The sequence below is a fragment of the Benincasa hispida genome, chromosome 1 (genome assembly GCF_027475165.1).
Source record: "Benincasa hispida cultivar pf3 chromosome 1, pf3_genome.v1.1, whole genome shotgun sequence".
NCBI classification, from domain to species: Eukaryota; Viridiplantae; Streptophyta; class Magnoliopsida; order Cucurbitales; family Cucurbitaceae; genus Benincasa; species Benincasa hispida.
The window spans coordinates 41,292,757-41,364,845 of record NC_143478.1 but is presented as its reverse complement, the minus strand read 5'-3'; the positions used below and the strand labels follow the sequence as shown (position 1 = coordinate 41,364,845).

Genomic DNA, 72,089 nt, shown 5'->3' with positions numbered 1-72,089 from the left:
TGACACTATTGGATGCGGCCGATTTTGTATACTGATACAAATGATATGATCAAAAAATCATTCATGTAGAGACATGTGAGTGGGGGCATTTTGTGCAATGAGTTTGCATAAGACCGGACCTCGAAATAGTCACTTTTCTTTATAACAATCGTTTACTGTTAAAACTGACTATCTCAAACTCAATGACCTAGGGTAACTCGATCTTAATCCTGAGCTAACTATGAACTCCTGTTTATTCGGGATTATTCTTTGATCTGCATAGGTGAGAGTAGTCCAACAACACTGTTCAATAAGCCTCCCAATTTAGGGATAAGGCCAGATAGATTGCTGAGGACATAGCTTTGCAATATGAAATTCACTCTTACTCGATTTATGGTTAGCAGATAGGTTGTTCTCTTAAGCACTGATACCTTGTCTTGAACAACAGGGTCTTGTCCTCTTATGAAAGAGAGGATCATGATTTATAAGTTGGATTATAAATCAATTGTTCAATGGAGGATCAGTGGGAGCTTAAGGAGCAAGATGTATTTACAAGGGTAAAACCGTAATCTTTGACCAAGCTATAAATACGAACGACCTGTGAACGATTGACTTATCGATTATGGTTAAAATTGACAGAAATATATCTATAGTAAGAAGAGTGTAACTATTGAGCTATAGTGGAATGTTTTGGTAGTTAACGAATAGTGATTAATTCGATTTAAAAAGTTTAACCAATTAATTACAAATCGTTGGAGCTCATGATCTGTAGGTCCATAAGGTCCCTCTACTAGCTCGTATTTTGAATTAGTAAATTGAGTAATCTTGATCAAATTTAAAATTAGGGTTAGAATTTGAAATGTTCAAATTCAATAATTATGGTTTCTATTAATTGTATTTGATACAATTGAAATGTTTAATTTTATCAAAATTAAATGAAATCAGAGAATAAATTAATATTTAAATTATGATTTAAATATTAAGTATATGAAATTAAATTAATTGTAGTGAAATTGATATTTTATTAATCTAATATTAGATATTAAATTAACAAAATTAATTTAAAAGTTTAATTAATTAGTTTTATTTAAAATTAATTAATTGAATTAATTTTTATAAAACTAATAAAAAATAAATTGGTTTATTTGTAAATTTGATTTTAGAAATCATTTTTGAAAATTAATTTTGAAAACAAAAACATTTTTTGAAAATTTAAAGTTGAGATTTCCAATCCACTATGGTCAATTCCACTTACTCCATGAAGAAGGAGTTGGCCTTCATGCAAGCTTTGAATTTGCATGATGAAAGCTTTATAAATTAAGTGTTGGACTGAATGATTATGGTAAGCATTCAGAACTTCTTCAAGAACTCTGCAGAATTCAAAACCCTCAAACCCTTTTCATATCTTCATCAAATCCAGCGCAATTTAATGTTTTCACCACATAATCCTTGCAAGAGAATAGTAGAGAAGATATTCGTGGTGGTCTACTTATAGATCGAAGCATATCTATGTGGAGTTTAGCTGGTGTTGAAGAGGTTTCATCAAAGGTATTATGTTCAGCAAATCCTCTTCTATAATAGTTACTTTGAAACATGTTTTAAACTCAAATTAAGTATAATTAGAGTGCTTATTGATTCTGATTTTCTCTGCTGCATGTTAATATACTCTATCAATTGGTATCAGAGCATGATTTAAGCACTCAATTGTCGTCAATTTGAGTTTGATGGGTGTTCTTCATAAACTATATGAAAATGGTGAACTAATATAGTTTTTTAGTGTTTTGGCATTTGAATCTTTTCAATTATGTTGTAACTCTTGTAATTGGCTCTTGTAATTGAAGAAAGAAGTGAAGAAGGTCGAAGCAACAGGAACTAGAAATTCAAATCAATGCCAGATACTCAATGCTCAATGGAATCCTCGATGACATACTCGATGGTTTTCATGAAATACTCGATGCACGATGCCATACTCGATGGTACTCAATGATATTTCATGAAATACTCGGTGCACGATGGCATACTCGATGGTGCTCCATCCGTTCACTTGATGATATTTCATGAAATACTCAGTGCTAGATGCATGATGCCTTACTCGATGGTTAATGATGTTTACTTTATGGTATTTTGTTAAATACTTGATGTTCGATGGTGCTTAGTGTCATACTCGATGCTAGGTGGTATGCTTGATGGTATTCATTGCTTGTTGATACTCGATGGGTTTTGCCCGGTTCAAGATGGTTCAAGCGGTCCAAAAGATTTTTGAAGCTAATTTTGATGATTTTTATAATCATTAGGCCTTTGTTTGCTTGGAAATGCCAAAACCAAAAACATATCATTTTCTGTTTAATTATTTATGCATTTGATGTATGTTATAATTAAATAAATCATGTATGTGAATAAAGTATGCCATGTAGAATTAAAATTCCCACCATAGGAAGCATGTTACATGCATTGAAATATGTTACAAAATTGTTATAATGTACAGTATGCATGCATAGGGTTTCAACTATTTTAATATAAAGGTTATGTTAAATATTGAATGCATTTGATGTATGTTATGGATGTTTAGTATGTCTATTTTTGTAAGTTGTTATACAATTAAATTAGACATTAAAATCCATAACAAAGATTAAAAGCATGCTCACTTAAGTTAACAACTTGTTTTCATAGTTAAAATAGGTCGTTATCTTATAAAATTTGGTTACAAACTCATTCAGTTCACAGTCCTGTCTAAGGCTGGGGGTATTTAAGTTGACGATTTACGTAACACCTCGTAGGTTAAATCCAAATATAAATGTTATACTTGGATAATAAACATATAAACTTAAGTTGTTTAAAATTAGTCGTAATAAACCTAAGTTATAGAATACCCAAAACATTTAGAACTCTTCAGTGGGAGATTAACAATATATACGATATATCGTTTTTAGCTCTCACATCCTCAAGAGTTCACACCGTGAGATCCATGCTCGGTTTCGGTCGATTTTACCTCAACTACTCCATCCGAAAAATGTTTGCATGGGTCAGTAACAAGGTGAATGAGGGAAGTAGTTCATAGTAAGTGGGTGAAGGAAATGTATCAACATATCCTACAGTCTCCTCCATTAGTTTGAATTGTGAGATTCTTATGTTGCGCTTGTTGTCGTTTTTAGGCGGCACTAGCTAGTCATTAACAGCAGCGATCCCTTCGGAGGGTTGTGACATAGGTGGAAAAATGACTAAAAGATCTTTTTCTAGAAAAGGTCTTCATGCAAAAGAACCCCTCAAACTTATACATGCAGACCTTTGTGGTCCGACGAATGTAAGAGCACGAGGTGGATATGAATATTTTGTTAGTTTTATTGATGACTATTCTAGATATGGCTATATTTACTTAATAAGTCACAAGTCTGAAACTCTTGAAAAGTTAAGGGAATTCAAGACCGAAACGAAAAACTTATTAGGTAAAAGAATTAAAACGCTTCGATCAGATCGAGGTGGTGAGTATATGGATTTACAATTCCAGAACTATTTGGTAGATACTTCTTTTTTTCAAATTTGTTTACTTAATCATATGATTATATAGATCAATTCAATTATATCTCAAAACGAGAAAGATATGTCAATTAAATTAAGTTGTACCAAAGAGGACATAGCTCAAGTGATATACAATGTGTTAATAACGAAGAAGTTTGTAGTTTAAAGCTCTCACACACGATTGTATTTTAAAAGCTTCAAGTTTGTATTATTATCTAACAAATCTTAAAAAAAAAAAAAAATTAAAAAATGTCTAATAAATTTCTTAACTTTAATGTTCCAATTGATATTCGGATTTGTACATAAATGATTTCAAATTTTAGGAATTCAAAAGATAAAAACAGTTTCAGATTCCTATATACTTTTGGAATCAAATTGGTCTGAAATTACTAAAATTAATTTTTTTACACATTCAAAAGTAGGAAAAAAATTATTAGTGATTTTAGAGAGAGATAAGGGAGCAGATTAAGGGATAGCTTAGGCTGGGGTAATCATTTGATTTTTTATCTTTTATTTTTAGAAATTGTGTTTATTTTTTAATAATTTCTTACTCATGATTTTTCATATTTCCTATGTAGACATTTGATTTCTTAGCTAATTTCCAAAAACAAAAACAAGCGTTTGAAAAAAAAAATCAAGATTTGGCTTTAATTTTAAAACACTGCAACAAAAACATATAAAGCAATAGATGGAATGGGTCTTCATAGGCTTAGTTTTTAAAAACAGAATACCAAAAATCAAGGTTTCGTTTAGTAACCATTTCGTGTTTGGTTTTTGAAAATTGTCTTTTCTTCATATTTTCCTACTATGGTTTGTATCTTTATTGAGTAAAGATGTTGAATTCTTAGTCAAATTTAAAAAACAAAATTACTTTTTTTAGTTTTCAAATTTTGGCTTGATTTTTTAAAACATAGGTAACAAGTAGATAAAAAAACAAAAAATTTAGACGAATAGAAGGGATGTTTGTAAACTTAATTTTATAAAACTAAAAATAAAAAATTAAATGATTATCAAATCACCGTAGTTTTCTATCTTTTTTAGAGGGGTGGAAAGAAAATAAGGAAGAGGAAAGACATGAAAGGGGAAGAAAAAAAAGAGAAGAAAAAAGAGACGACATGGGGAGGAAAAGATGAAAAGAAAGGGAGAAGAATAGAAGAAAAAAAAGAAAAGAGGAGGAAAAGATGAAAAAGATGAAAAAGATGAAAAGAAAGAAAAAAAGGGAGAAAAAGAAAAAAGAGAGAGAGAGAGAATACAACAAATGGAAAAAGAAGAGAGAAGAAATGGAGGTGATGATTAAAAATATATATTAAAAATAATTCCTAAAATAAAGAAGAAGAAAAACATATGTTTCATTTTATTCGATTAAAATATCATATTGATCTATGTACTTTGAAATTTATCTAACTTTAATCTTTGCATTTTTAAGTATCTTATTTTAGCATTTATAATTACAATAAATATGAAATTTAGTCCTTACCGACCATTTCTAGTTTGGTTTTTTCTTTTTTTCTTTTTTTTTTTTTGTTATTTATTAACATTTTCACTCTAAAATTTGAAAACATATTCACATATTATATTTTCCTTGCATAAAAATTATTAGGACCAATTTCAATAAAAATTACTTTGAGAGACTAAACTTAAAATTTATTAAAGAAAAAAAATCTTTTCAATGTCTAGGTTTCAAGTATAATTCCTATTTGATATATGGGTTTCAAAATGTTACACATTTAGTTCTTATGTTTTGAGTTTGGTTTCAATTTAGTCTATAAATTTCAAAATGTTACTAAAATGATATGCGAGTACCCGTTGCGAAAGTGATCACGTCCTTATTTTAATTTTACATAATATATAGAAAACATATAAGACAGAAACAGGATAAATAAAATAGGAAAAAGAGATTCAAAAGTCACATATCCTTGAAAACTAATCTCTTCTCGATTCTTCTCTGAATCACAAAACAATGAACACTTTGATTATGAAAAATGCAGAAATCAATTGAATACCACCACACAGAAACCTCAGTATTCTCGGGGTAGAGAATCATTGAGAGTATGTGGGTTTCTAAATTAATTTAGAAAGGAATGTATTTCTTAAATTTTGAGAGCAAAAAATAACTTTTTCTAACAAATAACTTCAATACACTTTGGTATTTATATAAGAGTACAAGAGGAAAATGAAAGAACATTTCTTATCATCTTCCATATATTAATGAGAAAATAATGTAGGAAGGGAAAAAGTTATCGAATAACTTATTTTTCTTAATTAAAAAATTATTTATTTAAAACTAATTTTTCTTTAAATAATATATAAGCATAAATTAAAAAATTCCCTCATTAATTCAACAATATTTAATATGAATCAAATTCATATTAATTTTGATATTTGTTAAAGGATACACGAGTACCCGTTGTGGAAGTGATCCGTCCTAATTCTAATTTTACATAACATACAGAAAATATAAAAGACGAAAACAAGATATACAAGATCTATTAAGCATATATTTATGTAAAAATTAAATAGAAAAAAGAGATTCAAAAGTCACATACCCTTGAAAACTAATCTCTTCTCAATTCCTCTCTGGAACTCGAATACAACAAACACTTTGACCGTAAAAACGTAACAATCAATCGAACACCATCATGAACCTCATTATTCTTGGAGTAGAGAATCGACGAGAGTTGTGGGCTTCAAAATTAATTTGGAGAAAGGATTTGAAGGATATAATTTGAGAGAACAAGGCAATATCACAAGCACACAAAATTTATACAATTTAGGTGTATTTATAAGTGGGCAAGAGGACGATGAAAGAACAAATTCATTCATCTTCCATATACCAATTAATGAGAGAATATGAAGAGAAAAGGTTATTTAAAACCAAATCTCTAATTAAAAAACATTTACTTAAACAAAAAAAACTAAGGGAAATTCTTATAAATAGAAAAATCCCAAAATATGTATACTTTATAACAAAAAAAAATTCTAGAAATGCTTGTTCTTTTGGAACTTTTTGCTATAAAGTGTAAATATTTTTTTATTTAAAAATACCCGAAAAATTAATTATTTTTTAATTAATAAATATAGATAATTAACAAATTCATTCATCTAATTAAGAATATTTAATATAGATCAAATTCATATTAATATTTGAATAATATTCAAATAATTATTTTTCTGTCAAATAAATCTTTACATTATAATGTATCATGTACATTATATTATATCTCGTAATTATATCTTATATAACAATTCCATTTATTAATTTGAACAATTCAAATTAATCCAATCAATTCGATTCTCACTTATCCCAAATGAATTAACGAGGGGACCTTATGAACCTATAGTTTAAAGCTCCAATGGTACTCGATTAATTAATCAAACTCTTTGATTAAATTAATCAACTACCATTAAGTATCAATCACTCCACTAAAAACCAACAGCTGCACTCTTTGCACTATAGATACATTTATGTGTTTATTGGATATAACCAATCAACAATGCATCGACCATTCACAAATTGCTCATTAGTACAACTAGGCCAAAATTACCGTTTTGCCCCTGTAGTTCCATCTAACTCATTAAGTATCACTGAACCTTTTAATGAATAATAAGTTGTAGTCCACTATAACCTAACCACTCTCGAGCCAGAAGAGGGTGTGACACCACATTGTTCAAACCTCGGAATCAGCCCTTAAGAGCAATTTCTCTACTTTCTCTAACTATAGAAAATGAGTGAATTCCTTCTTGTATAGCTGTGATCCCAGCTCCCCAATCAGATGAATTCCCATAATGGTAGGCTTGTTGACTCGACAATCTGGCCGCTCTCACCCATATAAATCAAAGGACCACCCTCATAGGCAGGAGTTCACAACTCACTCAGGATTCATGTCATGTTACATATGATCATCTTGGTGAAATATAAGTCTCTATTATGTACGGCGTTATATAATGAGACCAAACCTTTCGTAGACTGATCTTATACAAACTCCTTTGTATAGAATATCCTTGCTCACATGTCTATACATGAATGATCAGGATCAGATCATTTGTAGCACTTTACAACAATTGTAATACCTACAAAGCAGGCCATACTCGTAGTGTTATCAAGATAAGGTACCTAACCTTATCCATCTACTACAGACGATTTAGGTTATCACTTAAACATGATCCACCTGTATATCTCTACATACATGTTTAAGTTACAAGATAACCTTGGATGTTAATTTATTGGTTTATGGTTAATGCAATAAAAAAAATGAAATAAAATATCATATATTTTATTAAATAGACAATGAGTTTGTTCAATACATTTACAAACTATAAGACCCTACAAGATTTAAGGGAATCAACCCCAATAAATGCATTGTTAATTGGTTATATCCAATGGACACAAATATATATTTATAGTGCGAAGAGTTCAGTTGTCGCTCTTTAGTGGAGTGACCGACAATTAATAAATGTTGATTAATTTAATTAAAAAAGTTTAATCAATTAATCTTTATCATTGGAGCTTCAATATATAGATCCATAAGGTCCTCTGGTTAGCTCAATAAGGACTGATAAGAATCAAAATAATTTTGGTTTGATTTGAATTCTTCAAATTAGTTAAAAGGAATTAATTGTATAAGATATAATTAAATAATGTATATTGATACATTATATAATTTTATGAGAGCAATAAATATTTGAATATGATTTGATATGTCTGGAACAACTTCCAGATCAGTCAAGAATTTCCTGAGCCAAACAGCTTCCTTAGCAGTTTTACAAGCCACTACATACTCAGTCTCCATAGTGGAGTCAACAATGCACCATTGCTTGATGCTTCTCCATACTACTGCCCCTTCGTTAACAGTGAACATTGATCTTGATGTGAATTTCCTAGAATCCTTATCAGTCTGAAAATTAGAGTATGTGTATCCCGTAAGGATCAAATCCTTAGAACCATACACGAGCATGTATTCCCTCTCTCCTTATATACTTGAAGATGTTTTTAATGGCGGTCAAGTGATCTAATCCTGGATTAGATTGATATCTACTAACTATCCCCACTGCATAACAGATGTCAGGTCTCGTACATAACATCACATACATCAAGCTGCCCACAACCGATGCATAAGGGATCCGTCTCATTTCCTCAAACTTTTGAGGTGTCTTAGGACATTGTTCCATAGACAATATCACTTCATGCTTGAAAGGCAATAAGCCCCTCTTGGAGTTATGTATCGAATATTTGACAAGTATCTTGTCAATATACAATGTTTGAGACAATGCTAGTATTTTGTTCTTCCGATCTCTAAAAATCTGAATACCCAGAACAAACTAAGCCTCTCCCAAATATTTCATTTGGAATTGGGTCGCTAGTCAGTTCTTAACTTCAGTCAGTAAACCTACATCATTCCCAATGAGTAGGATATCATCTACATATAACACTTGAAAAACTACTGAATTGTTGATGATCTTCTTGTATACACAAGGCTTATCGACGTTTTTTTTATCAAAGCCATAAGATTTTATCGCAGTATCAAATCTTATGTTCCAAGATCGAGAAGCTTGCTTTAGTCCATAAATGGATCGATTAAGCTTGAAAACCTTTTGCTCTTGACCTTGGATTATGAATCCCTCGAGCTGCTCCATGCAAATGATCTCCTCAAGATTGCCATTCAGAAAGGCAGTCTTGACGTCCATTTGCCAAATCTCATAGTTATAATATGAGGCAATGGACAGGAGAATCCAGATAGACTTAAGCATGGCAACATGTGAGAAAGTCTTCTCATAGTCCACTCCCTCAACTTGGATATAACCCTTTGCTACCAGTCTAACCTTGAAGGTTTGCACCTTCCCATCAGCACCTTGTTTCCTCTTATAGATCCATTTACAACCTATAGGTTTAACCTCATCAGGTTGATCTACAATATCCCATATGGAATTAAAGTACATAGACTCCATCTTGAGATCTATTGCGTTGATTCACTCATTTTTGTCAATATCCTCCACTACTTTCTTGTAAGATAATGGATCCTCAACTTCACCATCAGCTACCATAGCCAGGATTTCTGTTAAACCCATATAGCAAACAGGTGGGTTCACAACCCTCTCGCTACATCGAGGTTACCTCAACACATGAGGTGGATTTGACCTACTAGATGATCCTACTTCAACAACTTTTGTTGAAATACTCGAGTTGTTGAAGATTCAATAGTTTCTTTAGAAATTTCATTTAACACAATCTTACTTTTGGGCTTGTGCTCCCTTATGTGGTCTTCTTCGAAAAAAAAGTAGCATTTTGTCAATACAAACACTTTGTTTTCTTTAGGACCAAAGAAGTAACCACCTTTCGTTCCTTTGGGGTAGCCTACAAATAGGCACAATCTTGAACGTGGTTCCAATTTCTTAGGATTAGCCTCAAGCACATATGTTGGGCAACCCCAGATTCTAAAATGACGTAAACTAGCTTTACGACCATTCCATAACTCTAAAAGTGTTATAGCAACATTCTTGGAAGGAACGCATACACTGCAGTTTTTACTGCATAATCCCAAAACGAGTCAGGTAAGAAAGCATAAATAGACCAAACCATGTCCAATAGGGTTCGATTTCTTCTTTCTGATGCACTATTTTGTTGAGGTGTACCAGGTGCTGAGAGTTGGGATACTATTCCATGTTCTATCAAATAGTTTTGGGATGTTAAATCCATAAACTCTCCACCTCGATCAGATCGAAATATTTAAATCCATAAACTCTCCACCTCAATCAGATCGAAATATTTTAATCGTTCTGTTTAATGCATTTTCGACTTCAACCTTTAATTCTTTAAACTTTTCAAAAGATTCAGATTTATGTTGTGTTAAATAAACGTACTCATATCTTGAATAATCATCAGTAAAAGTGACGAAATATTCATAACCTCCCTTAGCTTTTATATTCATCGGACCACAAATATCTGAATGTACTAGTTCTAAAGGTTCTTTGGCCTTATGGCCCTTTCCAGTAAAAAGTCTCTTAGTCATCTTGCCTTCAAGGTATGACTCAAACATGGGTAAAGAATTTTCTTCTAACTCACTCAGAAGTCCAGTCTTCACCAACCTCTCAATCTTATTGAGATTAATATGTCCTAGTCTTAGGTGCCAAAGTTGGGCATTTTCTTTACGAGAAAATGTAAGTATTTTATGTTGAGATACTGCAATTCTAAATATTTTTGTGTTATGGAGGACATTACTTGCTAATGGTCTTAGCACATAAAGATTATTTTCCAATTTTGCAGAACAAATATCAACACATTTTTGGAAATAAACACTTTATTCACAATAAAGATGATACAGTAAGAATATTCAAGCAAATATTTTACAGAAACTAGGTTCCTTTTTAAATCGGGAACTACATAAACATTTTATAAAATAAGAAATTTGTTTTGTAAAGTCAACCGGAGACCTCCCACTGCCACAGTTGAGACGACGTCCCTAGTTCCAACCTGCATCGTCATCTCACTAACATCTAGTTGCCGTCAGGAACTAATTCCCTAAATGAAGAACAAATATGGTTAGTGGCCTTAGAGTCTATAATCCAGGCAGAATCATCATTCTCCACTAAGCAGGTTTCCAATACAAGTAAATCGTATTTACCTTGTTTAACCTTCTTCTTTTTTGCCAAGTATTTGGGGCAGTTCCTCTTCCAATGACCATCTTGGTTGCAATGGAAACAAAATTTCTTTGCAGCCTTGATGAGTTTTCTACCCCTTTGAGTAGCAACTACAGGGTTAGCTTTCCCCTTACCACACTTTTTCTTACACTCTTTGATGCCCGAGAAAGAAGGTACAGACTTAGTTCCAGAGGTCGAACCTTTATGGAGCTTTTTATAGATGAAGCAACATTTAAATTATATATGATAACTAACTTATCGTATAATATATATATTAAATCATATGTTCTATCAAATATAACATATAACCTATAGATTTAATATTGTATCACATATAATATAACCTATAGTTTCTTTTCTCTCTTATATGACATTTAATATAAATCACATTTATATTAAATTTAACAATTATGAATCCAATTCATATTAATAATATTTAAATCTTATTCAAATATTTATTTCCTCTCAATTAATCTATAATGTATCAAATACATTATAATAATATATCACATATATTTAAAATAACTTAATTATATCATATATAATTAAATCCCTCTATTAATTTGAACAATTCAAATTAATCCAAAAACTGATTCTCATTTAATCCTATTGAGCTACCAAGAGGACCTCATGGACCTGTAGCTTGAAGCTCCAACGGTACATGAATAATTAATCAAACTCTTTAACTAAATTATTCATCACTCGTTAACTGTCGGGCACTCCATTAAAGACCCACAACTACACTCTTCGTATTACAGATATATTTTTGTGTCCATTGGATATAACCAATCAACAGTACAATGACATTTCACAAACTACTCGTAAGTACAGCTAGGCCAAATTACCGTTTTTCCCCTTTAGTTACATCTAACTCCATAAGTACCACTGATCCCTCTAATGAACAATAGATCATAGTCCAACTATGACTAAACCCCTCTCGAGCCAGGAAAGAATGTGGAGCCACATTGTTCAAGCCTCGGAATCAGCTCTTAAGGGAGCAATTTATCTACTTACCCCAACTTCGGGGAAGCATTGAATTCCTTCTTGTGTAGTTGTGTTCCCAGCTCCCTAATTAGACAAATCCCCACAATGATAGGCTTGTTGAGTCGGCGATCTGGCCATTCTCACCCATACAAATCAAAGGATCGCCCTCATAGGCAGGAGTTCACAACCCACTCAAGATTCAAGTCATGTTACCTATGGTCATCTTGGTGAAATGTAAAACTCTATTATGAACGACGTTATATAATGAGACTAAACATTTCGTGGTCCAGTCTTATACAAATTTCTTTGTATAGAATATCCCCACTCACATGTCTATACATGAATGATCAGGATCAGATCATTTGTAGCACTTTACAACAATTGTAATACCTACAAAGCAGGCCATACTCGTAGTGTTATCAAGATAAGGTACCTAACCTTATCCATCTACTACAGACGATTTAGGTTATCACTTAAACATGATCCAACTGTATGTCTCTACATACATGTTTAAGTTACAAGATAACCTTAGATGTTATTTATTGGTTTGTGGTTAATGCAACAAAAAAAAAAATGAAATAAAATATCATATATTTTATTAAATAGACAATGAGTTTGTTCAATACATTTACGAACTATAGTTATCTATGAGATTTAAAGCATCAACCCTAACAAATGCATTGTTAATTGGTTATATTCAATGGACACAAAAATATATCTATAGTGCGAAGAATTCAATTATCGCTCTTTAGTGTAGTGACTGACAATTAATAAATGTTGATTAATTTAATTAAAAAAGTTTAATCAATTAATCTTGTATCATTGGAGCTTCAATCTATAGGTCTATAAGGTCCCCTCGTTAGCTCAATGAGGACTATTGAGAATCAAATTAATTTTGGTTTGATTTGAATTGTTCAAATTAATTAAAGGGAATTAATTGCATAAGATACAATTAAATAATGTATATTGATACATTATATAATTTTATGAGAGAAATAAATATTTGAATATGATTCAAATATTAATTATATGAATATGATTCATATAAAATCTATATGTTAAAATTTTATGTGAATATGATTTATATTAAATCTATATAGTTTTATGAGAGAAATAAATATTTAGATATAATTAAAATATTAATTATGTGAATGAAACTATATATTATAATTAATATGAATATGATTCATATTAAATTTATATAGTTTGTTGAGAGGGGTTGTTATTTGAATGTGATTCATATGAAAACTATAGGTTAAAATTAATATGAATGTGATTCATATTAATACATTAGGTTATTTGAGAGAATAATAAACTATGCTTTATGTTATATGTGATATAACATTAACTATAGGTTCTATATGTTATATGTGAAACATATAGTTTGTATATATTAAGTGGTTAATATGTATGTGTGCGTGCATGCACTTGTGTGTGTATGTGAGAGTTATAACTCTCTCACCTTTTATTTCTCTCCCTCTATCACATAACAAATGGTAGGAGGAGAGAGAAAGGCCTTTCACTCTCTCTCTGATTCTTCTCTCTGAGTTTTCTACATAATGGTTCTAGTAGAAAACTTTCTCAATCTCCTCCTTCCCTCATGCCAAAATTAAGTGCAAGCTCACACCTCTGCATACTCATCCCTGCGAATAACAGGGAAGATCCTTTGGTAGTGTTTGTTCCTGTTCGTTGAGTTCATGGACGTCGAGTTCATGAGATAAGGAAAAGACAACATTGCAGAGGAACGTGAAGAATTAGTCTTCAACGAGTATGTGATTTCTTAATCCCTTCCTCTCTAATTACACAATAGATAGCATGTTTAAGTAAAAACTGTTTATCGTTTTCTGTCACTCTCAATTTAGTACATTCTATAAAACAAAATCTAAAGATCAATGCGTCCAATTGCTTCCGCTACGGGGAATTCCAATCTCCTTATGGACCTTTAGATTGAAGATCCAATGGTACTTGATTAATTAATTAAACTCTTTTAATTAAATTAATCAACTTCTATTAACTATTAGTCACTCCACTAAAGACCGACAACTGCACTATTCGCACTACAAATATATTTTTATGTCCATTGGATATAACTAATCAATGGTGCGTTGACTCTTCACAAATTGCTCGTAAGTACAGCTGGGCCAAAATTACTATTTTGCCCTTGTAGTTATATCTAACTCCTTAAGTACCACTAATCCCTCTAATGAACAATAGTTTATAGTCCAACTATAACATAACCTCTTTCAGCCAGGAGAGGGTATGGCGTCATATTGTTCAAGCCTCGGAATCAACCCTTGAGGGAGCAACTTCTCTACTTACTCTAACTATAGAGAATGAGTGAATTCCTTCTTATGCAGTTGTGTTCTCAGCTCTCCAATCAGATGAATCCCTAAAATGGTAGGCATATTAAGTCGGTGAAACTAACCACTCTCACCTATGCAAATCAAAAGATCGTCTTTATAGGCAAGAATTCACAACTCACTTAGGATTCAGGTTAAGTCACCTATGGTCATCTTGGTGAAATGTAAGTCTCATCTATTAACAGTGTTTTATAGAGAGGCTATTCATTCCGTGGTTTAGTCTTATACAAAATCTTTGTATAAAATACTCCCTTCACATGTCTCCACGTGAATGATCAAATCATTTGTAGCACTTTACAATAATTATACAACTACAAAGTGGGTCGTATTCGTAGTGCCGCCAAGATAAGGTACCCAACTTTATTCATCTACTACAGACCATTTAGGTTATCACTTAAACATGGTCCACCTATATGTCTCTACATACATGTTTAAGTTATAGAAGATAACCTGGATCTTAGTTTATTGGTTCTTGTGGGTTAATGCTACTAAAAGTTAAATAAAATACCTATTTATTTTATTAGATAAATAAATTGTTTGTACAATATAATTACAAACTATGAGACCCAAGAGATTAGGGCATCAATCCCAACCATTACAATTTTACTCTTGAGATTTGAGTTTTGTTTCAATTCACTATCTAAGTTTCAGAATTTACACTAACTTCAATTTTTCTTTAAATACTCTCTTTTCATCTTTACTATTATTGTATATTAATTAATTTAAAATAATTATAATTATTGAGTGTTGTCCCAGGTAAGGCCCAAACCCCATAGGCAGACCAAAGCCCCTGGGAAATTAAGAGGTAGAGAAACATGCGCCCCAAAAGAGAAAACTTTAGAGCCTTGGGATTCAGGCCGACCAACCGAGTTGGTAAATTCATACCAACTGAAAAATAACAAGACGTGACTAGTTTGACACCTTGCAACAACGAGGCCGCAATTACCCTAACATCACCAAAGTTACACATAACTATAGACATATGTCAAAAAGAAGTCATTATTAATAGCCTCATTCAACGACCCAAAGAGAGACACAATCTTAATTTTGATCTCTATACTTGAAGTTTATTCAATTTTAATCTCCGTACTTTTAATTATTCAGTTTTAGTCTATGTACTTTCAACGAGTCTTAAGTCAATGTATGTAGCAAAATATTTATTTGACTCAATTTCAAACTAACAAATTTATATTTTATTTTCCCCTTCCGAAAATAAGCTTATCTACAAGTCATTAATGTTTCTAATTAATTTGTGTATTATGCAGAAAAGGGTTATAACAACAAAAAAGTGTGGAGTATATGCCATTTTCCCCATCCTTCTTTCTCACTCTTTCAGCCACCATGTGGTTCTTCTATGGCTTTTTTTTTTTTTTTTTTTTTAATCAAAGATCTCTTCTTTGCTCTAAGTCAAAATCTACTATACTTCAATTTTCAAAACCCCTAACTCCCTTCTTTATTGATTTCTTAGGCAAATCTCCACTTTAATCCATTTTTTAAATTACTCACCTACACTATCTATTTGATTGAATGGTAGGTAATATATGACACCAATTTTCAAACAACAGTTTGTTTGGTTTGAAAATGCGATGTTTTTTAAAAATACGACAAGACTACGAGTGGCAAAAATGTGAGAAAAATGAAAATAGTAATAGCCCAACCCAATTAGTTAGAGTTGCAAAAATTTCGAGATAGGAGAAATACCTTTTAACACAATGGTAAATTTGAATTTGTTTTTGGGGTGGGTCGTTAAATGTTAAGCTGCTTGAAAGTAGGTCATCCGTACAAAAATCTCCGTATGAAGTGTATTAATTTTTTTTTCTTATACTGGTTTATTAAGTTTTTAAACCACAACTTAATTTTCAATATTTTTCCTAACTCAAATATCCAATATTTTTCTATAACTGCCCAATAAAAAAAATGTACTTAGGCTATGTTTAATTTGAATGTAATCATCAATCGATGGTAATAAAAAAATAGGGTCCATTTAATTACATTTTGGTCACGTTTACTCCAATGAAAACATAATAAATCAATAGTAATGTGAAAAGTGGGCTCCATTTGATTACCTTTGGTTGGTGTTGTTTATTTGTGTTCTGTATTTATACTAACACGTAGGGTGAAGGAATGATGTATCATGCAACGGAAGACTACAAAATCAATAAGCACTTAAACTACATTTAATTTGAGTTTTAAGCATGTTGTTCATATGATATTCATAAGAGGGTTTGAAACACATATTACCTTTGAAGATTTCCTCTACGAATTCAACTGAAATCCACCAACATAGAGCTTGGAACTTCAAGAGGACTACCACCAAGATCTTCTCTACTATACTCAATCTGGAACGTATAGTGGAAACACTTAAATCAGGTTGAATTGATGAAGAACCAATGAGGGGTATGTAGGGTTTTCAGGTTATCACTTCAGCAAGTATAACTCAAATTGCTTATCTGTTCTTCATGCATGGAGCTTCTATATATAGGTAGAATTCATGCAAATGTATAGGGTTGCATGAAACGCAGCTCCAGCTTGAAGATTATCACACAAAGAAATGGAATTTGGTGATAATCCATCAAATGTGGTTAGTGGATTTTTCCCAAAAAATTGAAAAAATCTATTAACTTAAAATGATTTCAAAAATCATTTTTATTTTTATTTTTTAATTTAGTTTTATAAAATTAATTCAAAAATAATTAATTAAATAAAACTAATTTTAATTGATTTTTAATTAAAATTTTTAATTTTTTTAAAAAAATATTAATTTAATATCTAAATATTAAATTAATAAAATATCACCAATAAATCAATTTTATATTTAAATCATAATTTAAATATTAATTGATTGTCCAATTTCGTTTAATTTCGATTAAACTAAACGTTTTTAATTGTATCATATACAATCAATTGAAAACCCTAAAAATTGAATTTGAACATTTCAAATTCATAACCCTAGTTTCATACATCAACACTCAATTTGTTATTCCAATTTAATGAGCTAGTAGAGGGACCTAATGGACCTATAGATCATGAGCTCCTACAATTTGTAATTAATTCGTTAAAACTCTTTAATCAAATTAATTACTATTCGTTAACTATCAAGACACACCACTATAGCTCAATAGTTGCATTTTCCTCACTGTAGATATATTTCTGTCCATATAAACCATAATTAGTAAGTCGACCTTCTAATGAACAATTTTGATTCATAATACTATTTATGAATCATGTCCTTCTCCATCATGAGAAGGCGGGGACCCAATTGTTCAATACTTGGAATCAGCATTTAAGATAGCAACCTATCTGCTAACCTTAAAATGGGTAGGAGTGAATTCTATCTTGCAGGGCTATGTCATCAGCTATCTATCCGATCGTATCCCCAAAATGGAAGGTTTATTGGACTACTCCCACCCATGCAGAACAAAGGATAATCCCGAATAAACAGGAGTTCATAACTAGCTCAGGATTAAAATCGAGTTATCCTAGGTTACTTAAGTATGAAATATTCAGTTTTAACACTAAACAGTCGTTATAAAGAAAAGTGACTATTTCATGGTCTAGTCTATATGCAAACTCATTGCATGGGATGCCCCCACTCACATGTCTCTATATGAATGATCTGTAGATCACATCATTTGTATTACCTATACAAAATGGATCGCATCCAATAGTGTTACTAGGATGAGATACTCAATTTCATCCATATACTTATAGACCATTTAGGCTATATACTATTAATTTGATCATGTTTATGTCACCACGTAAAGTTAAAGTATTCATACTATAGCCATTGATATGTTTATTGGATTTTCAAAATAGAATGCAAAATCAACAACTTTATTGAATAAGATACTCAATAATATTTTATTGATAAATATAATGTTTAACACAAAATTTACATGAGTTCTGGGACATCCCCAACATGGGGCCCATTTCCAAATTTGTAATAAAAAAATGTAAACTGATTGATGAGCGGAGTGTGCTCAATCCAATTGTCTTTTAGAATTATATCATATTGTTATTGCTACTGTTATGATTACCATTATTGTTACTGTTCCACAAGAAAAATTATGAATTTTGACATATTTACTGTTACTGTTACCGTTACCCTTAGAGATAATGATAACAGTAACAATAAATGTGACAAAATTCATAATTATAAGTAAACACAATCAAAAGCAATTCAATTACATTTGCGATTTAGGCTCATTACAATTGATTCATCAATAGAATTCCATTACGATTACACCAATATTATTACAGTTTGGTAAACATGACCTTATTGTTGTTTACTAATATTTTTTTTATCGTAATGAACCGTGGGCCCTACAACAAAATCTATAATCCCCATCTGTAATCCTATTGCAGAGATGTGATGCTCGAATCTGATTACGTTTGAAAATTATGTGGGGTCCACTCATTTTTCTGCGTAAACATTTTAAAGATTTTTAGACTTTGTCCTCGTCATCAATTATCATTCCAACCGTTATAATCGGTAATGGTACTTGTGGTCTAAATGGTCGTACATCATTTTTGGTAAGATTATAGATATTGATTTTACAATTTTGTCTGAGCCATAATGAAAATGATAATGATAAAGTATCATGTCGTCAATAATCATTCCAACAATTAGTACATAAAAATGTTAAAACTTTTTTAAGAAATTGAATGAGTACATAAAAATGATACTTCAATTCTTATAACATATTATTTAGTTATCACTTTTTAAATGATTAGAAATATAAAAAGGGCATTCTAGTAATCATCTATATTTCATAAGTTTCAACACTAATAAATTTGTTATTACAATTGCATCAATTTATAGTAACATTATCAAAGGAATCTTAATCATTTCCTTTGCGATAGAGACCATTGATACATGAATGTAAATCCATTACATTTGCGACAATTTTGATTATGGATTAATAAAAATAATTTTAGTTATTTTACATAATTTATACTAAAAGGAATAGGTATAGGCTTTTTTAGTACAATATAGATTTTTAGTACAATATAGACATGAAGATTCAAACCACAATTTTTTTCTTTATTGTTTACACATTTTGAATGTCAGTTGCGCGAACTAAAATATGAATATGTATAGGTCATATTTAATTAGATAACATTTATGATTTTATTCGACTGCCCATTGTCTAAAATCCCAAGTGTAACCATGATTTAAGCTTTAAACTATTTATAATTTATTATAATAAACTTTATCACACTAACTACTTAGAATTAATGTACTTATTAAATTTGTTTGAACTAAATTAAATTTCATCCTCATGAGTATAGATCTGTAATAATTAGTATGTCCTCTTAAAATTTGAGATTTATACTTTTGTACTCCATAGTTATTAACGAAAACTAAACAAAAATGTAATGATTATTTTTTACTAATTAATGAAAACTAAACAAAAAATGTTATAATTGACTAGGTTGAATTGAATAGAAGGAAATCAAACTCAATTACGTAGAAATTATTTGATAAATAAATTTATCAAAAACTAAATTGAAAATTTTATTATTATACACAAATAAATTCGGAAGCTAAACTTGTATTTTAACCCCTCACTCTCTCTATATATATTGGCTGAATTTTGTGGTTGGTTTTAATTTTTCCTTTAGATTTTGAAATTTTGTATTCTTACTTTTGAAATTTGAAATTTGTTAAAAAAAAAAATATCATTTTCATAAAACAAAGAATGAAGATGACATGTTGATATACAAAAAATAAAAGGCATGTGATATTATTTAGTAACTACATAAAAGATTAGGATTGATTCAAAATATATGTGTGGTTATCATCATTTATTTCATTTTAAGGTTGATTAGTATTGTATTTCATCTTTACATTATTTCTCACTTTTTCTAATTTCAATGTTTTTTTACATCAATTTTAATGATTATACTCCAACAAAGTATCATAGTTTTGGTTTTCCTTTCTTCTTTCTTTTTTTCTTTTTTCTTTTTTAAAAAAAAGAACATATTAGCACAATAAAGTATCTTGGGTTGTTGGGGGCCAACATAAGATAGTATATCCTCACATCCTATATCATCTCAGTGTTGGAGGTCCATTATCCTATTTCACCGATTTTAATTGTTTGTGGGCCCATTTTCGAAACGTGTTTCGTATCTCACCGTCATTTTCTTTCTGTGTATTATATATCATCTCAGTGCTTGAACGTACTCGATCATACTCGATCAAAACTCTCCACATTCTATATCATCTCAGTGCCCCAAACAGCCCCTCATAGTTTAATAAGAAGGTGTAAGATTTAAAAATAAAAATAAAAAAATAAAAAATCCAAAGTAAAAAGTAGGATAATTTTTTTTTTTTTTTTTTTTTTTTTTTTTTTTTTTTTTTTTTTTTTTTTTTTTTTTTTTTTTTGCTTTGGTTACCTTTAAACTGAGTAAGATAGGTCAACTTTTGGCATAAAGTGTTGGCATAAATTTTACTATGAATAAGCATTATATTTCCAACAAGCTTTACTTCTATTACTTTTCTTAAATTCAATGACCTTTTTCTTTTCATCAATTATAGTTGTGGTAATTCAACAAACTATCAAGTTTAATAAAGAGATGTTAGATTTTAAAACTTACAAAAGGAAAAAAGAAAAAGAATAACACAAACAAACAAAGGTAAAATAGTAGGAAAAAATTACACTTAATAAAATGGATAACTTTTACTCAAAATTTTTAATTGCATATAATTGAACTTTAGATTTGAATAGTTATTCGATAGGTTAAAATAGCATTCTAGTCTCAGTACTTTAGAGTTTGTTCAATTTGAATCTATATACTTTTAAAAGTTAAATTTTAGTCTACGTACTTTGAATAGATCTTAGATTTAGTTCATTAAAATTCATTTTTTTTATTGAAATTGGTTATATAAAAATAATAATAATTTTCAGACAAAAAAAATACCATATGTATATGTATTTCTGAAATTTGTAGTAAAAATGTTAATAGATAATAAAAGGTTTTTTTTTAAAAAAAAATCAACCATAAACTAACAACATGGGCTAAATTTAAGATTTACTGAAAGTATACGGATTAAAATTAGATATTTAAAACTAATTAAAGTTGAATAAGCTTTTCAACTTTTATTTTAATTAAGTTAATTATGGTTGTTTTCAAATATATCAAAAATGAAATAAATATTCACAAATATAGCAAAATTTCAGAATCTATCAATGATAAACACTAATAGACACTAATAGAAATTAGTGTCTATTAGTGTTTATCATTGATAGATTCTGAAATTTTGTTATATTTATAAATATTTTCAATTATTTTGCTAAAAGAAATGGTTGAAACTACGTAAACACATAATATTAAATGTGTTACAAAATAGAGAACCAACTTGACGAGGTTTTAGAGAAGTACAATGGTAAGGTTAAATGATTGGGAATTTGTGGAATTTTGGGAGAACCATTTAATAGTTGATTGTATCTCATTAAATTTTGTGTAATACCTAATTTAAATTAAATTAGCGATTATTTGGACACTTCGGTAATACTTTTTTTTATTGTTAAAATTGACTATCTTATTAACTTCAAAGTAAAAACTTAGATTTTCCTCTGAGAATATAATTCAGGGTAAAAATTGGACTAATATTCGAAGTAAATTAATCTTTTCATTCGTGGATTTTTTATTTATAGAAGGTTAGACTAGAAGTTAGTTCATTAATTATTAATTTATATTTATTTAGTCCCTAAAATTTAAAAATTGTATAATACATCAACCAATTTTCTCGAGTATGTAATCAATTTTTTAATTTTCAATTTTATATTATAAAATTTATAGATGCATTAAATATATAAATAAAAGTCGAAATACCTAATAAGTAGTCTTTAAAGTTTAGAGATTCACATAAAAAAAATAAAACGAAGGTTTAAAGGCTCATTGTGCAAACATCAAAACTGTCAACGTGATCATAATTTAACTTGTGTAGGTATATACCATTGACTTGAAAATTTAGAGGTTCAAATCATCATTTCCACGTGTTTAACTAAAATGCCAAAAAAAAAATTAAAAAATAAAAAATAAAAGTGTGCACACAATTTGTTATTTAACTTTCTTATAACTACAAATTTTTTTCCTAAAAAGAGATAGGAAAAATGTTAATTTATAATGATCCTAAATTTTGGATTGAATCGGTCAAAATAATAATCTAATAATTATAACAATTAAAATTTTATAATTTTATAATTGTATCGATTTACACATTCTTCTGAAAAAAATATGATGTGAACTTATAATTGCATGCATTAAAGTTTTAAATTTTTATAAGTGAATCAATTTAGATTCTTAATTAACATTTCATTTTGAAATTATCTATCCATCAACTCTAACTATCCATTTTGTAAAATTAATATTCGAATAAATTTACACGTGTAAAATTTTTTCAAAGATTATTTTAAAAGGTAATTTTAAAAAATGATTAAAATTGATTTACTTATGAAAATTTAAAAAAATTAATTTATACAAACAAATGATATTCTTACAACAAAATTTGAACAAGAGCATAAATTGATACATCCATAAAAGTTTTAATCAAATTAATATATAGAGTTGTTTTTAAATATAAGAAAATTGATCAAAATATTTTTAAATATAGTAAAATTTTTTAGTCTATCTACAAAAAATCGCGATATATCTATTTGTGTCATGATAGACATAGATAATAGTCTAACATAGATAGACCGTGATATTTTGCTATTATTTGAAAATATTTTTAGTAATTTTGTTATTTAAAATAATTTTTCATATATGAGAAAATGAAAATATCCCTCGAGAAATTGATGATATTCGGATTTGTTAAACGGCGAATTGAGATATCGTTTTATGAAGGACAAGGACTTACCTTCTGCGGTTGGAAGAATCTCTCCTATTTCTCCTTCTCCCGCTACATTCTCCTAGAAAAAGAGGGAAAAAAGAGCACAAACTTTGCTTCTCTCAATCCATTTTTCGCTATAAATAATTGGTTGTTTGTTGATTTGGGTTACTGAAATTATCAAATTTTCTTTGAGAAATGTAAATGGAATTGTAAGAACACTCCATCTCTTGCTTCCTCTTTCGAAAACCAGCAGGAGGAGGAAAAGAAGGCTGATATTGTTTGTTTCTTCTATCGCACAAATTCTATTCTCATTTTCGTAAGCATCCTTGTTTCCTCTTTTTCTCTTGCATTTAATCTTAACTCACATCCTGTTCATAAGTTTTTGTCTGTAACGTGTTTGTTCAATTGCCAATCATGATGCTTGTTGTTTGAAGGTTGATGCCATTGTTTCTTTTCGTGCATTTTCGTTAATTTTAGACTTTTCTTGATCTGGGTTGCTGTTTTCATGAATTTCTTCGGTTTTGATTTCTGGGTTTTGTTTTTGTTTGGTTTCCCATTGTGGGTCCAATGTTGTGTGTGTGTTTGTGTGTGTTCTTTGAGTTTTTATATCACTTATGTGGTATTAATAACTTGATGTGTTGTTTGGTTTTTGGTGTTCTTAGTGGTTTTTTTTTTCCTTTCATTCTTACAATTTTTGTAATGAGGTGCTGCCAAAGCTTCAAAAAGTGAACATGATTGTGATTATGTTTTCATGCTCAGTCTTAAACTATGAATGATGAGTTCAAACGTCTGAATCAGTTCAGAGGTCTTAGGAACTACTTTCTTTGGGGCAAAATCCATGCATAATGCCCGTGGCCCATAGGGCTATTCCTACTCATTTTTGTGAATGCTTTGCCCATTCAAAGATCAATCTCTAGGGATGATAAGTCTTTTAAATTATTAAGGGTCATTTGATATTTTTAGTTTTTTTGTTTTTGAAATTTATGCTTGTTTCTTTCCAATTTTCATACTCACATTTCTTAAAGAAACACTTGAATTCTTTGTCAAATTCCAAAAACAAAAGCTACTTTATTCTTATTTCAAAACTTGACTTATTTTTTTCAATATTAATAAAAAGTTGATAACAAAACGAAGGAACTTATAAGTAGAAATTGGTATTTAAGCTTTATCAAACAGCACCTAAGTTTTCAACCTTGGGTTTGAACCTTGAACTCTGGAGGGTACCTCCAAACATCTCTAACTTCTTTTCATTGGAGTAAACAAAATTGTACTTAGAGCAGTGATATAAACAAAATTGTATTTAGAGCATTGATGTAAATTTTCGAGTATCAGTGAAAAGTTTGTCTATTTTCCCCTAAAAAAGATAACTTAAAAGGATAGCCGTATGGAGCGGTTGGTTTTTCATTTGTCCGAAAGTGCTATATCTCATGATCTTGCTTGTTTGTCAAACTAGGATCCATTTCATTGATTAAAGAGACTTCTTTCTTCTTGGAATTAGTTTACTATTGCTCCTCCATCTTAACATATGGAGAAAATAGGGAGGGAAATAAACATCTATAAATATTTAGTTTTTATTTTTGGAAGTACCTATAGCATTATGCTCAAAATAAACTTCTCAAAAGAAATAAACAGTTTCAACTGTTCTGCAGCAGTTGAACTTTCTAACAATTGATGCCCAAAAAAGTGAAGTTCCAAGGGCTCAAACCTTTAGTTTCTTTACTTCCTTAGCAAGATGATGGAGAATCTGATTGTACATTTACACATTTTTTTACTTTTCACAACACATTTAATACTCAGATTTTTGTTCCCTTTTCTTTTCTTCTGCATCTGATGATTATTTATATGCAGATTTATTATTATTACATTATGTCTAATCTTCAGGTAAAATTAATGAATCTTTCTTCATCATCTTTTTATTTTTCTACTTTTGAAGAACTGGGGAATCAGCTGTCTCATTCCTTGCATGCTCATGGCTCACCTCATTGATCTTCGAGAAGCTTTTCCCACCATAAAACCAACTTTAGAAAAACAACAAGGATTTTAAATAAGTATTTTTTTCCACCTAGGAATTGAACTTGATATCTTGGATGATATCTCCAAACATCCCAATTCCACAGCCCTTACCAGTTACACCATCGCTCCATGGGATTTAAATTCCACAAGTTTGAAAGTTTCTTTTCTTTCTATATTTTCTGCTCTTTATCTATCAATATATTATGCTGAGAAGCAATCTGAATTCCAATGGATGTTGGTCACTGCAGCAAACAAAATTGATCTACATAGTTGTAAATGTTATTTGGCTTATTTTATTTTACTTTATTGACATTCATTCATACCAATGTCTATTGGGCAATTGAAGAATGGGGGATCATTTTGTGCTGTTGGTGGATCAGTTGCTCACTGAATCAAACCTTGAAGCTACTATTCAGAGAAAAAGCAGAATTTGTCACCCTATGGCATCAACAAATGCAGATAATATGATATCTTCTCTGAATATTGATGTCGAATCCGTGTCACCTTCAAGTATTGTTCAGTGCAGAATTTGTCATGATGAGGATGATGACTCAAATATGGAGACACCATGCTCTTGCTGTGGCAGCTTGAAGGTTAGATTTAGTTTAGTCAACACCAACTAGTTTTAATTATAAAACTCAGATAGCTATTTTTGTAATCCCTCTTTTCCAAATTGTATGGGTGACTAAACTGGTTTGAATAACATTCCTGTCAACATTTGCTGCATATAGTTCAGTATCCAAATTTATCTTCCTCCCCAAATCTTTTCCCAGGATGTTATAATATGCTATAAAACACTTGCTAAGTCAGGTATCCTAGTTTATAAGTACTTGTTACTATACTGAAAAGGTTAGAATCAGATTCATGGCACGGATAGAGCATCCTGTACTATTCTTGGTTTCCTTTCCCTTTCCAATCCTCCCTGTGTTCATTTAGATGGTTCACCTTGATAATTAGCTTCCAATTAGTGTTGATAATTGCAGTATGCTCATCGAAAGTGCGTTCAGCGGTGGAGCAACGAGAAAGGCAATACAATCTGTGAGATTTGCCACCAGGTTTGGTGTTTTTATTTTATTTTGTTTTCTTTAAATGTCTCATTGCATGGCTAAATTTATGGTAGTAAGAAGCCTTTTTTCTTATTCTGTAGGACTTTAAACCAGGGTATACTGCACCTCCTCCTGTATTTTATTGTGGAGATATTAGTTCACCAATTCATTTCAGGTTATCCATTTACCTCTCTTCCACAATGCATTTCATTTCACATGCAATTTCTCTAGTATACCTTGTTATTCAATTCTTGTTCATTCATTTTTTCAACACTATTGATATAACAGTGCTATCATTAAATTTTGTGGCCTTAGGGGAAATTGGGAGATGTCTAGACTGAACCTGCATGTACCTGCAGGTACACCCGATCAGGAGTATCTCGATTCTGACTTCGATGAATTTTTCGCTCCCTCTCCGAGAAGCATATTGTGCTGCCGCGTGGTTGCAGTAATTGTATTCCCTACCTCTTCATTTTAATTCATTTCAGTTTCCTTATTTTTGTAAACAAATTTAAGTGCCTCGATAATTGGTTATGCCTTCTGCAGATCAAAAAGTATTAATTCGTTTTTTTGCTAGTTGATTCCTTTTAATTCGCTTGTGAAGGTGGTCCTATTGTGATGAAGGTCACGTGTAGTATGCTAAATGTGGGATTGTTAAATATTAATGAAAATAATTTACGTAGTCCTTTATTTTAAGTTTAGGAGATGAAATATAATATTAAAAGTTGATTTTTGAAGCTTAAGGATGAGAATGAAACACGTACTGATGTTCATAACTAAAATAGGATTTAAACATGCATTCTCCTTGCTCATATTTGTATCATTAGGTTAGTTGGATTGACCAACATTCCCCATTTTGAAACTTCTAATCATATTTGTATATATGGTGCAGTTTATCGCTCTTCTCGTTTTGCGCCATACTCTACCAATTGTAATTAGTGGAGCTGGAGGGTATTCATTCACGTTGTTAATGGTAAGTTTGTTTCTCGGTTTCCCCATCTACTTTTCCTTCCCTTGGACCTTTTCCATTGTTGAGACCAATGAAGAACCAGAAGTTCATGTGCTGTATATTTCAGTTAATGATCTTGAGAATTGTTGGGATTCTTCTACCAATATATGTCATGGTTAAGGCATTTACTTCCATTCAACGGCGGCGTCATTATCAGGTTAGCGATGCAGTCTGTATCTAGATTTGTTCTGAAGAACATTTCATCATATGAACTGCTTGGACTTTCGATGTGGTTGATCCAAAATAGGGTACCTATGAATATTGTTGGCCTATTGTGTTAGAACCTTATTCTCTTGTTTAACCATGTTTCTAATTTTAAGTACCATGTATTGGTTTAATGTAGTCTCGCTGCATATAAGCTAACCTGATTTGATCACTCGCTGTCAACTTGAATATAGTTTAATTAGTTAAAACATCTGTCATCGACTAAGAAATTGGGAGTTCAAATCTCACTCCTAATAAATATTATCATATAAAACAGAATCGGATCAGCCATGATTTGAAATAGAAAAATCATGTTAAGGACCCATGAGTCCGTGGATATTAAATGCAAAAAGGGTAAAAAAAGTAAGAATAAATGCCTTTTTAGTTCTTTTTGGTTGTTAAGCTTCAAACTCTTACCAACTAATCTTGAAGTTTTTGAAATGCTTCAAAATAGTAAATTTTCAGGGGAAAGTTAAAGATTTGTAAAAAAGTGTCAGTGCGTCACTGGGTCCAGTGTACTTTTGGTACAATTTTTGGGCAAAATAAATGATTAATAAAAATAATAATAAAGAGTGTTTGGGTCCATCTAGTTGTACTTTTTTCACTCTTCAATAGTAAGCTTTTTGTTTTTTAAGAGAAAAAAAATTATGATTGTACTGTCCTCTATTAGAACACCAACCATGATAAACATATGGTAGTAGAGAGGGCATATTTCTGAAAATTGGTTCTGGATATCTGTTCTCTCTGAAGCTTGATGTCTAGCCGTTCACATTTAACAAATACGATGTTTGAGCCTACTCGTATTCTTGTGTTAGGCTCCCCGTCTTCAGCTCACAACATCAGATGACGAAGGTGACTCGACAAACCATTCTCAATCACGCTTCATCCACTTGAGATAACAATACATTGGCCTCGTCCATAATATAATGGAAACAACGAAAACGAAACGACAAGATGGAAAATGGTTTGATGAAATGCATAGAAGGTCATCAATCGCTTTTCACTGTGAGAAAGTTATGAGTCACGAGGCTGCGTATGGTCCTTGAAGCGAGGCGATCATGACCTGGTTATTTTCTGCAGTGAAGTTCACATCTGTGGGGAAGCAGCAGAAACTTCTTTGGTTGAATCAAACTTTTTATTCCATGGAATCGTTGGCTCACTATTTAATGTATGAAGTGTGTAATGGTAAACTAGAAAGGAATTTCATTTGTATAAAATCAGTAGTTCTTTCAAAGATGGATGTGTTTTTATTAGTTTCTTTTTCTTTTCTTTTATTTTTCTTTTAATGGTATGTTTATTTGTTCATGGCTGCCAAATTTGCTCTTAAATCTGTTGCGGAAGATTTTAGATTAAAAATAGTGTAGTTTTGGTTGGTATGGGTTGAGTTTTGTTCAAAACTAAGACAACTGTGACTTGTCAATTTAAGTAGTTTAAGGATCAAAGGCTTTCAAACTTAAATATAGATGAGCTATAAAATTTAATTGAGGTGACTAAATAGAAAAATGCAAAATTCCACTTAGTTATATATGTATATATATCATGTGGGGTGGGATTGAATTTTCGACTTCAAAGCTGATTGTACACATTTATGCTAGTTGAGTTATGTTTGTGCTGGACCCACCTGGTTATAATAAGGGCCTCTTTGGGAGCAATATCCTATGTGGGAAGATGATATAGTTCCTATAACATTGTTTGGCCCACCAATATATCATCTCCCATTTTCACTTCCTTCAACATGTACACAACAACCCTCATTTAACAATTCTCTCAGCTTCTCCACCCCCAACTTTCTAGGTCTCCTCCCTTCTCATACTCGATTATCACTCCCTCCTCCCTTCCTATTGCCCACTTACGTTTTTATTTCTTTATTCTTTTCTTCAGTTTATTTCATTATACTTCGGATGTAATTTTTTTCTCACTATATCCATTTTATTGAGAAACCATGGTATTTTAAACTAGTCCCATGCGTCCATTTTTTATCTTCAATTTATATATATCGTTTTTCCCTCCAGTGTCATGTGATAGAATATATTAATAATTTATTATCCATAAATTATGTCATTCAAGTTTTTATTTTTATTTACTTAGTATATCAATTATTTATCTATATAATGCCTATTAAAAAAATCACAATATTTTAGATTAAATCTTTGTATACAATATCTCAAATAAAAAAAAAATTAAAAAAATCTTCGTATACAACATTGATATTCAAAATCTACTATTCAAAAGCCTATTATAAAACCTTAATAGAAAACTCATCCGTAAATATATATGAGAAAAGCCTCAACAAAATCCCTAAAATCAAACAGAAGCAATACTTTTTTTTAAATGTCTCACTAAAATATTTAATTGACCATTCATAACCCTTTAGTTGTCGATAGTTTTTAAAAATTAAATTTATAAGTACTACTTTTCTTCGTTTATTTTTATTTTTTATTTGTCTTACTTTTGAAGACTCTTTTCAAAATTCAAGTCATGATTGAACATTATATATATATATATATATATATATATGTTCAGTATTAAAAAGTGGAAAAAGATTTTACAAAAAAAGTTGGTACGTCCATCCCTGACTTAGAATTAAATTTCGTATTTTTAAATGTTGGTATTTCGTTGACTATTTATGATTATTATTAAATTTTTACTGAGTTTTTTTTAAACAACAATAATAAAGAATTATTTAAAAGACAATAATTGAATACAAAAACTGAATTGATACAATAATTGAATTATAAGATTTTTTTAAAAAAATAGTGTTCATACAGGCAAATTATTTTAGAGGACAAAAAACTGAACTAGATATCACTGACATATGAACTCTGCACACTCAAACACATATATAAACTCAGACAATACGACTCTGCATCCCAAACATAGACATCAAAACTCCCCAGACATCTTATATCATCTCAGTGTTTCAAACAACCCCTAAATTTCTTTCATATTGTATCTTGAATTTATGTAATAGTTACAATTCAATTATTTTTTAGTACAATATGAAATTGGGAGATTCGAACCATATATTTGTTACTATATGTTAGTTGAGTTATATGTCGTTTAGTATTCAAATAGGAAGAATAAAACAAATAAGTCTAAATTATCATGAGCATAGTTAGCTTGTTAAGGCAGGTAATATCGTTGGTGAGGTTAGAGGTTAGTTGAAATTTATCCACCCATATGTACTGAACTCTAAAAGGACCTCTTAATAATTATTTTTTAATTTTAAATCCATACAAAGTTTTTGGTTGCAATATTACTAGTAACTAAAAATACTATTTTTGAAATTAGCTTGCATTGTTTTGACACAAATCCTAGACCTATTAATTTGTAGGGTAATTATTTTGAATAGCAAAACTACTGAAAATGTTTATAAATATAGCAAATATCACTGTTTAATAGATAGTGGTAGACACATTTTGCTATATTTGTAAATAAGTTGGCTATTTTTCTATATTTGAAAATAGTCCTAATTTGTAAATAAAATATCAATTAATTAGCTAGTTGTGAATTGCATTGTTTTGACATACATCTTAGATTTAATTATTTGTAGATCAAATATCAAATTTAAAACATTTATTTTTGTAGGATAATTGTTTTAAATAGTAAAACTGATGGTAATATTTTCAAATATAACAAAATATCATCGTCTATTGATGTTGAAAACAATGACATTTTGTTATATTTGTAAATAAGTTGGATAATTTTCCTATATTTGAAAATAACTTTTTTTGTTTAAGATAATACATTTTAATAATACATATTACGAACAAAATGAAAATTCAAATTTACTAGTCAAAATAGCCAAAAGCATTATAACTTTAATTAAAAGACTAAAGATTCAAATTTCTCTGGTCACATATAGTTGAAGTAAAAATAACTTTTTGAAACATTAATTAGTGTTAAACTATTGAAAAAAAGTCTTCAAAACAACTATTAAAAAAGTAAAAATAAATATACATCAAGATATGATTCAAAACCAAATCTAAATTAGCCTATTCGAGCATATATTTCAATTCATAAAGGCACTTATATACAATTTTCTTAGGTCGAAGATTCAATCTCCACCCTCCATTTGATCAACCTAAAAAAAAATATTATAAAAATTTCTTTAAAAAAAAGAAAGTCAAATTCACTATTTTGTTCAAAGTAGGCCACCACAAATGTACATGTGAAATTGCCGTTTACATTCAGCAAGAGCAAAAAAAATTCAAACAAACAAACAAACGAAAATGAAAATGAAAATAAAAATAAAAATAAAATAAGAAACAAACAAAACAAAACAAATAATTTGGGATCTGTCGTTCTTCGAGCAGATCAGATCCGGGGTTCAAATTCATCGTCTTCATCCTATTTCCCCCATCGCCATTTTTGCAGCTTCAAAGGTATTATTACTCTATCAATCCTCTTTTCCATTACAATATGCTTCACAGTAAGCTTTGTGTTCTTCTATATTCTCTGTACCCGATGCTTCTTTATCCGTTTTTTTCTCCTTTTTTCTCGTTTTATATTGATTTTTAGATGCATTTATGATTTTTATGTAATTCAGTTAAGAAATTTATGGAATTAGAAATGACCGTTGTGATCTCTGTTTCCGGGAAATGGAATATTATGTATGCCGTTGGGGGTTTGTGGTAATTGGTATTGATTGTCTCTGGATTAGCGTGATATGTATTCAATCTTATGGAGAAAATAAGAAGATCTTGTTCTTCTTAGTTCTAAAGTTAATTAGGTAATTTTCAAGATTAAATATGGCGGTGTGGTGGGTGGAAACATGGATCCATGGAGAGGGGAGTGAACAATGTAGTTATTGGTAGTTTCTCTTTTCATTGTTTTCTCTTCCAATACTTTTCCATCTAATGAAATAAGAATAATGTAATCTGCATAAGTTTTTTTTGTTATTATTATATGTTGCTGTATATTTTTCTTTCCTTCCTTATTATCTTTGGTTCTTCCTTTTAATGCTGTGTGTGTGTGTGTGTGTGTGAGGGCTTGAGGAAGGTTGAGTGGTAGATGTTCCTGTTTCTGATATTGGATGGTTTGCTTTCTATTGATGAAATATTGTCATATTTTAGCTCTGATTTCCGTCTGTCAACTAAGAGAGTTGGCATAGGAGGGCTGGTTCCAGTTTATTTGCCCGACTTATAACTAATGATTCTTTAAATTTTACTTGCAGGCTGCAATTTTATAATTATTGGCGTTGCTGCTTAACTAAGCTTTACTAGTTAATCATGTCTGAGCATATCAAAGTGACCGAACGAGTGGATGGAGATGAACATGTTGGATCTGAAGAATCTATGTCGTCTTCTCGGAAGGAGGTTTGCAACTTCATACATAAGCATTTAAATTTTCTATAATAGCGTCCAAATTTTATTGCAAAGTTACCAATTTGAAGTTGGTGGCTAATTTTCACTACAGGAGGAAGTTATAAAGAAAAAATATGGAGGAATTGTTCCCAAGAAGCCACCACTCATTTCGAAGGTACTTTTCTCTTGTCAAAAATCCTATATTCTTGAGATCCGTGCATCCTTCCACATGCGTGTAAAGCTTTTGAATCCCAACTTCAGGATCATGAACGTGCTTATTTTGATTCTGCTGATTGGGCATTGGGAAAGGTATTTTGCATTATATACTTATATTGCCATTTTTACTCGATTTTGAAATTAGTTTGCATAATTTTCACTAATTCACTAATATGTCCTCCTTAATTTATCTGATTGCAGCAAGGAGTTGAGAAGCCTAAAGGACCTTTAGAAGCTCTTCGACCGAAATTACAGGTTGGAAATATGCATACATAATGTGTGTGTGTGAACAAGAAACAAACTCTTCATTATATTATGCATATGGTCTTCATCTCAAGTAGATAACTTTAACTTTTGATGTTATCTTAGGGTAGAGATCTTGAGTAAAAACATGTGCTGAACAGAGTGCATGTGTCCATCTCAAAATTTAGACCTTGACCTCTTGCATAAAAAGTTTTAAGTCATGACAATTTTAGTTTCCATTTTGTTTTCAGTTGTCTAATTTTAGTATCTAGTTATTATGTTAGAATATAAGAGTGTTTTTCCTTCAAGGCAAAAGGAGGGAACCCTTGCTTGACTTTTGTTTTTGAGAAATTTAAATTGAAAGTTTAATAATATTTCATCTTAATCTCCACCTATAGAGAATTATAATAATAACAAACAACATTGTAATTTATTGGAAGAAAATTGCAAGAAGGTAAAAAGTGAAATGTTCATACAAGGAAATTAACCAAGAAGAATGAAAGAGAGAAATTGTTCAAAGACAAACTAGGGGGAGTAATGTTTCGGTCAAATAAAGTATATCTTAGAAAAAATACATGAAAGACAATATGTAAACAAGGGATAAGTGAGAGAGTTTTCGGACAGAGATGTGTTAAAAACAATTGTGTGAAAGCATACATAGAGAGAAACACACTAGGGAAAAAAAATATTGAGACTAAAGTTGGACATTTGAAAGTACCCAAAGAAATGAAAGTGAATATTACCAAAATCAGCCAATAGGACCCAATCAATTACAGTGACACCATATAGGTTTCCCAAGAGAAGAAAAGTTCTCCAAGAAGTTATAAGTGAAAAAGTTTGAGTACTTAGAGAATATGATCGAAAAGGTTGAAAATTAATAACGGACGTGGCTTAATCCTGAGAAGGATGGTGCTGTCATTGCCATATCTGCTACTATCATTACTTTGACAAGGCATCAATACAAATATTGTGAAATGATTTGTTAGTCTTGTAATTTTCTTTTTATTGTTCTTCTTTTGTTAATACCATCATCAAGCAGGACTTATGTGATTGCAATTTCTTTTCTCTTCCATAGCCAACACAACAGCAAACACGATACAGGAAGTCTCCTTGTGCTCCATCAGATGGCGAAGGTATGCCTATTATTTGAAGCTCTAGCTGAAACTAACCAACCTCGATTAAGTCTTTAAACTTTCAAGATCATGTCTATCTACTCAAACTTTAATTATGTGTCTAATACGTATTTGTCATTAGGTTTGTAGCTTAACGCATCTACCTGGCTTCCGTACTATATTATATAATGCCATGCTGCCTCTGATTTCAAACAATTCCAAGTGATTTGTTGTCATAAACGTTAAATTTAAGTAGTTGATGCCAAATATCTATTAAACATAAATTTAAAGTCTAGTGCCCCTTAGAAACCTTTAGAAGTTTAGAGATCAAACACAATCCCATTAGTTCAAGGACCTATTAGAAACTTCTGCAAGTAAAGAATTCAATATATACAAATCTTGAAAGTTGCTCGTCCATTATCAACAACTCTACGCTGTATGGTATTGTTATGATCGTGGTATATGTTTATATTCATGCAGATGGAGGAACTGCTCCAAATGAATATGCAACTCCGAATGAATGAAGAACAGCTTCTTCTAGTGCTTGTTGTAGCTGTTTTGTTGTATCTCACTCCTGTGGAATGCCTATCTAGGTATGAGCAATTTTCTTTTGTTTTTTAGAATACAATTGCTCGGGTTCAGGATTTGTTATTGTGTTTACATTAAGAATATCTATTGTATGGAGAATGGTAACTACATTGATCTATTTCATATTTGTCATTGATTACAATTGACAAATATTATGACTTATTTTATGAGTCATTCAAAAACGTTTTAGTAGATTTCTGAGATTTTGTGTATTCTAGACTGTGCTTTTATCTTACCACCCTTAATTTAATTTGATTTTAGTCCAATTATAAGATTTATCATTGAAATTTGTATGTCATATTCTCTCAGCTTCAAGTTTAGCCCCTAAACTTTGAGGCTCGTGTGACTATTTGATCTCTAAGTCTTTAATTCTTTCATTTTTTTGTCCAACAAGTCTCAGGACTTTTGATTCGGTACCTAATATGTCTTTGACAAATTTGAAGATTTTAAAAATGAATTAGATATAAATTTAAATTTTATATCTAATGCAATCCTAGACTTTCAAATTTGTCTAAATTTGTAATTTTAAAAGTTAGATCAAATAGCCAAAGTTTAGAATCTCAATTTGTAATTTAACTTAAAAAGTTCCCATAACATTTATGTTGGAAATTAAATTTTGGAGTATAATTTTATTTAGTCTTCGATTGTACGTTGCAGCATTAAGTAGATGATGGTGTGCATATCTAATGGTTTATCACATTATTTGTTAAATTTAGCCGATTTATCATAATAAATAGGTTGTGTAGTTAAAAGTTTTTTCTAAATACAACTGAAGTAATATGTGCGTCATTTATAGTTAAATATCCTAATTAGTTGATTACTTAATCAATTTGTATTTTTCTTATTTTTATTAATGGGTTATGTAATCACAATTCACAAGGTAGAAAATAAATATTAAAGAAGCATATGGCTCAATCCATAGTGGCCAATTACTTTGTTATGTATCTAGAGAGTAAGATAAGTGAGGTATTTATACATAAAATTTAGATTATTATAAGTGAACAACTCTTTAAATACATTTTTTCCTATAAGATCAAAGTTTTAATTTTTTTTAAAATGATCTAAAATCTAAAGCTAATAAATATTTAAAATATAACAACAATAGATTTTTGTTTTATTACACTTAGAATGGAAATCAATTTAAATTAAATGTGGGACTCAATACAAAACTAGAGCTTTTTTGGATGATTAAGAGAAGTATAGAATGTGGAATCACACATTTAAAATTAAAACAATATTTATTACATTATTAAAGATATGTCAATTTCTCAAGATAAAAAGATTGATTCTTGGTTTGGTTTGAAATTCTCTTAAGTCATGAATAATGTGTTTAGAATAACGTGTGAAAAAAAAAATTATAAACAAAATTAACTCTTCTATAAGTACTTTTTTCAAATAATAATAATCATAATTTAAAGTTATATTTCTTCTTCAAAGATAAATAGATAATCGCAAGTACTTTTTTAAATATAGAAGACCCGTCATAAAAATAATAGAAAATAGTATTTGGAGACCATTAAAAAGAATGCTTTTTAAAACCAACAATTTGGTTCATGATTTGTAATATGGTTTAAAAACGAGAATGAAGAAGAATAATTCTCATCCTCTCATTTCCATTTGGGATAAGAAAAAAAAAATGAAACCTAAATACTTGAAACATATCCATAATAAAGAAAGAAGTATAGATTAAAACCTAAGATTTTAAAAACCTCTTAGAAGTATAGATTAAAACTTAAGATTTTAAAAACTTCTTAAACCAAAGAGTCAAATCTAAAAAATTTACATTACATTTTCTTCAAACTAATAAAAAAATCACGTACAAGGAAAAAAAAAATCTTCATACAAATGTGTAAAAAGATGGCCAAAATCATGCATAAAAAGAAAAATTCTAACTCAAGGATTGTTCTAATAAATATGGTCAAACAAAAATAACATATAAAAAAGAAAAAATTCTAACATTTTAATTGTGGATATTAGTATCAATATCGATATAGATTATTGATATAGGTAAGGGTATGAATCTAGAGACCATGAGGATAAAAGGGAAAAAATGCCAACTTTTAAATTATGCATATCAGTAGTCGATATTCTGATTATTGATATAGATATGGATATGGATCTAGAAAAAATTAGAAACGATGAAAAGTTAGTAAAAGAAAATGTGTGAAAAGAGATCCAATGTAATAATCAATGAGAATGTGATTGAAGACATATTTTGAAAAAATGAGATTGCGGATCAAAATTATAGATTTAAGGATAGGACCCATACTTTGTTTCGCATTTTAGAGTTCCATAAACACCATGGTAGTGAATTTTCTTATTCCCCATCTCCCATTGATTGATTATGATTTCTTGTGCATAAAAATGACCAAGATACTTAACAATTACATGACCGCAATCTCTCTTTTCAACACAACATAATAAACCAATATGATAAGCAATGAGAATAATCCCAATACATCAAATTCAAACCTAACTTATTGACCAGACGCTAGTTATCATTTTAAAAGTTGATGATTCGATCTCACTTCCGTAATGGTTGAACTAAAAACAAAAAGGCAATATCAATACTCAATGTCAAGTTACAATGGGTTGAATGGTTTATTAGGCATTTAGATCTCTCAACATCAGACAGATAAGAAGCTGCAATTTAGTAATTTTCCACTTTACTCCCCACCGTAATTACATCAGTTCCCTAAGAAGAAGCTAAACATCCTGGAAAATGGTTCGAAGTTTACACAAACGCGAAGTCTTGTGGTTTTTAAAGCAAAAAAAACCATTACAACATTGACTCTTGGGGGGCAAATTGTGGTAGGCTCAAACACTGCAAATCCACAAATGTGTATAACATACAGAGATGACTTCAATCCAAGATGGCAAGCTAGCACAATCAGTTTCTAAGGAATGCCACTGTGGCAACACGAGATCCGACAGATCCTCCAAAGGTGAATGTCGGGTACGTACGAACATGGCTGAGGTACTGAAATGTAGACGATTCTCTTTGTGTTTCATCGGATGACTCCGGTTCCGCAAAGGAATTAACCCTTCTTTGATTGAAGTTCTCAACTTCTTGCACAAGTTCATCTTTTGTGCTGTTGCAGGAAGTGATCACCTACAAGCAATTACCAGCGGCAAGTCAGTCCAGTTGCATTGCAGTTTCACCGAAGTAAGGATGCTTATGTATATGCACTAGCTCCAAGAGAATGAAATTTCAAATTTGCCAAAGAACATAAAATGTAAATGGGAAAAATTGGGGAGCTCACACGCATTTCATGAATCTCATGATAATGCCTAAATTACAAAAAAAAATATTCTTGAACTTCGTCCTTTGTTCAATTTTTCTGATGTATTAAATTTTACAACCAGAGGGGGTGGGGGAAGAAGAGCTCTAATTCAATTAAAAGGATGCAATAACAGTATTACAGATGACCAAATATAAATGCTTCAAAATAACCTTTGAGTGGAAATTCATTGGAAGTTGGGATGGAAATCGGGACTTGAATGGGCGTCGTGGTGACCTAGAATGGTGTGACAATGTTGGGTTCCCACTTTTCGTTCCAAATCACATCCACATCATTCTATGTCCCAATTTTCATCCTACATTTTAACGGACTTCTATTCTAAGGGTAATCTTGAAACATTTATGAAAGGTCAAAGGTAATATTGCAACTTTCAAAAAGGATAAAAGTAGTTTTTAAACAAAGTACAAAATTAGAAGAGGATACTTCTTGTAAATGGGCCATCTCATAAAGCTATATGTAACTCCCATATAGCTTTTATGCCTTTTTGTAATTTCATCCTATCAATGAAATTATTTTGAATGTTTCTCATCAAAATAAATAAATAAATAAATAGAACTATCTGCAAGATGCAACAATATTTGGATGTTGGAAAACTCGGACTTTAAAATTAGATGGGTGGCCATAGGTTTTGAACTCTGAAGTACTTTTACATTATCACTTGTCCCATGACATGAAAACACTAGGATGCCTCGTGGTGGTTAGCATGAAGTATCCATCATTATAATTATTTATTTTTCTGCCAGATTAGTGGAAGAGGGAAAAGAAAAGCCTTACCAAAAGCCCACCCGGAGCCACCAGTTTCGATACCGACTCCCAATACATGATCCTGGAAGTAATAAAAAGAAATAAAGAAATACCAATTACATGATCTTCCATGCAGCAATATCTATCGAACTGAAACTTGAAAATAACCAATTATCTATTTATTGTGGAGCAAGCACCGGTCCAATGTGAAACAGTCCAAATACAACTGTATTAGAGTATGCATATATTTGCCTATACCTTTTAATAGGACCATCTGGATGCAATCCAATTGCATCTAAAGTCCCTTTATCCACAACGAGTTGAAATTGCCCTTCCAACTTTGTCTCAAGAATATCATCAACCTAAGTCATGTAAAACAATACAATTATGATGATTGCACGATATCATGCAGAAACTGAGTAACAAAATGTTTATAAAAATCTAAGAAGCCTACTATTTCCTAACTATACTTCTTTCAAAACAAAGAAACAACTTCTCATTGATTGTAATGAAAAAGAATAAACGATTAAAAGATACAAACTCTCAAAAGGAGAGAAAAAGAAATGATAAGAACAACAAATACAACCACTTAGAGATAAGCTTACAAACATCTAGACCAACATGCCTTCTTCAAATACTGAAAAACAAAGGCTACTACAAAACTACCAAAGAAACCCAACAAAATGCCACCAACCAAGAAAAGACCATTAAAGAGCAATCTGAAAACTCATCAACAGTGCATGAACTACCCAATGAAAGAAGTTCTCCAAAACCCTACACTGCGATTCGTGAATCATTGAAGTGCTGAGCTTTGAAATTCTAGACATGTCCATACTATTCTTTCCTTTTTTAAAGGAAACGAAATTTTTCATTGATATAATGAAAATAGACTAATGCTCAAAGTGCAAGGAAACCAAAGTACCAAAATGAGTACAAAAATATATATATATATATACCAAACATGTCTATACTAATACACTTGAAATAAGACACTTTCCACAAATAAGGGTAGCACAAAGGTTGAGTTGGATCTTTCTAGGACGGTTGACAGCAAATGAACTTGTAATTTTCATGCTTGTAAGATTTTCTACTTCCACTTTCTTTCTGGATCTGCAGATGATTTTATTTTTATGTTTATGATGCTAAAAACTTCAAACTACACCCAACAATGCTTGATCGCCAAAATTTAACCACCCAATCATGTAGCTCAAAAAGACATCGAACGAGCTAGTATGAAACCAAGGGCATTTAACAACTACCACTTATTTAATAAGTATTTTGTTAATTTTATTTACTCAACTTTAAAAAGTTCCACTAATCTTCAAATCATGCTTGCTATCATTTCTTGAAACTTAAATGCAACATAATCTAACAAACAATTGGATAGATTAGTGAAATGACAAAACAGGTAACCACCCACCTCTATTACATTCCCAACCTGCCTCCTGAATCTAATTTTTCAATTACTATCCCTTATACAGAAAGGGGAAGAGAGGGGGAAGAAGAAGAAGGAGGAGGGGAAAAAAATTAACCCAACAGTGAGTCTATTACCAGCTATTTCGTATCCATGATAACTGCCAAATAAGGTTACCTAAATTTCAAGATCAACCATGCATTATTCGCATCAAAGTGCAAGTCATATTATAGCCCAGTAAAAATGTGACAATGTCATTCAGAAAACATTTTAATTCTTTTTTTAAAGGAAAAAAAATCAGGAACATGTAAGGCAAAAACAGATATATGTCCTCACAAAAGACAAAAATAAATCCCTACCAATTCCCAGAGTCCAAAAACATCAATTTTGTTAGTAGAAGGTCACTATATCCCATATTACATCCAAGAGAGAGACAACGAGATTGTCTGTGCAATAGTCTCTTTTCATTTCTTCATTGAAAAATTTTGCTTCTTGTTTAAAAAAGAGAGAGAGAAACACATAGATTTGCAAAGACTACAAAAGAGAACAAGTACGGTAATCAAAATATCCTCGAGCCAAGTCATACCAAAAAATTAATATTGGAGAAACCATCTCGCTCTGCAAGGCTTCTAGCAAGATCTATTGCCCCTTCACTATAATCAGTTCCTGTCAAATTAGAGAATCTGCAAGGAAATGCAAGATGACAATCAGTAAGTACTGATGCTAATTGCAAGCTTGTTTATAACTTAGTAACTAAAATCTTTCAGCCTTTATGATTGAATTGACTTCAAAACTAAAGCCTTTCACTTAACAATACTGGACAATTAAGGCCCAACAACTTCTGGTTGAGTACAAAAGTCTTAATCCCCTAGATTAACCGTTAAGTTACTTACCTGCAAATGCTGCACAAAAATGCTAAGAATCTACATAATTGAAAAGAAACATACAAAATGGTAGAAAAGAAGAGCCTAAACTATAACCTTTCTTTAGAAGAAGAACCTCAACCAAAATGAAGGAAGATAGAGATGCCTGATTTCTCCATCCCCATTGGCACCAATAGAAGCTAAGATGTAGGTGTCAAGCAACAGCTGCAGAAAGTAAGAAACTAGGGGAAATAAGGGAGGGGAGTTGTTTTTCTTTCTCCTCAACCTCAAGATATCTTTTCTATTTCTTTCATTCCAAAAGATCCACATATGAGGTCTAATCAAATTAACTTGGTTTTTCCTTCAAGAAAAAGCCCTCCAAGAAAATCATGCAGCAAGGCTGGAAGTTATTTGGAAAGGAAGTCAACAAACCAACATAACCTTTCATCAGAGAATACAAGAATATGCTGGCAATGAGTATCCTAAAGAAGTGATCATATAATGTATATTTATATATATGAAAGCTTCTGAGATAAACCAAGTGTTCAAGGTACTTGGACCTTCCCTTCTTGAGATACTCAAGTCCTAAATCATTTACCAAAATATGCTTATCTTTTACATTCCCCTCCCCCTCTATTTATAACGACTTCCTATCTAATTACTAATATGCCCTTAATACCCTACTTACCCCCTAATATTGTTCCTATCAGCTTCCTAGGGGCAAGAGGTGAATTCTAGTGATCTAGTGGCAACTAGGTTGCAGATCTTTTCTTTGGAGACGGAGGATAAACCCAGCAAAAAATTCCAACTACTATTGAAGTATTATAACAAGAATCCAATAAAGAAGTCGAAGAAAAATCTGACATTTAAGAAACAACTAGAGATGGTGCTTTTTCCCTTTATTTAGATATGTCTTTTGAGTGATTTCTGATATCAATGTGGATGATGTAGTTGAAGGTTTTTTCTGCCTTTCTTTAGAAATTTTCTTTCGAGGGATTTCTTATGGGAGGAGGAAGGAGGGGGGTTAGTATGTTTTGGTCAGGTTGTAGGTGGTGTCAAAGTCTGAGGAGGCAGGGGTTAGGCATCGGTAAGTTGAGATGTGGTCATGAGGCTTTATTGGCTAACCGGTTATGGTGCTTTTTTCAGAAACCTAACACTCTGTGGAGGCAAATCATAGTCAGTAAGTACAGCTTACACCCTCTTGATTGGGCTCAGCTAGTGGGATTAAGGGTTCTGCTACAAACCCTTGGAAAACTAATTCCATCATTCTTTCTTCTCTTGATTCCTGAAATGCTCAAGTGGAGGTGAAGACTACGATACCTACTTTTGAGAGGATTGTTTAATCCTCTTTGTTTTATTTTTCCCCATTTGTCTATGTGGCTTTGATTTTGTAGCCTTCGACCAGTTCGTTCTCCATTTACTCACCATTCGCCCGTCCTCTGACATGTAAAAAAATGTCGGAGGTTACAACCCTACTTGGGTTGATTGGGGTTTAGGGATGCTCAGATCAGTCAAGGGAGAAGGATTCTTCCTCAGGCTCTCTCTTTTGTTTTTGAATATACACATCTGTTCCTTATCCCCCCACCCCCAAAAAATGAATAAAAAATAAATAATTGCTTTTGGCCCTTAAACTCTTTGGGGGGCTTTTCTTCTAGCTCTTATTTCAGTCTCTGTGTCTTCCCTCTCCTTCCCCAAAAGCCTCTGTGTTTCCTTCTTTCTAGAAGGTTGAAATTCCAAAGAACGTCAAATTCATTGCCAGGTAGGTTTTGCATGAAAAGGTCGACATTTTTTATTATATTCAAAGATGATCTTCTTCGTGTTTACCCCTGCATTATGTGGAAAGGAGCGTTGGAGAATTTTAATCATTTGTTCAGCAGTGGGCAGTTTGTGCAGTTGATTTTGGGGTCATTTTTCGGATTCCTTTGGAGCTCCATTCGTTCGTAATAGAGTGTATCCATGATCGAGGGGGTCGCATCGTTCCCTCCTTAGGAATAAAGGGAGTTCTTTGGTAGTTTTTTCCCCCCTCGGCGTTATAGTGTATTTGGCTTGAAAGAAAAAATAGGATTCCCAGAGAGGTTGAGCATTAGTGGGATGTACTTTTGAAAAACATTAGGTTTAACACCTCCTTATGGGCATTTGCCACTAAGGCCTTTTATAAATATCGGCTAGGTTTTGATTGGAGGCTCTTTTTGTTTGGGCTCCTTCTGTATAGGTTATTTTTTATATGATCTTGTATATTCTTTCATATTTCTCAATAAAACCTCAATCTCTTACCAACAAAAAGAAATGCTTTCGACAACCTTAACCTAGTGGATATTCCTCAAGAGTAGATGTACATGGTCAAACATGAAAGAAAAGTCAGTTTCTTCCCTTATTGTCCATTTCCTAGTTTTAGCTAATCGGTTGCTGTTCCCTAATTCATAAGATAAATGGATGGGAGAGAGTAATATTATGCCACTCTCCTCTTTCATGGAAAAAGAAGATTCCAAATGATCATATCCCCTCTAATTGAATGCCAAGATACACTAATAACAAAGGGAGTTTTGATGAGATGTGTATAAAGGAGAGGGAAGAAAAAACGAAGAGCAGCACGCTTTAAATTTCTACTACCTAAGATAATCTCTCCATCATTATCAACTAGTATACCAACCAATGTTTGCATCTCTTTGAATTGTCTAACCAATGGAGGAAAAAGAGGGGTGAAAAAAATAAGTCCCTTCTAAATTTGCCACTTCACTTTAGATTTTTGCCTCCAACTTATTTTGTTCGACGAAAAGATAATAAGAGAGAAAAGGATCTAGCATCTAAAATATATTTATATATTTAAAAAATTAATTATAAAACGTCCCCAGCCCAGAATATCCTTTCTCCTACTCAATTTATTTACTGAAGCTTATGCCTTTACTTGGTTCATCTGTTATGACAAAGTTTATCCACTTGAAATAAGATGTTAGTCAAAGAAGAAAACCCTTCTCATATGTTAGCAAGAATCAAAAGGCAAATTTTCAAAACATACCCCTCCTTAGCAAGTTCTTGAAGCAGCAAACCATTTCCCGTCCCAATATCAAGTACACTCCAACTAGACAAGAATTTGGAACCCTGATCAACATTCAGTGACTTAACATTATCAGCTTGATTGGGAAACCGACCTTGTGAAACATCACAACACAAGCTCTTTGTCCAAGAAGCAACAGTTTCCATAACTTCAGGTCCAAACCTGAAGAATGAAGAAAGTATGAAAATAGAAAGCTAGATAAACAGATACAAGTCAAGTCTCTCTCTGATTCTACCCGATCAATCTAAAAAATCTACTTTATTTTTTAATCACTATAGATTAACTAATTAATGAATCAAGTTTAACAACACAAATTGCATTCAAAAGAACCCTAGTCCTCAAGATGAATTATTGAGAATAACTACCAGGTATAATCATCCTTAGGATGACAAATACCTAATAATTAATATCACGTTCAAATAGTTAAAGAGTCCAGGAATAGTTTTTTAATTTCTCAGCGGAACTAACAGTAGTACACAGAGAGTACCAACATATACACAAGGAAAAGTGATAACAGAATACGATCTGGTTGAATAATATAGAAGGCTAAAAAATTGAGCAAAATTCAAGTGCAGCTAACTACTAACTACATCTTTAGCCAGAATGGCAACATCATAATGATATTACAAGAATATTAGAACAAGATACCTTAAGCAATTCTTACGTACCAGACTTCACCAACATGACCATGTTCACGGAAATTTGTCAATTCATCAGCATACTGAGAATCCCAATAACTTTGGAGACCTAGCATTGATGTCACAGCTTCAGCATCTGGTTCCATTTCATCCTTGTCAGAACTGAAAATGTAACAAGTCTTATTTAGAATGAAAATAAGCCCATTAAAAAATATCCCATTACACCAGATTAATAGTATTATTATATTCTAATCTGTTCATGTAGATAAAAATGGAGCATACGACTTGCTGTGCTTTATTGAGATCCTAAGATATCTATGCGTGTATAGATCAATTTATACGTATCTCGACTATTCATGCAGGATAACCGTCAAACTCTAAAGACACTTGTAGGATATTAGATCTACGTAAGTGCTTACCATGCTTTGAACCCACTACCTACAAACCAACTTTTTCATTGGCCGGGGCAATCCAGGATGGTTTCAAATCAATTGTTATTGTAACATTAGTTAAAGCTAAAAGAAAGTGAAACATAGATCTAATCTCTAAGCAAAGTAAAAAGGGACACAATACAGCTCTCCCATTCCTCCAGATTGAAGAGATAAAGGGAAAATAATATAGGAAATCCGCCCAAAGTCCATAGGACTAAGGAAAGAAATAGCAAGAGATAATAAGATTCTACTCACACCTTCAGGAATTCAATATAAGTGTAAGAGAAATGTAAACTACATGAACTGCGCCCCAGAACCATATTCATTAATTCCAGAAATGAATGAGAATAACATGACCATTGAATGTTTTAGGAATCAATCTAAACTAAAGAAGAAGAAGAAAACGCCAAGTTCCCAACTGCCAAATAAAACAAGAGTTTCAAAACAACTCGGGTTTCTTTCGACTATTTCCAGTTAGAGTAAACAATTCAAAAGAAGAAACTACGCTAGACCTGTAATCAGAAGCGGCACGCAAATTCCCAGCAGATAGAGCCTCAGCAGCGTCGGCATTACGTTGGTCATCGTCGAGGGTGCTACCATACTCGCTCTTGATGGACCATGAGTCAGCCGCCACTGAACGGTCATCGTCAGAGACCAGATCAACGGCGGACGGAGCAGCTCGAGCCTGCTGCAACAACTCGGCATCTTCCGGCGTCAATCGAATCGCAGCCATGACCGGAAGAAATGGAAGAAAAAGAGAAACCCTAGAAGGAATCTTAGGAGTGGGGTTGAATCGGAAGAACCTTGGTTGGTACGACACGGAGCCGATCACAGCGGAGGGTGGATCGATCTTGTGATAAGGCGTCAAATTTGGGCTTTTTCTGCAAATATAATACAATATTAAGGTGGTTCTGTTATCTTAAAAAATATGAAATTGATTTCTCAATGTAATTTTATTTTAATTTTGCATTTAATGGGATAAGTTTGAATGTATTGTTTCTTACCTGGATGGTTTTTTTTTTTTCTTTTTCCAAATTCGATGATTTTGAGAACGTTGACTTACAGTATTAAAATGGAATTCATCTAATAAGGAAATAAAAAAAAAGTTCCTAGATTCCAAAAGTGGATGTTTAATTTATCTAGTATGGATAGTACAAATAAAAGTCATTAGTGTTTATCTCTTTATTTAAAGTTTGAGTTTCAAATCTCTCATGCTTACTAAAAAAACGAAAGTAAGAGTGAGAACAATTAAGAGATAATTGGCATACATTTTTTTTCATTAAAATCTGAGGCTTGAATATCCATATTGATAAAAAAAAAAAAAAAAACAAGAGCTAGAGCTAAAAGTCTTCTTGAAGTTTTAAATGTTTACTTTCAAGCTATGATGAAGAGCTACGACCTTTCAAGCTCCAAGGCTATCCAAGAGAAGCAGTGAATCTCAATATACGGATACATCTACGTCCTAAATGCATTGTGTATCAATTTAATTTTATGTATTTGCATTTATGAAGGTTCATGTATGGTTATGAACTTAGACAATATAGATGAAAGGTTGTGTCATTTCATTTAAATAGTGTTGTATTTTTCATAGAGTCAGAGCTATGATACCAAATGACAAAGGAAAGTACCTCATTTAAAATTGAGAACTCTCCTTATTCAAGGTGAACTATAGCAACCCAACTTTCTATTATAATTTTTGGATATTACCATATGCATGCATAGGCTTTACAATAAATTCACCAAGAAAAAAAATAAATAAAATAAATAATATTTTTATTTCATTAAATAAAACTCAAATAATAAAATCTTGAAAACACCGTTCAGGGTGCCATTGACTTTGTTTTAGAATAAATTGAGCCAATGAATAAATGAAATAACCAAGGGTTTTAAAGAACTAAACTATTAAACCAAATCATGTCAAACTAAAGAAATGAACAAATGCAAAAGCAACGTCTTGTCCCAACGGTCGAATCAGGGATTCTTCCTGTCATTCGTCGTCTGATCCCTTCCCTCACCTGCAAAACATGGAAAGAAGATAATGAGTATAAAATATACCTAGTAAGCAACCCACTACTGGGCCCCCTAAGTGAACTGTTAGCATTCCTATCGGGACTCAAGGGCACAATACACATAGTAGGCATAGGCATAGGCATAGGCATAGGCATAGGCATAGGCATAGGCATGAACATAAGGGGCGAACCCGAATGCACATTTTCATAGGTAATGACCCTAGAGGGACACAGTCATAAGCATAAATGGTGACCCCAAGAGAACACTATAACATAGGCATAATATGTGAATCCGAAAACTCACAACATGCGATGTGCATAGCCTGATAAAAAAGCTAACAGACACTATTAGTCTCACGTAGGCATAAGCATACAATCAAAGTCTTAAATCGTGCTTAGTTCAGAATAGTCTCTCTAATTCATCTATCAATCAAACTCTGCAACAATACAAAATATCAAAATTTCATAGCATAAACATAAGCTTCCATACTCTCCACCAACAGTCTAACAGCCATGAATCCATACAAAATTAATTTTTCTAATAAAATTAATGATAATTAATTAAACAATTGAATTAATTCTAATTAATTTAATATCAAATATTAAATTAATTCGATACTAATTCCACCATCATGAATCCCTATTCATGGATTTCATATTTAAATCATATTTAAACATTAATCAATTTTTCAATTTCATTTAATTCCAAAATAAAACGTGTAATTATATCACATATAATTACTAATTCCCTTAATTCGTATTTGAACTATTCAAATTAACTTATCATGCTATTCTAAGACTTATCCATTTGTGAGCTAGTAGGGGACCTAATGGACCTACAAATCATGGGCTCTAACGATTCGAGATTAATTGGCTAAACTCTTTACACTGAATTCTCTCATTCGTTAACTATTGGGTCACTCCACTAAAGCTCGTAGTTGCAAACTTACACTCCTCTCACTGTAGATATATTGTGTCAACTCGATATAATCATGATTAGTAAGTTAACCCTTCACAAGTTGTTCGTAATAACGACTGGGTCAAAAGGCTGTTTTACCCCGAGATTACCTCTTGTTCCTTAAGTTCCACCGATCCTCTAATGAACAATTGGTTTGTGATCCGATCATTAAACTGAATCCCTCTCAGGCCAAGGAGAGGATGGGGCCCCTTGTTCAAGACCGGGAGTCAACACTTAAGAGAACAACCTCTCTACTATCCCTGAAAGTGGGTAGGAGCGAATTTCATTTTGCACCATATGTCTCCAGCTATCTACCCGATCTTACCCCTGAAATGAGAGGCTTATTGAGCCGACGCTGTTGAGTCAATCCTCACCTATGCAAATCTAAGGATAATCCCAAATAAACAGGAGTTCATAGTTAGCTCAGGATTAAGGTCATCGTTTTGAAATAGTCAATCTTAAACAGTAAACAACATTATAAAGTAAGAGTGACTTATTTCTTGGTTCGATCTTGCGTAAACTCATTGCATGGGATCAGGATCATTTCGTCTGTAGCACTTTACAACTCCTTGTAACAATTATAGAGTGGGTCGCATCCGATAGTATTACCAGAATAAGACATCCAACTTTATTCATATACTATAGATCATTTAGACTATTTACTCAAATCTAATCCACTATGTCTCCACATAAAGTTCAAGTACTCATGTAATAGTCATGAATCTTTTAGTTTATTTAATTTATTTATAAAACGAAATAAGTCATTCATATATTCAATAGAACTTTATTGAATCAAACTTCATTAACAACTTTATTGAATTTATCACAATAAATTTAATATTTATAAACTACGAGTTTTATAACATAAAATCAAACATACCCAACACATGATTTGTTTCAAAACCACTCCAAAACTTCAATCGAGCAACCCAACATGAACATATGCCACACCTAATAATTATGAACTTAAATTACAACATCCTTCAAATTCTAATTGACCATAAAACCTCAGATCCTTACCAAAATCTTGTTGAAATCAATCTTGAACTTACTGGATAGCATCCCTATACTTTCCAAAAATTAACCCAAATGTCAAGAACTCGCCCCAAATCGGCAAGTTAAGCGATGACACATGGTAGAGCCGACGGCAGCGAACAGACGATAATCGTTTGGGCGAGGAGAAACTGGTGGCAGCGCGACTGGGCCTAGATCTGGGCGGCGCGGCTGGCGAACTTGGAACTCAAGTGGACAAGCGATGAACGGCACTGGCAGCTTCGACGAACCCCTTACACCAAACAGAGAAGAGATGAAGAGAAGGACGGAAGGGGAACGGCGTTGGCGGTGTTAGCTGGATTTGCATGCGTAAGGGAGGTTGTGAGAAAGAGAGAGGTCTGAAGGAGGGGTGGGTCTTGGTTGGAGCAACTAAAAAGATGTTTTTTCCCCTTAACTCTCCACCATACAAACATATATATATTTTATAACCCATAAAGTCAAACGCTAGTTGACCTACCAAATCACCTTTAATATATACTCCTCTTTTCCTTCATAATTCCTCCAAATTAAACCAATTCCTTCCAAGATTCTAAACCTTCAAATTAAATTCAAACTCCAGAATCTCCCAATTAAACTCAAAGTTCTTTATCGAATTGATTTGAATTAATTATCTTCCCTAATTTGACTCCAAAATCAAAATTAAATAACCATAAAATCCAATAAATTTAAGATAATTAATCTAAATTCACCTGAAACTCGGGATGTTACATTCTTCCTTTCTTAAGAAACTTTTGTCCTCAAAAGTTCAAATCTTGAAAAAATGTGGGTAATGTGTCCTCATCTCGTCCTCACGTTCCTATATTACATCCTCAAACTGATGATTAAGCCACAAAACTTTTATTAATATTATCTCTCTGTTGTGTAAAACTTTCACTTCCCTTGCAAGGACTTGTATCGGCTTCTCTTCATAACTTAAGTTCTCATTCAATTGTAAGGGATCGAAGTCCAACACATAGGATGGATCTGTCATATACTTCCTTAACATCGAGACATGAAAACATTGTGAATCAGGAAATAGCGCAAAGCTAGATGATAAGCCACTGGGTCAATCCTTCCTAAGATCCTAAAAAGCCCAATAAAACATGGACTTAGCTTTCTTTTCTTTCCAAAACCCAATATACTTTTCATAGGTGCTATTTTTGAAAACACTTTATCACCAACTGCAAACTCAAAGCCTCTTCATTTAGTATCAGCATAATTTTTTCGTCTGCTCTGTGTTGTTTCCATCCTTACTTTAATCTTCTTAATAGACTCCTTGGTAGTTTTCACTAACTCAAGTCCTACCAATTTCCTTTCACCAACCTCAACTCAATAAACGGGAGATCTGAAACTCTTTCCCATATCAAGCCTCAAAAGAAGTCATACCTATAGTAGCTTTGTAACAGTTATTATAGTGAACTCCATGAGATGCAAATGGAAGTTCTAACTTTCTGCAAAATATAATGCATAACGCATAACATGTCCTCTAGTAGCGTGACTGAAATTGGTACCTTAAGAAGTGCGACAACCTCTTCCATATATAACTATGAAACTTAAGATGATGAAGACCAACAGTACTTTAACAAATTCACTTTGAGAATTGCCAAGAACTTAGGAAGTCTTATTTATTAAGAGCGTGCATCTAAACTGATCATAGTAACATAGAGACATCTCCATATGTGCGTAAGTTGGAAATTGCTTCTACTCTAGAAGCATCAACTGTCTTGCCCTCTTTAATAGCTATGTGTTTGAGAAACAACTTTGTTCAATTAAGGCCCAAACTCTCTAAAACTCGACATAAGGCTTTCTACTATCCCAGGCTAAAAACTTACTCGAGCCAATCCTCATATTACTCCTTAGCTTAAAACCGTTGCATATCATTATTTAGATCCTACTATGAATTGAGTCTAAAAATATCTTTAAAAATGAAGTTCCTGAAATCCATGGATACTATAGAGCATCAGTCAATTTGAATCACGTCCCTTATAACCTCATAATAACCGTATCTAATGATTGAAGATAGTCCTTGGTATAAACCCTTTCTGATTAATAAATATAGGCTCTAAAACCCTTACTCCTTTAAGTTGGAATCTGGATTCGACACAAGATGGCCTCTACATTCCCCTGTGATTTAGTTATGCTATCAAATTCAGTTTATAACAGTTGATAACTAATTGTATGGTTCCATCTTTCCTTCTTAATAAACAAAACTTGAGCACCTTGAGACGAAATATCTAGCATAAGATAACTTTGTACAACAATTCATGTATGTGTTTTGAGCTACTTCAACTCTGTTATAGCAACCTCTTTCTATCAACACAAGCTCTATACTCCAGGTTGGCCCTTATAGCAGTGACAAATCTAACTTACTTTACTATTACTAGCACCAATCGGTTGTCTCCTTCAAGCAATATTTCTTTTCTCTTTTCAATCAACATGATGGTTTCAATAACTCTGCTATAACAATATTTGCGCTGGTTGTGGAGCAATGGCTCCTTGATTAATGGCCATTGATTGGAGGATCGAGGTTACCGTGGCCATCTGGGCGGCCAATGTAGTCATTGTCTCCGCAGGGACAATGGCTGTTTCGAATTTTCTTCTATCGGCACCTCGGCCTCTGTATCCATCATCTATCCAGTCATCCATATTCCGTGAGATGCGGTCAAGAATGACTTTGGCCTCCGTGTATGTCTTGTTCATAAAACCTCCTGTCGCAGAGGCATCAGCAACAACCTGCGTTGCTCTGTTCAGGCCATTGTAGAATGTTTCCATCAAGACGCAATCGGGAATCCTGATATGCGGGCAATTTTTCACCAATCTTCTGAATCGCACCCAGGCGGTGCTCAGGGTCTCATTTTCTTTTTGCTCAAAGTTCAACATATCCTTTCATCTTCTTGCGTTGACAATCGGTGGGAAGAACTTCTTCATAAACCGCTCAACCAATTGCTCCCATGAAATGATTTCATTGGGCTCTAGTGAATAAGCCCACTTTTTAGCCTCATCACTCAAGGTTTAAGGGAACAGATATAACCGAATATTCTCCAGGGTCACGCCAGGTAGGGAGAAATTGCCACACATCTCGACGAAGCTGGTCAGGTGGGCATGCAGGTCTTCACCTTGCAGACCCCCAAATTGTCCTGTGTTCTGAATCATTTGTAACATGACCGACTTGATCTCAAAGCGCGCATTCTCCTCGACAGTTGGCCTTGAGATTCCAGGCGAAAAATCATACAGGTTAGGTGCCGCATAACTTCACATTGGGATGTTGCGATCGCTGCCAGGAATACGGGATCCTGGGCTGGTCGAACAGCCCCTGGGTTTACTATTGGCAATGCATCGTCGTGGTTATCTGCCATGCTGGCTGTTTTTTTTTGTCGATTTCTGTTATGGCGTATCCTCGCGCGAATTTCGGTTCAACACCAGGATTCATAAACTGTCAGGCTGCTCTCCACGTTATACAACCAATACAATGAGATCTGTCCTACGAAATACCAAAAACTACTCAAACAATAAACCGTTAACCAGAATCCCCGGTAACGGCGCCATAAACTTGTAAACATAAGATGTATCTTATGTCATACAACGCATGGATGATTATAACGCAAGTTTATGATCCCCGGCAACGGCGCTATAAACTTGTAACGACGGGGTTGGGATGTATGATATTGAGTGCTCATGATGATACGATACTACTTCTATTTATGCGTTAATTTGGAATGTTCATGTAGTATGCTCTGCGTTGTCACAAGTTTCCTTACGATGGAACCAAGTGTAATTCCATCGCAAGTTTCTCGGTGTGATCCGAGGTCGAACACGGAGAAATGGTGTCGGTTATTGCGGTATGTTCATGGTATATGCAACCAGGTTTTCAATTCTTTATAAAGGAGTTTGTACAGGTAAGTAAATTGCAGTAAAATAAAGGAAAGCAGTAAAGATGCGATAAAACATAAAGATACAGTAAACCTAAGCTAGATGTTACAAGATACAGACTTCATGTACAAGATGCTAGGATTAAGGTCGGCTGTGAAGGTTGTGCAAAGATGTGGGATGCGGCACAAGGCTTATGAACAAAATAGAAAGAGAAAGATAAGTATTACAAACAACGCAAGACCTTAATTGGATTTAAAGGTACAAATACTGTTCCACTCTTCTCTTGGCGTACACCTCTCAGTGATCGGCCGTGTTCCCCACATGTCTGTAGTGAAACAGAGTCTAGCGTAATGAACGCAAGGTTGCTTCCATGTCTGGAAGTACTACTCGCTTTAGTTAACGCACTCTTCTGACCTTCTCTCGATAGATCAAAATGACATCTTCACTTCTGCTCTCACAGGTGAGGATGCCGTCTAGTATGCTTTAGCTAAACATGTTTTATAACTTTAATACAGATTAAGTTCTTGGTGATTCATATTGCTCATCAGGGGATTAAAAAAACATCATGAAGAAAGTGACTAATAGGTGAACGGAAACAGACAGAAAATGGTAAATGGAATCTATCGAAACATTTAATATTTCTACTAAGCGTTTGATACATGATGTGTGAATGAAGAGATAAAAAAAACTATAGAATACAATGAAAGAGAGATAGAACAGATATAAACAAGTGCCAATGTCTTGGCACAAATTCGATGGAGATCTGCTTGCCGGATAGGATGGATTCGATGGCAGAAAGAGCTTCCCTCTCAGGCTTGCTCCATCGGTAGCAGGGGTCTCTGTACAGAGCTTCAATCGGGTATATGGCAGGTCGGATATGAGATTCACCTCTCGGCCTTATCTCTTTCTCTTCCCGGATTTCTTCTCTTCAGCACTCAGCTCAGCCTTTTCTCTCTAAAATCTTATAGCACTTAGCCCCGTATCAAATAGCATACTTTTCTCTGAAATCAATAGGGTATTTATAGGAACAGATCTTTGACTCCGGCCTTATGGTTCCCACTTGATGGTAATTCCGCAAATGGAGGGATATTATTCCTTCTGTTATGCAATCAGACCATCAATTTTGCACAACCGTTAGTTGTACACATGTCTCAATCCCCCACTTTCGCATTGCTCAGTTGCATATTTTGATCATAGATTCACATGCGGTGCTTGTTTTTATTACCGCATGCGGTTGAAGCATAACTCTAGACCGACTGTCACATTGTGTCGTTACTTCGATAATCGTCTCTTCATGGTTGACCGACGGGCGCAATGTGGCAGAGATGCGTTAATTAGTTTCTCATGAGCCTTGAGCACAAGCGGTGACTTGGTCTCCTGCAAAACAGAGTAAAGTTTGGCTTGTCTTCCATCTTTTTGCCGTTAGTGGGTGTAAGCGCAAACATTTATAATTATTGTCATACTGGGCTAATCTTCAAACAATTGGCACATAATTACTAACTTTTGACCGCAATATCTTGATAAGGTGGCATCAATAACTTGTATTTCTACAAATTATCAATATGAGGTGTGGATGAAGGATAATTCATTGGCCTGACTTCATATATTGGCTAGCATACCTAATGTTTTGGCCAAAAGGGTTAAGAACGTGGTCATTGCATGTGAGATCATATACTCGTTACAATATTTATTTGAATGTCAGTTCTTACTTTTTTAGTACAAAGGGATGGATGACAAAACCAGTAATGTCAGTTCCCAAGTTAACCTTTAGGAAGAGACAATAAGTGTTGCTGACTCTGTTAAAGTTCATCGACAAGAAGTGTTCTCTGACATGGAACTAGGAGCTTATTTAGGTTTTGATACTAATCCCACTACTCTCCAAAAGAGGAGGATGTCTAAAGACAATAAATATGATTTATTGGTCTTGAAGATGTGTTTGGTAGAGAATGATGATTTTGCTTGAATCCTTGATTCGGGTGCTACCAACCATGTTAGTTCCTCTTACCAAGGATTCAATTCCTGGCAAACCGTTTCTACAGGGAGAGATGATTCTTCGAGTCGGTACTGGTGAGGTTGTTTCAGCTGTTGCTTTAGGCAGGCTGAAGTTATTTTTGGACAAGAAACGTTATTTGTTACTGGATAATGTTTTTATAGTTCCTCATATCAAGAGGAACTTAATCTCAGTTTCTTGTCTCATCGAACAAGGCTATAACATATAATAGTAGGCATATTAATTCGACGACTTGAGCCACTCTCATCCATGCAAATTAAATGATGAGACCTCACAGAGAGAAGTTCATAATTCACTCAGGATTAAGATTGAGTTGCACATGATCATCTTATGAAATATTAATCTCATCAATTAACGAATTTATGAAGAGAGATTAAATATTTCGTTGCAGTTTTATACAAACTCTTCAAATAGGATATCCCCACTCATATATCTCCACATGAATAGTTTTGATATAACCAATTGTAATTATTACAAAGTGGATTGTTCCATAGTATCACCAGGATAAGACACCCAATCTTATCCATATACTATAGACCCTTTAAGTTATTTCTTGAACATGACCCACCTCATATGTCAACTACATATTGTTCAAGACTACATGTAATAACCTTGAATTTTTAATTGTTAATGGAATTTAATAATACATATTTAATAATTAAAATAATTAACTAATTAATTACTAAAGAATTTAAGGCACAAATCCTAATATTTTTCCCTTACGTGACTATTGTTCTTTCAATTTTACCACTCTTTGTCCAAAATGGTCCTAACATAAAACATTTTCAAATGTTCTTATAACATTACATAAACTAAACATTCTCATTAAGAAAACACTAAATTATTGAAAATTCCTTTTCTGAGAGTAAAGTGTTTATTTTCAAGAATGGTATGGAGATTGGTTTTGGATCAATGGAAAGTAACTCGTATGTACTAAGGCCATTAGTCATAAAGACCTTGTTTAATACTGAAATGTTTAGTACAGCGACAATAGCTAAAAGACCAAAAGCTTCTCCTAAAGAAAACACACATATTTGGCATCCTAGGTTAGGTCACATCAACCTCGATAGGATTGAGCAGTTGGTAAAATGCGGACTTCTAAAGAGTTTAGAAGAAAACTCTTTGCCGGTATGTGAATCATGCCTTGAAGGCAAAATGACCAAACGACCTTTTACTAGAAAAGGTTATAGAGTCGAAGAAACCTTGGAGCTTATACATTCAGACCTTTGTGGTCTGATGAGTGTTAGGGCTCGAGGTAGGTATGAATATTTCATTTCTTTCATAGATTACTGTTCAAGGCACGGTATCTCTACCTAATGCAATGTAAGTCTAAAGCTCTTGACAAGTTCAAGGAGTATAAGGCTGAAGTTGAAAACTTGTTAGGTAAGAAGTTCAAAACACTACGATCTGATCGTGGTGGAGAGTATATGGATTTCAAATTCAATAACTATATGATAGAACATGGAATTACGTCCTAACTCTCAACCTCAAGTACACCTCAGCAGAATGGTGTGTCAGAAAGGAGAAACAGAACCTTATTGGACATGGTTCGGTCTATGATGAGTTATGCTCATCTTCCATACTCGTTTTGGGGTTTTGCAGTGAAGACTGCAAGTTACATTTTGAACAACATTCCCTCTAAAAGTGTTTTTGAAACACCTTTTAACTTGTGGAGAGGTCATAAAGGTAGTTTACGCCACTTCAGGATTTGAGGGTGTCTGACCCATGTGCTTGTGACTAACCCGAAGAAGTTGGAATCGCGTTCGAAAGTTTGCCTCTTTGTAGGCTACCCCAGGGAAACGAGGGGTGGATACTTCTATGATCCGAGTGAGAATAAAGGTGTTTGTTTCTAAAAATGCTATATTCTTGGAAGAAGACCACATTAAAGATCATAAACCATGAAGTAAGCTTGTCTTACGGGAGACTTCTAATGAGGCTACTGAGGGTTCAACAAGAGTTGTTAAGGTCGGTTTATCTAGTCAACCATCTCAAGAATTGAGACTGCCTCGACATAGTGAGGGGGTTATGAACCCACCAGAACACTACTTGGGTTTGACTGAAGCCCATAACATCATTGCTAATGATGAGGTCGAGGATCCATTGTCTTTTAGATAAGCAATGAAGGATGTTGACAAAGATGAGTGGATTAAAGCCATGAACCAGGAGATGGAGTCTATGTACTTCAATAACATCTGAGAACTTGTGCATCAGCCTGATGGGGTAAAACCTATAGGATGTAAGTGGATCTACAAGTGAAAACGAGGTATAGATGGAAAGGTGCAAACCTTTAAAGCTAGACTCGTGGTAAAGGGTTATACCCAGGTCGAGAGAGTGGATTATGAGGAAACTTTCTGTTGTCATGTTGTAGTCTATCAGGATACTCCTATCAATAGCCACATTTTATGATTATGAGATATGGCAATAGAATTCAAGACTTTTTTTTTTAATGGTAATCTTGAGGAGACCATCTACATGGCTCAACAAGAGGGGTTCATTGTTCCATATCAAGAGCAAAGAGTTTGCAAGCTTAATATGTTATGAGTTGACAAGTGTCTCTTTCATGGAACATTAGATTTGACAGTGCGGTCAAATCGTTTGGCTTTGATCAGAACGTTGATGAGCCTTGTGTTTACAAGAAGATCATCAACAGCTCGGTAGCTTTTCTGGTACTGTATGTGGATGATATCCTATTCATTGAGAATGATGTAGGGTTTCTGACTAACATTAAGAAGTGGCTAGCCGCCCAGTTCCAAATGAAAGATTTGGGTGAGGTGTAGTATGTTCTAGGGATCCAGATTATTCGGGATCGTAAGAACAAGAGGTTACCCTTATCTCAGGCATCGTACATCGATCAAATGTTGGTCAGGTACAGGATGCAGGATTCCAAGAGGGGTTTATTACCCTTTAGGCATGGAATCGTTTTGTCTAAGGATCAGTGTCCTAAGACACCTCAAGAGGTTGAGGATATAAGATGGATTCCCTATTCTTCAGCTGTTGGAAGCTTAATGTATGCAATGTTATGTACTAGACCTGACATTTGCTATACAGTAGGGATTGTCAGTCGTTATGAGTCCAATCCAGGATTAGATCACTGGACGACTGTCAAAATGATCCTCAAGTATCTACGGAGAACGAAGGACTACATGTTTGTGTATGGAGATAAGGATTTGATCCTTACAGGATACACAAACTTTAACTTTCAAACTGATAGAGATTCTCGGAAATCGACATCAGAGTCAGTGTTCACTCTGAACAGAGGGGTTGTAGTGTGGCGAAACATCAAGCAAGGATGCATCGCGGACTCCACTATGGAAGCCGAATACATAGCCGCTTGTGAAGTAGCAAAGAGGCCATTTGGCTGAGGTAATTTCTTATAGATTTGGAAGTTGTTCCAAATATGTATTTGTCGATCACTCTTTATTGTGATAACAACGAGATTGTGGCGAATTCAAAGGAACCTCAGAGTCATCGTAGAGTCAAGCATATAGATCGAAAATATCATTTGATTAGGGAGATTATGCATCGCGATGATGTGATAGTCACGAAGATCGTGTTAGAGCACAATATTGCTGATCCGTTTACAAAGGCTCTCACGGCTAAAGTGTTCGAAGGTCATCTGTAGAGTCTAGGTCTATGGGACATGCCGCATCTTGTCTAGGACAAGTGGGAGATGATACTAAGATATAGAGTATGCCTTAGTTTATTGTATATTGTACTTGTGTTTTTCATGTATTATACATTAGTCTCCCGAGGCATTAGGACAAGTGGGAGATTGTTGGGATTGGTGTCCTAATTCTCCCGGAGTCTCGTAGTTTATAAATATTATATACATTTTTATGAATAAAATAAGAGTTATTTCATTTTTTTCATTTACTCATATCCAATAAACAAAGCTCCATGGTTATTGTATGTAAACTTAAGCATGTATATGAGATATACAAGTAGATCATGTCTTAAGTGATAATCTAAAAAGGTTTGTAGTATAAGGAATAAGGAGGGATACTTTATCCTTGTGACACTACGGATACGACCTACTTTGTAACGGTTTACAAGTGTTGTGAACTACTACAAATGGTTGATTCTGACGATTCATGTGGAGACATACGAACAGGGGTGTCCTATACAAAGAGTTTGTATAAGACGGGACCACGAGATGAATAGTTTATTTATATAACGTCGTTGATACTTGAGATTTACATCTCACCTAAATGACCATAAGTGACATGACCTTAATCCTGAGTGTTTTGGGAACTTCTACCCTTGAGGGCGGTCCTTTAATTAGTATGGGTGAGAGTGGCCAGATTGTCAACTCAACAAGTCTACCTTTTTGAGGATTTGTCTGATTAGGGAACTGGGAACTCAGTTACACGATTGAGCACATCGTCTATACGATAGACTGTGTCATCTCCCACTTGCTCAATCGTCTACACGATTGTTGTTCCTCCAGTCTCTTCCTTTAACCAAGGTCATACGTAGCCCACAACTCCTTGATTCTTACATCGAGAATACCAAGGTGACCATTGTAGTGGTGTTCTCACTCAACTCAATTGAGTTCGAGGTTTTGGAGGTCGTTTGTTGAGTTTGTGTTCGTTGTGCCCGTGTTGTATCGATCGTTGTGTTTGAGCGTTCCTGTATTGCTATCCCTTGATTATCTTAAAGCATGCTGTAATTTCTAGTTGTTGCATGACCTGTTAGTTTCCGTTTTATGACTGTAATTGTTTATGTTCAATTTCAAATGGAATTTGGAATGATCCTTCCGCTGCTCATGAAAATTCTCATGTCTGATTTCCTTCATCTCCATATAAATATATCCTTATAGCCCATTTAGGGCAATGAGGTTTTTTTTATTACACAAAAAACGTAGCCTCCAAGCCTCCACATTCTCTCTAACTTCTCTCTAAAAATTCTCTACCCTTTTCCTCATTAAAAGTTTTTGGAGATCACTCTTCCAAGTTTTCTGGAATCTTAGATAATGGCACGATAACTTTGTTGGTGGTGTCATTCTCCATTAGAGAAGTTCGAGATCGTTGGTAACGATGGAAGAAGAAAGCTAGAAGAATCAACAAAGATGAGTTTTGATTTCTTCTTTTCTTCCTCTTTTCTAGCATTCTTATAGTTTTCTTTGAATGTTTATCCTACAAATACATGTTTTATTTTACTATTTTTGTTTCAAATATCAAATGTCTAAATACAAAGTGTTCACACGCTTTCGTGGGAATTCAGTTCCTTCATTTACATAGGTCAATATCAAGGTGAATGGAAAAATTCTTTATAGTGAGTGGGAGAAGGACGTGTGTCAACATATCCTATAGTCTTCTTCATTAGTTTGCTTAGTGAGATTACATACTCGACCATGTGGCACATTGGAAGTGTTTTTCCTTTGGAAGGTGTTTGTATGAAATCAATATTAGGGAAAACTCCAAAAATATATAGGATCACTTTAGTTTTTACTCCAATTTGCTCTTCCCTTTGGCAGACTTATCGGGGCAAAACTCTAGTATCTAAAATGAAGGGTCATACTCACAATGAACTATTAAGGAAGTTAATAATTTCTTACCAAAATAATGGTAACTAGTTGTTATAGGAATAAAAGTTATTTTGGTGTAATAGTTAGTTGAGAATGTCTCAATTCAGTGAAGGTGTGACTGATCACCTGTTGGTGGCTTTGTCCTAACTCACGGAAGTATCATTGCAAAATTTAAATGATTTAGGGTACATTAAATTTTTGCTAAAACTTGATTGGAATCAAATAGCTATGTATGTACTAATTTAGATAATTTTGTTTGTTTCAAATATCTTGAAATGACAAGCGCTATAATTAATTTACTAGGAACTGACAAACTAACTGATGAAAACTACACAAGTTGGAAAAACATGATCAATATTGTGCTAGTAATCGATGATCTTAGATTTGTTCTGATTGAGGATTGTCCATAAATTCCTACTTCTACTACATCTCAAATGTTTGAGATGTATATGATAGATGGATGAAGGCCAATGATAAGGCCAAAGCATACATCTTGGCAAACTTAACTAACAGTCTTGGCCAAAAAACATGAAATCATGATCATTGCACGTGAGATCATGGATTCGTTGCATGAGATGTTTGGAAAGCCTTCCACCCAGCTCAAGCATGATGCTCTAAAATAGAGACTAAAGAAAGTAAATATGATTTACTTCTTTTAGAAACTTGCTTAGTGGAGAATGACGATTCCTCCTAAATAATTGATTCAGGGGCTACTAATCATGTTTGTTCTTATATGCAGGGAATTAGCTCCTAGTAGCTTGAGGTTGGGGAGACGTCATGTGGGTTGGGACAAGACATGTCGTCTCTATTGTTGTAGTTGGGAGAATTAAATTACTGTTTCATAAATCTTACTTATTATTAGATAATGTGTATGTAGTTTTTAGTTTGAAAAGGAGCTTGATTTCTGCATCTTTTTTACTGGAACACTTGTACTCAATTTCTTTCCATATAAATAAAGCATTTATTTTCAAATTTTGAATTGAGTTGTGTTATGCAAAGTTAGAAAGTAATTTGTATGTGTTAAGACCATTAACATATAAAATGCTCTTGAATACTGAAATGTTCAGAACTACAACAACTCAAAATAAAAGATTTAACATTTCTCCTAAGAAAAATGTCCATCTTTAACATCTAAGATTAGATCACATAAATCTCAATAGGAGGCTAGTAAAGAATGTACTTCTAAATGGGTTGGAAGAAAATGACTAAGAGACTTTTTACTGGAAAATATCATGAGCTGAAGAACCCTTAGAACTTGTACATTCAGACATTTGTGATCTGATGAATGTTAAGGAAAAATGAGGATATGGGTATTTCATCTCATTTATAGATGATTATTCTAGATGTGGGTACATTTACCTAATGCAAATACAAGTATGAAGCTCTTGAAAAGTTCATAGAGTATTAGGCTGAAGTTGAGAATTTGTTAGGTACAACTATCAAAACATTTTGATCAGATCGAGGAGGAGAGCATATGGATTTGAGGTTCTAGAACTATTTGATAGAACATGAAATCTCATTTAAACTTTTAGCACCTGATACATCTCAACAAAATGGTATATTAGAAAGGAGAAATAGAACCCTGTTAGATATGGTTTGGCCTATGATAAGCTATGCTCAGCCACTTGATTCGTTTTGGGGTTATGTAGTAATAATTGTTATTTATATTATGAAACACATTTGTCAAAAAGTGTTCCTAATGCACATTTTGAATTGTGGAGAGGTCGTGATGAAGTTTACAACACTTCAAAATTTGGGGTTGCCTAGAACATGTGATTGAGACAAATTTAAAGAAATTGGGACCTTGTTCAAAGGTATGCCTATTTGTAGGTTATCCCAAAGAAATTGGAGGTGGGTACTTCTTTGATCTAAGAGAAAACAAAGTATTTGTATCGACAAATGTTATGTTCTTGGAAGAAGACTGCATCAAGGATTACAAACTGCGCAGTAAGTGAAGGAACTGTGAAGTTCCGTAGGGGAAACGGGGATCGACTCAATTTTTATTTTCACATAACAAGATATGATTATCACATAAAATTACAGCATACAAAAAGAAAAGGAAAAGAGAAATAAGGGTTAGGGTTTCAAGAAAACTTACCGTTGAAAAATACACAACTTTCACGAAATTCCCCTTCTCTACGAACAATCTCGAACTCTCGTACTAAGAACTTACAAAGAGGACATCACCAAGCGGAGCCTTCTGTATTCTCTTTTGGGTAAAGAATCCTCAAGAGTGTGTGGACTCTGAGTTTTGGGAGAGGGAGGGAAAAAAATTTAGAGAGGAAGAAGATCTCAGTGAAAATTACAGAAAGCAAATTCCTCCTATAAAACTTCTCGTAGAAGATGAAGATCTCCTCAACCAACACCCATTCACCACGTTAGATCAAGAGAGAATTAAGGGAGGGAAGTTATTTCCCTCCCTTAAATTTTAAAATTAAAATTAAAATTAATTTTAATTTATATATATATATAACTATATGTTATATCATATATAACAAATAACCTATAGTTTAATATTGTATTAAATACAATATAACCTATAATTTTAATTCTCTCATTAACGCATGATATTTATTATAAATCCCATTTATACTAAATTTAATTATATGAATCCAATTCACATAATTAATATGAATCATATTCAAATATTTATTTCCCATCAAATCAACTTTATATAATTTATCAAATACATCATATTAATTATATCATATAATTAATTTCATCAATTAATTTGAACAATTCAAACTAATCCAAAATTAATTCTTATAATCCCTGTTGAGCTATAAATAGAACTTTATGGACCTGTAGATTGAAGCTTCAATGGTACTTGAATAATTAATTAAGAATTTAAACTTCTTTGATTAAATTATTCAACATTCATTAACTGTCGATCACTCCATTAAAGATCGACAATTGCACTATTCACACTACATATATATTTTTGTGTCCATTGGATATAACTAGTCAATACTGCGTTGACCCTTCAAAAATTGCTCATAAGTATAGCTGGACAACAAATTACCCTTTTGCCCCTATAGTTACATATAACTTCTTATATACCACTGATCCCTCTAATGCGCAATAAGTCATAGTCCAACTATGACCAAACTCCTCTAGGGCCAAGAAAGGGTATGGTGCCACATTATTCAAGCCCCGAAATTAGTTCTTAAGGGAGCAATTTATCTACTTACCCAGACGTTTGGGAAGGTGTGAATTTTGTTTTGTGTAGCTGTGTTCCCAACTTCTCAATCAAACAAATCTCTAAAATGGTAGGCTTATCGAGTCGACGATCTAGCCATTCCCACCCATATAAATCAAAGGACTGCCTTCATAGGTAGGAGTTCGCAACTCACTCAGGATTTAGATCATGTCACCTATGGCCATCATGGTGAAATGTAAGTCTCTATTATAAACGGTGTTATATAATGAGACTAGTCATTTCGTGGTCCAGTCTTATACAAACTCCTTTGTATCGAACACCCTTGCTTATATGTCTCTACATGAATTATCAAGATCGGATTATTTGTAGTACTTTACAATAATTGTAATATCTACAAAACGGGTCGTATTCGTAGTGTCACCAGGATAAGGTACCCAACCTTATCCATCTACTATAAACCATTTAGGTTATAACTTAAACATGATCTGTATGCATGTCTCTACATACATGTTTAAGCTACAGATGATAACCTTGGATGTTAGTTTATCGGTTTGTGAGTTAATGCTACTAAATGTCAAATAAAACATCTCATATTTTATTAAATAAATAAAATGTTTGTATGTTACAATTACAAACTACAAGACCCAAGAGATTTAGGGCATCAATCCCAACAATCTCCCACTTGTCCTAAAGCTAGTGGAGTGTACAATATAAAAGTCATACTAATATAAAAGTACACATTAAATAATAAACTAGGGCATAGTATGCATCCAGTACAAAATCTCCCACTTACCCTAGACTAGATGTGGCCTGTCCCGTAGAACCATACTCTGCAGGTGACCCTCAAACACCTTAGCCATGAGGGCCTTTGTAAATGGATCAACAATGTTATGCTCTGAAGCTATCTTTGTGACGATAATGTCCCCTCGATGCACAATCTCTTGGATGAGATGATACTTCCGCTCTATGTGCTTCCCGCGCTTGTGACTCCTAGCTCTCGAAAATTAACCATAGCACCACTATAATCACAATAAAGAGTGATGGGCTTTGACATGTATGGAACCATTTCCAGATGAGTCAGGAACTTCCTGAGCCACCTAGCTTTCTTAATAACTTCACGAGCTACTACGTACTCATCTTCCATAGTAGAGTCAGCAATGCACCCCTATTTGGTGCTTCTCTAGACTACTGCCCCTCCATTAAGAGTAAACACTGATCTTGATGTGAATTTCCTAGAATCTTTATCAGTCTTAAAATAGAGTCCATGTATCCTATAAGGATCAAATCCTTAGAACCATACATGATCATGTAGTCCCTCATTCTCCGTAGATACTTGAGGATGTTCTTAACGGTAGTCCAATAATTAAATCCTAGATTAGACCGATATCTACTGACTATTCCCACCACATAGCAGATGTTAGGTCTAGTACATAATATCACATACATTAGAGTACTAACAGTCGATGCATAGGGATCTGTCTCATTTCCTCAACTTCTTGAGGTTTCTTAGGACACTGTTCCTTAGATAAAATAACTCAATGCCTGAAAAGAAGTAAACCTCTCTTGGATTTCTGCATCGAAATCTTGACAAACATCTTGTCAATGAATGATGCTCGAGACAGGGCTGGCGATTTGTTCTTTTGATCTCTAAAGATCTGAATGCCCAGAACAAATTGTGTCTCTCCCAAATCTTTGATTTGGGACTGTTTCGCTAGACAATTCTTAATTTCAGTCATCATTCTCAATGAGTAGGATATCATCTACATACAACAATAGAAAAGCTACTGAACTGTTGATGATTCTCTTGTAAACACAAGGCTCATCGACATTCTGATCAAAGCCATAAGATTTGATTGCAGTATCAAATCTTATATTCCAAGATCGAGAAGCTTGCTTCATCCATAGATGGACCGATTAAGCCTGCAAACCTTTTGCTTTTGACTTTGGTTTATGAATCCCTCAGGTTGTTGCATATAAATGATCTCTTCAAGATTACCATTTAGAAAGGCAGTCTTGACGCCTATTTGCTAGATCACATGAGGCAATGGATAGGAGGATTCAGATAGACTTTAACATGGCAACAACTGAGAAAGTCTCCTCATAGTTGACAAAAATGAGTGGATCAAAACTATGGATCTCGAAATAGAGTCGATATGACAAAAATGATATTAATAACTAAATCCACTTAATAACTATGACAACTTAGGTTTAATAACTTAATTATCGAATCCGTCTATTTTTGTCATAGCTATGGATCAAAGTATGTCATAGACGGGTTGTTATCCTCATAGTTAACATGGAAACATCTCTATCAGTTACGATAGCTAAGGTTGCTATTAAACCCATATAACGAATAGATGGGTTCGTAACCCTCCCACTACATCAAGGCTCCCTCAACACTTGAGGTGGATTTGACCTACTAGATGATCCAACTTAAAAAACTCTTATTGAGGTATTGGATTCTTCACCAACTCTTGTTGAACGTTCAGTAGTTTCGTTGGAAAGTTCACTCAACACAATCTTATTGTGGGGTTTATACTTCTTTATGTGGTCCTCTTCTAAAAAGGTAATGTTTGTCGACACAAACACCTTATTATCCTTAGGATCATAGAAGTAACCACCTCTCGTTCTTTTAGGGTAAACTACAAATAGGCACAATTTTGAACGAGGTTCCAATTTCTTAGAATTTTTTTCAAACACATGTGTTGGGCAACCCCAGATCCTGAAATGGTATAAACTACCTTTACGACCATTCCATAATTCCAAAATTGTTCTAGTAACACTTTTGGATGGAATGTAGTTGTAAGCTACAGTCTGTACTACACAATCCCAAATCGAGTCAAGTAAGGAAGCATAACTCATTATATATCGAACCATGTCTAACAAGGTTCAATTTTTCTTTTCTGATACACCATTCTGCTGAGGTGTACCAGGTATTGAGAGTTGGGATACAATTCCATATTCTATCAAATAGTCTTGGATAATGCATAACCTATGGTTGGATTTTACTATATGGTAGACATTATGACATATAATTATATAAATTAAACCATACATCATATGTATAATTTAAATAATTATTGGATCGGGATTGGACTTCTAAACAATTAATAAAATTAATATAACACTTAAATTAATTTAATTTAATTAAAAACAGTTAACTATTGCAAATTAATAGCTTAACCAGTTCAAAACAAGCAAACGGGACCTTGAACCACACGAACTGGACTGCCCAACACCCAAATCGACCACGAACCGCATGCGCACTGGAATTTTTTTTTTTTTGTCTCGAAGCGTTGCAACGCTACGAAAAATTCTTTCATTTGTTGTTCGCAACGTTGCAATGCTACTATACAGTAGCCACTGTACAGTTGCGAAATCCATAGATCCTTCTCCGATTTTGGCCTCGTTTTCTTCGAAAATCCACAGGAATGAACAGGAACGACTCAAGACTTTCAAATAAACTCTATCGCAATTTATGCCAAAAAATAAAAGGTCCTTACAAACCAATTTGTAAAATTAAAGTGATAAATCTAAAAGGATCCAATCCCAAACATCCAAAAATTGAAACCATCACATTCAATACATTCCATCTATATGAAAAAAAAATACATAATGCAACCCATCAATTTTGGAAAATTAAAAAATTGGGACAAAAAACCACCATTCTAATACCAATTGAAGGAACTGTGAAGTTCTGTAGCGGAAATGAGGATCGAGCCATTTTTTATTTTCTCATAACAAAAATTTATAGAACAAGATATGCATTATCACAGAAAATTACGACATGCAAAAAGAAAAGGAAAATAGAAATAAGAGTTAGGGTTTCAAGAAAACTCACCCTTGAAGAATACATAGTCTTCATGAAATTCCTCTTCTCCACGAACAATCTCAAACCCTCAAACTAAGAACTGACAAAGAGGACACTAACAAGCGGAGCCTTTTGCATTATCTTTTGGGTAAAGAATCCTCCAGAGTGTGTGGGCTCTGGGTTTTGGGAGAGGGAGGAAAAAAAATTAAAGAGGAAAAATACCTCAGTGAAAATTATAAAGAACAATTTCCTCCTGTGAAACTTCTCATAGAAGATGAAGATCTCCTTAACCAACCCCCCACTCACCATATTAGATAAAGAGAGAATATTATATATATATATATATATATATATTATATCATATATAGCACATAACCTATAATTTAATATTGTATCAAATACAATATAATCTATAATTTTAATTCTCTCATTAATGCATGGTATTTAATATAAATCTCATTTATACTAAATTTAATTATATGAATCTAATTCACATAATTAATATTTGAATCACATTCAAATATTTATTTTCTCTCAAATAAACTTTATATAATGTATCAAGTACATTATATTAATTATATCATATATAATTAAGTTAAATGAATTATATCACATATAATTAATTCCCTCGGTTAATTTAAACAATTCAAATTAATCCAAAATTGATTATCATAATCCCTATTGAGATATAGAGGGGACCTTATGGACTTGTAGATTGAAGCTCCAATGGTACGTAAATAACTGACTAAACTCATTTAGTTAAATTATTCAACATCCATCAATTGTCAGTCACTCCACTAAAGAACGACAGTTATACTCTTTGAACTACATATATAGTTCTATGTGTTGGGATTGTTGTCCTAATTCTCCCGGAGTCTCGTTGTTTTATAAAGATACACATTGTTCAATGAATAAAATAAGTGTTATTTAATTCTGGCATTTACTCATATCCAATAAACAAAGCTCATTGGTTATCTTATGTGAACTTAAGCATATATATGTGATAACAAGTGGATCATGCCTTAAGTGATAACCTAAATAGGTCTGTAGTATAAGGATTAAGGTGGGATACCTGATCCTTGTGACACTACGGATACGGCCCGCTTTGTAGGTTTGTAAGTGTTGTAAACTACTACAGATGGTAGATCCTGACCATTCATGTGGAGACGTGCGAGCGGGGGTGTCCTATACAAAGAGTTTGTATAAGACCTGGACCATGAGATGACTAGACTCTGTATATAACGTCGTTGATACTAGAGACTTACATCTCACCCAAACGACCATAGGTGACACGACCTCAATCCTGAGTGTTTTGGGAACTTCTGCCTTTGAGAGCGGTTCTTTGATTAGTATGAGTGAGAGTGATAAGATTGCCAACTCAGCAAGCCTATCTTTTTGGGGACTTGTCTGATCTGGGAGCTGGGAACTCAATCCACAAGATGGAATTCACTCCTTTTCCGAAGCAGGGATAAGTAGAGAGATTGCTTCGTTAAAGGCTGATTCCGGGGCTTGAGCATAGTGGCCACAACTTCTCTTTGGAAGAGAAGATTCAATCATAGCAGGACTATGACTTATGTTCATTAAAGAAATCAATGGTACTTAAAGAGACAAATGTAACTACAGGGGCATAACGATTATTGGCCCAACTGTACTTACGAGTAATTTGTGAAGGGTTTTCGCACTGCTCATTAGTTAAGATGGACACATAATATATTGTTGGTAAGAAGAGTTCAGTTGTCGGTCTTTAGTGAAGTACCTAGCAGTTAACAAATGATGGATCCCGTGACTAAAAAGTTTAGTTAGTTATTCCCATACCGTTAGAGCTTGAAGCTACAGGTTCATAAGGTCCCCTTGGTAGCTCAATGGATTCAGTTGAGGATCAGTTTTTTGTGTTGATTTGAAATGTTCAAATTGACAAGAGGTATTTTGATTATATATGATATAATCGGTATAATGTATGAGATACATCTAGTGGAAGATTTATGTAAATGAGATTTACATTTGTTCTATGGAATAGAAAAAGAACTATGGTTTATATGTTTCATGAGATGATATATTAAAACTATAGGTTATAAATTAGTATGATAAGTTGGTATCATTTATATTTATAATAATATTCATTATTGGATAATTAATTCTTTTTCTTTAATAACCAAATGAGTGGGTGTTTATTGGATTCATGGTAATTGTGAGTTTAAAAGGAAAATGGTTTCCTATTTTTAAAAAGATGATTTACAAATGCTGAAAAGTTTTCGTAATTTTTTTTAGTTTTCTCTCTCGTGCAAAAGAACTCACGTAGTCGTTAAGTAAATATGGATTTACTAAACGACGGCTAGGGCGAGCTAAGCGATCATGCAGTGGCGAGTTAAACCATCGTATAGTATTTACCAAACGATCGCATAGTTTTGCTAGATGATCACTTGCCCAAAGTAAACGATCGTGTATGTCTCTAGGCGAAAGACCGACCTAAACGATGAGCTAAACGATCGCTTAGTTCTATCTAAACGATTGGGCATCGACCTATACGATAGGTCTCCGCTATCTCCCATTTGCCCAGTCGTGTACGCGATCGGTGTTTCCTCTTCGTCTGCCTCATATCAAGTCTGAACAGAGCCCACCTTCTGGATTCTCATGCCGAGAATACCAAGGTAGCCTTGTTGGTGGTGTCATAATCAACTCGACATCGTCGAGGTTTTCTGGAGGTCGTTCGTGTTGTTGCTGAGGAGTTCGTGACTGAGGCGATTGTGGAAGACAAGTGGGTGTTCATTGCTGTGTTGCAGTCATGTAGATCAAGCATTCAAGGTTGCTGTTGTTCAAGCGGTCGTGCGAAAGGAGCGTGGAGACGCATCTGCCATTGTTTGTACAGTTTTTCTCTTTGTGCATTTGTAGTTATTCATGCTGTAATTTTTGTATGAATTGTATAATCATTTGTTTGAAGTCGACTGTAAATGTTATGTTCATTCATGATATTGATTTGGAATAGTCTTGTTCCACTGCTCATGGAAATATCGAATCCGATTTCCTTCAATTGGTATCAAAGCCAGGTTCTCTGATATTCCAAATTACAGATTTGAATTGAACACATTTTTCAGTCGCGGTGGATTTGCATTTGTGGTTAACCATTTTCTGCATCTGTGGTTGCGTTGATGAATGTTTCAGGTATAAATTGCCTTTTTGTTAAAGCTTTAGTTATTACAAAGTGTGAATTATAAGGGCCCCTGTATTTTTGGGCGAAATTAACATCACAATCGAGTTTGTAGTTCAAAAGTTTTGAGTTCATCGAGTCATTCGGGATGAAGCTTCGGTGCATGGAGATGCGGTTCTCAACGAAGAAGAAGACCAAGCATTGGTCGGATCATGTAGCCTCAGGTAAACGATCGTTGGGATTTAACTATGTGATCGTTTAGTATTTTTTTCTAGATGATCATTTAGTATTTTCTAATCGATCGTTTAGCTACTGCTAAGCGATGGGGTAAATCGTTTACCATATCGCGTGGTATTGGTTTCCCAATCGCGTAGGCGCTAGAGGTAGACGATCGTGGTGGGAGCATGCGATGCTCATCGTTTAGTAAAAGGCGCACGCTAGACAATCATGTAGTTAGCCAACTTCATCGCTTAGTTACAACCTACGCGATCGCGCATATGTGATACGGATGCGCTAGCTAAGCGATCACTTAGGCGATGGTGCTTCACGGTATCGTAGTCGTTTAGACGATCGCGGAAGGCGGGCATTGTGCGGAGCACGCTAAGCGATCGTGTACCTCAGGGTTCATCGCTTAGTAAAGGTACACGATCGTATAGTAATAGCTAAACGATCGTTTGGATTTTAGATGATCGTATAGTTGGAGAAGCGATGCTTTGCCCAAGCAGTTCAAGACCCAATTTGTCTGTTTGAACCGGAGACTCCTTGTCTTTGTAATAGTTACCTTTATTTTTGTATTTTTAAGGCAATTTTACCCGGTTCATCAGCATTGGTAGTTTATACATGTGATGTATGGTACTTATATGCCAAAGTGTTTGTCATATAGTTAAAAACCTACCTTAGGTTGTGCAATTATTCATGCATCATGTATCATAAATGTTATAATATTGCATGAAGAAATTACTTGAAAGCATGTGCATGCATCATGAAATATAAGAGTTATATTTTGCATGCAGTGAGCATTATCATGCATCATCTTTTTATTATAATTGTTATAGTCTAAAGGTGAATG

At 33.1% G+C, this 72,089-nt stretch overlaps 3 protein-coding genes and 1 long non-coding RNA gene across 15 annotated transcripts; 2 read left to right on the top strand and 2 right to left on the bottom strand.

Annotated features, from left to right (window-relative positions):
- The first annotated feature begins 23,256 nt into the window (after window positions 1–23,256).
- LOC120088347 (uncharacterized) lies at window positions 23,257–28,819 on the top strand. Of its 12 annotated transcripts, none has more exons than XM_039045934.2 (8): window positions 23,257–23,629; window positions 25,673–25,919; window positions 26,310–26,381; window positions 26,474–26,547; window positions 26,688–26,826; window positions 27,265–27,345; window positions 27,449–27,538; window positions 28,401–28,819. In XM_039045934.2, the coding sequence occupies exons 2-8, from the start codon at window positions 25,674–25,676 to the stop codon at window positions 28,482–28,484; spliced, it is 786 nt and encodes a 261-aa protein (XP_038901862.1). In that variant the 5' UTR covers window positions 23,257–23,629; window position 25,673; the 3' UTR covers window positions 28,485–28,819. The 12 variants fall into 12 exon arrangements, with proteins under 12 accessions (XP_038901862.1, XP_090164499.1, XP_038901937.1 ...); XM_090308373.1 differs by having other exon boundaries at window positions 23,352–23,629; window positions 25,707–25,919; XM_039046009.2 differs by having other exon boundaries at window positions 23,352–23,629; window positions 26,688–26,820.
- A 2,945-nt stretch (window positions 28,820–31,764) lies between these two features.
- Window positions 31,765–35,262, top strand: LOC120089499 (uncharacterized). Its single transcript, XM_039047026.2, has 7 exons — window positions 31,765–31,970; window positions 32,762–32,903; window positions 33,004–33,066; window positions 33,153–33,200; window positions 33,309–33,362; window positions 34,426–34,483; window positions 34,943–35,262. The coding sequence occupies exons 2-7, from the start codon at window positions 32,817–32,819 to the stop codon at window positions 34,984–34,986; spliced, it is 354 nt and encodes a 117-aa protein (XP_038902954.1). The 5' UTR covers window positions 31,765–31,970; window positions 32,762–32,816; the 3' UTR covers window positions 34,987–35,262.
- Window positions 35,263–37,699: 2,437 nt separating this feature from the next.
- Window positions 37,700–46,458, bottom strand: AR401 (S-adenosyl-L-methionine-dependent methyltransferases superfamily protein). The gene is made up of 7 exons (XM_039040996.2): window positions 46,010–46,458; window positions 45,097–45,228; window positions 44,390–44,590; window positions 41,097–41,193; window positions 39,355–39,458; window positions 39,127–39,178; window positions 37,700–38,162 (listed from the first exon to the last, which is right to left on the bottom strand). The coding sequence occupies exons 1-7, from the start codon at window positions 46,228–46,230 to the stop codon at window positions 37,941–37,943; spliced, it is 1,029 nt and encodes a 342-aa protein (XP_038896924.1). The 5' UTR covers window positions 46,231–46,458; the 3' UTR covers window positions 37,700–37,940.
- Window positions 46,459–47,249: 791 nt separating this feature from the next.
- LOC150038446 (uncharacterized) lies at window positions 47,250–49,907 on the bottom strand. Its single transcript, XR_016531534.1, has 3 exons — window positions 49,485–49,907; window positions 48,575–48,848; window positions 47,250–47,512 (listed from the first exon to the last, which is right to left on the bottom strand). It is a non-coding gene; the product is annotated as an uncharacterized LOC150038446 (long non-coding RNA).
- Between the last annotated feature and the right edge of the window lie 22,182 nt (window positions 49,908–72,089).

Bases quoted from the DNA above. Each gene is read 5' to 3' on its own strand.
- LOC120088347 (XM_039045610.2), top strand. From the start codon at position 25,674: ATGGGGGATCATTTTGTGCTGTTGGTGGATCAGTTGCTCACTGAATCA. The intron at 26,548-26,687 runs GTTATCCATTTA...TTGTGGCCTTAG, and splicing joins AGTTCACCAATTCATTTCAG to GGGAAATTGGGAGATGTCTA. The intron at 26,827-27,264 runs GTATTCCCTACC...TATATGGTGCAG, and splicing joins GCCGCGTGGTTGCAGTAATT to TTTATCGCTCTTCTCGTTTT.
- LOC120089499 (XM_039047026.2), top strand. From the start codon at position 32,817: ATGTCTGAGCATATCAAAGTGACCGAACGAGTGGATGGAGATGAACAT. The intron at 33,067-33,152 runs GTACTTTTCTCT...TCCCAACTTCAG, and splicing joins AGCCACCACTCATTTCGAAG to GATCATGAACGTGCTTATTT. The intron at 33,363-34,425 runs GTTGGAAATATG...TCTCTTCCATAG, and splicing joins CTCTTCGACCGAAATTACAG to CCAACACAACAGCAAACACG.
- AR401 (XM_039040996.2), bottom strand. From the start codon at position 46,230: ATGGCTGCGATTCGATTGACGCCGGAAGATGCCGAGTTGTTGCAGCAG. The intron at 45,229-46,009 runs GTCTAGCGTAGT...TTACATTTTCAG, and splicing joins CGTGCCGCTTCTGATTACAG to TTCTGACAAGGATGAAATGG. The intron at 44,591-45,096 runs GTACGTAAGAAT...TTCATTCTTCAG, and splicing joins GGTCATGTTGGTGAAGTCTG to GTTTGGACCTGAAGTTATGG.